Raw genomic sequence first — 60,948 nt, 5'->3', positions numbered from 1 at the left:
AGTTTGAGAACAGAAAAAACACCTCTGCACATGAAAACACTCTTAATCTCTCAGCATCGGAGGGGAATAAGCGTCGAAGGCGTTTGGAGGGGGGGTGAGTGTACATCTGCATGTGTATACATGTCTGTGCGTGTGTCCAGAGCTCAGAGACAGACTGTCTACATGCAGTCAGAGTCAGTGTGTTTCATAATACAGATGACCCGAAACACACAGCCAGGAGTTTACTCAAGCAAAGGAGTGGGAGATTCTTCAAGGGCCAAGTCAGTCAGCTGATCTTAGCCCAACTGAGCGTTTCACTGCTTGGAGTCAGACAGAAAGGCCCACAAACAAACAGGTTTGCTTAGGTTTACTTTTTAAAGACCTCTGCAACCTGCTGGACTCGATGCGTAGCATGGACCGTACCGCAGTGCTGATCCAGGTGTTCCTGGTCCATGTCTGTTAGTTATCTAACTGATATGTGATAAATGAGAAACATCAGAGCAGCTCCCAATACTAAACATGAAGTATTGAACAGATAAAGCAACACAACCAAAAACAGCGCTACACAATACAAGAAAACTCTGTGTAAAGAAAACAGCAGCAGCTTGATAATCTTTAAGCCAACAGAGGGAAAAATAGCTCTCACACACAAATATGGATCTGCACTGAAGAAACTTAGAGCTCAGAGTCGCAAACAGCAGGAGGAGCAGCTGGGAGGCCCGTGCATACTGCGAGGATAAACAGCATGACTGCACTCAGAGCAGAGAAGAGGTGTAATGTGCCGGCCTGCACTCACACTGCAAAGTCCTCAGATCTTCCTTATGTGCAACAGAAACAGTGGATGACAGGCAGAACGACGCTGCACACATGAAGAGTTTGTAAAGCTCCTGACAGCCAATCAGATTTAACCCAGAGAAAGCTCCGAGCCTGCTCTGTGGCTGCGCTGAGAATGAGATTCAACTTTATGACGAGCTGTGCTCGCAGACCACACTGACCACACTGACCAAAGCAGCAGGACACAGGCATTTGTAGGGATAAGGATAAGTGGTTAGGACTATATATAGTCCGCTTACTTGCACACATCATGTATGAGGGATATTTAAATCCAGGCGTCCGCAGTGCTCTGGAGCACCTACAGGAGGGCAGGAGTTGCGTCCAGGCTGCAGCGGTGCTGGCTGCACCAGACCTCACCGTGCGCTGCAGTCTGTTCTTGTCCTGTTTGGTGCCGATCCAAGGGATGAAGAAGAGCCCAGAGTACTGCAGAGCATAAATGGACCAACAGCTGCTGAGGCAGGCTGAACTCTCTCTCAGTAGGGCGTTTAATGTTTGCCGTGGTGCACCAAGGCTGAGCTTTATTACAAAGAATGAAAAATGTGCAGCTTTTCTGCAGGACAGGGTGAGGTGTTCTTTAAGGCGGACGAAGAGTTGCAGGTCGAACACAGACAGAAACGCTGCTGGCCGACAAAGAGCTCACACGTTTCTCTCTGTGACAAACACGCTGAGAGAAGCTGCAACGTGTTTTCTTCAGCTCCCTTTCAGCACATTTCAGCTCTGTGCGAGCACATTTGCTCGATGACCTTTGCGGCAGTCTTCTTTGGAGTGCAGCGTGTTTTTGTTTGAGCAGCATCTCCTTGGACAAACTCACCAGAATCCACCTCAAGCTAAATGTGACTGAACCTGAAATGAAATGAAAAAAATGAAATGGCTCTAATGCTCCTTTTTGTCTCGCTGCTTTACCGCTTCAGAATTTCATTTTCTCCTGTTAGAACCTGAAATCTCTGCTGCGGTCACAGAGCCTCTCGAGCATCAGTCGCTCAGACTGGCTGCTCTTTTCAGAGAAATACGGCCGTAAACACAGCAGCTGCGTTCAGGCTGCAGGGTGAGCTGACCACAAGACAGATGGAGTCAAATGTGACAGGCGGCTCTGGTTTAAGAAGCATTAGTCTGCTAGCTTCATGTTTGTGGAGAAAATCTTTTAGTAAAATGGGTCAATCTGTCATAAATGTCTGGACCCCAGCGCAGACTCACGGGGGCCTAACACAGCCTTACTGCTGGACCACAGGAAATACAAACTAAACTGGGAAATTACTAAACACACAGCCATGAGGGAGATGCTGACTCACAGGCACAGAAGCACAACACGGGAAGCAAAACCACTGACACAAATGACCATGACGCCACAGGGAAGCAAAACTAGACACACTGAACATGGAAACACAAGACTTTCACAATAAAACAGGAAACAGTTGAACATGACAAGAGTGGAGGAAAGGCAGACGAGAGGGAGAGAAAGAGGAAACGTGACAGACTGGAAACAGGACACAAGAAGTCACAATACATAAACACAGAGACACACAGAGAGACACAGAGAGACACATAGAGACACATAGAGACACACACAGAGACACACAGAGACACAGAGAGACATAGAGACACACACAGACACACACAGAGACACACACAGAGACACAGAGAGAGAATCTAACCATCAAGAAGCTAAACAGAGGAACCTCTTCACTATCGAATAAACTCAAGACTAACAAAGTGGACTTTAACACACATCCTAACACAAAACGATATCAAAATACAAGATGACTCCAAGCACAGGGTGACTGTGACTCAAACAGATGTTCAGTTCACAGTGTTTTCACTTGAGGACTCCTTTGTTTATGACCCGTACATCCATGTTCCTATAAGTTGGAATCTAGGCCTGAGATGGTTCCAACACACAGACACACACAGACACACACACAGACACAGTGACACACAGAGACACACACAGACACACCGCCTCTGAGGTTTTCAGAGTCTGATAACCTCTGGGTAGAGTCTAAGAGTTACGAGTTGCTCGACCTCTCAGCTTAAGACTGAAACAGAAAACCTAACACTATAATGTCATATCTGTTTTCACCAAAGAGAGCGCTCACAGGATTGGTTCAGTTTGCCTGTTAGTGTGAATTCACAAAAAGTTTGCTGTTTGCAGATTTGCATGAAAAAGTTCCCTGCGGTGAGGCTTGTTGGAGTTTAATGGAGATAGAGAGTCGTAGAGAGGACAGACCTGAACGCTCGGAGAGTCACACATGCAGGCTGATCTGAAACCTTGGAGACACACCTGGAGTTCTGAAAAAAGATGACAGCTGATCGGGGTCCAGGTTTGTCTTGATGGGGTCTCTGCTCGTACATTGCTATGGCTTTTTGATTGTTACGTTTTGATTCCTGTTTTGTGCTCATTATCACCACAGGTGTGCACTGGCCAGAGGTGGGCCTCCTGTTTAGCTGACTTTAGTTTGGAAGGTCAGGGTTGGGTTTGTTGTGTATTTTGTTCCATCCTGTGGTTGTTCTAGTGCTTCGTCTCTGGTTTTCTTTAGTAGAATTCCTCCTGTTAACATTTATACTCGTCATAATAATCTTGAACACTTTGTGGCTGTTCCTGGTCGTTTCTTTCTGTGTGTTGTCATAACTCAGGTTCATGATCAGACCGGTGTCAGCGTGCTGCTGCTCAGGGAGGAGAAAACTCGAGTCTTTGAGGAGCAGCTGAGAAAATGAATGAGCAACTCTCCTCCTCCTCCTCCTCCCGCAGCTCCTCTTCAGCTCCTTTGATCAGACGCTCCACTGCCAGCAACTCAAGTGGATCTGCTCCGAGGGCCAAGTGTGTGTCTGTGTGTGTGTGTGTGTGTGTGTGCGTGTGTGCGTGTGTGTGTGTGTGCGCGTGTGTGCGTGTCTGTGTGTGTCTGTGTGTGTGTGTGTGTGTGTGTCTGTGCGTGTGTGCGTGTCTGTGTGTGTGTGTGTGTGTGTGCGTGTGTGCGTGTGTGTCTGTCTGTCTGTGTGTGTGTGTCTGTGTGCGTGTGTGTGTGTCTGTGTGTGTGTGAGTGTGTGTGAGTGTGTGTGTGTGCGTGTGTGTGTGTCTGTGTGTGTGTGTGTGTGTGTGAGTGTGTGAGTGTGAGTGTGTGTCTGTGTGTGTGTGTGTGTGTGTGAGTGTGTGAGTGTGAGTGTGTGTCTTTGTGTGTGTGTGTGTGAGTGTGGACTTGTATTAACATCTTCATGGGGACCAGAAATTGGTAATTTACTACACTTGTGGGGACAAACAGCCCTCGTGGGTCCCCACGAGTTTGAAGGCGTTTTTGAGACTCAAAATGTGGTTTTCGTGTCAGGGTTACAGGTAGTTTACTGTTATGTGTAGACACAACACTGGTTCATCCCCGAGCTCGGTGCTTCATAGGTCAGAGTTCAGGGGTTAAAAACACTCCTGTGAAAATGCTCAGGTACAGGGACTGAACATGAGTGAAAAGCAGCCGATATCCAAAGAAGAACTTTAAAAACTGTTGCTCAAGAGCACAGACGAAGTTTGGCTCCTTGGAAGCAAAATGTAAAGAAGTGAAAAGCCTTTTGCACAGTGCTGTATAAACATTATCGACCTTTGTGAATGTGGCACTATGTTAAAAACAGAGATGAAAATAGTAGCCCCCCATTTTATTTGATGCTCAGAGACATTTTCTTTTAGTAAGGTCACCGTAATGTCAGTTTTACTGTTGTATAAGTTCCACCAGCAGAGGGCGCTCAGTCCTGTACGCATCGGTAGCTGACGCTACACTAGAAGAAGCAGTGTCAGCGGTGAAGAGGCAGAACTGACACACTCACTTAATCAGACATTTTTCTGTCTTTACAGGTAAGCTGGGTGGTTGGTAATATAAAACAGAGGTTCTAAAAGTGACAGACAGCAGTGGCGATTAATGATAAATGTTTTGTTTGTGGCGAATGTTAAGCTAAAGATCTAATTTCCAAGTTGGTCCAGTTGTTAACCTGTGCCGATCCAAGTGTTAGACTGTACCTAAAGCTTGTGAGTTCATTGCAGGTGTATTTTTGGGTTAAAGCCACACTTAATATGTGTTGCACAATACAAGAAATGTAAGTTGCTTTATGTTTAGTTCATGAAGAGTGAATGCTATAGAAATATGTTAAGAAAAATGTTTATTTGAAAGGGATAGAGTTGAATAAATAGTGTTAATAAGACAGGTTCCTAAATAGATTACAACAGTTGTAAAAACAAGATAAAACTGTAATCAGAGTTCACTATGTTATTCATGCGTATAGTAAAATGTATTTTTGTGATTTAAGCAGTTTATAAGAGTGGTGCATGTGAATATGAAGCTGTATAAGTTACTTGTATAAAGTGATGTCAGCTACACTAGAAGAAGTAGTGTCAGTGGTGAAGAGGCAGCGTACGGCCCGCGCGCCGAAAGAACTGATTAATCACACTTCTCTTTACAGGTTTCTGTAAAAATAAATATGTTGCACGGGAGATGAGTTGGCCCATCATTTCAGCGGTGTAACATGAACATTCTCACGCCAACAATCAGGAAAGACGACCACAGTCAGTAAACTATTTGACTGGATTTCCTTTGCATTTCACAATAAATGATAAAAACATGGCTTGAGTCAAGTACGTACAATAAAGTACCCATCCATCTGTCCATCCATCCATCAGGCTGTCCGTCTGCCTGTCCTTCCATCCGTCTGAAGCTGTGTGAGCTCCTGTGAATAAAATATGGGGACAAAGTCACATGATGGTTCTTAAAGGTTAAAGTTCATTGAGAGTTGTCAGATTCATCTTTGAGTGTTCAGGTATAAAACATAACCCTCATGGATGGCTCTAAAATTATTCCCAGAAACAAAGTCTGGAGTCTCCGGTAGGTCATTAGGGCACTGGGGAAAACGAGCTGGTTTATGGATATCGATACTATCATCCAATCAAAAACCCTTCAGTTTCCAGACAAGTCTGTGCGCAGCTGTCATGGGACCGTTAGTCTGACAAAAATAACAGAAGCTCTTATTAATCAAATCTATTCAGTCCAGCTCTGATGGTGCATTTAAAGACTGCAGGGAATCTGAGCGGTGCAGCTGTTTAAGATGTTGGATTGTTCAAGTGATCAGAAATCAGCTAAAGGGCTGAAATGCAGGAACTGCAGAGGGTAATGCAATAATATGAATAAAATGAGGACCTTCAGTTTGGGCTGACCTGACATTTAACTTAATTGGGAAATCCAACAGGAAGGAGGAGGAGAGGAAATAAGGAGGTGAAAAAGGTGAAGGCTGCATATGAGTTTAATTAGATTAAACTTTAACAGCAGAGTAAATGTCAGCGATATCAGCGCGTCAGTCTGAGGGTTTGGAGGACAGAGTCTGAAGACTGCAGAGGGTGAGGAGGAGGATATTCAGAGCAGGACAGATATAAGGAGAGGAACGTGAGGAGGTGAAAGAGTTAAATGTATTTGAGGCTTCAGGGATGCTGTGATTTCACGGATGGGTGAAGGGTGGAGAAAAATGAAGAGGATGAGAGGGGAGCTGCTGGAGAAGCCAAAATGTTCCAGGGGCTGATTTATGAAGGCTTTCGCTTGAGACTTAACAAAGCCAGAATCTGGAATTTTAAATGTGTGAGTGCTCTGATAAAATCCTTCTGAGCAGTGTGATTGGACGGTGTGAGGTTAAAACAAGGATTTGTAACCTTATATCTTTATTACCTTGGAGAACACTGTCAGTCTGGTGGGACCAGCGGTCCTTTAACTCACCCTGATCCCATGGGTCTTACCCAGCAGGCTGTGCAGAGCCGATGGGTGAGGAATAAGCCCAGTTCTAACTGCCTCGACCTCCCAGTGTCTACCCTGCTTAATCTGAGAAGAAACCAGAAGGCCTGAGATACCGCTAACAGGCCCGGTCCCCATCAGCCACACCCGTTAACGGGACGTGAATGGATGCCATTAAGATCGATGCAGAAGGAATATGAATGAGTTTAATATAGTGGCACTGAACACTAAACCGCAGAGGTCTGTTAGTTGGAGGCTGGTGTAAGCTGTAGAAGCTAGTCATACTAATGTAAGAAATAACAAATAAACAACAAAAAGATGAGAGAAATCATTAAATACACCGTACATCTGGGGGTTCGCTAGGGGTGGGTTTCTTGGGGGGCTTCAGTGTGGGGGGTGTAGACCTGGATGGGGCTTTGGTGGCTCTTGGGCGGTGTTTTTCTGGTGGTTGCTGCTGGGGGAGTCTGTGCTTGGTAGCCATGCTGCTCCTGGATGGGTCCAGGGCGGGGTTGTGGTTCTGAGGGTGCTTTGTTTCAAATATCTTTTATTAGAAGCAAGTATCACAGTCGTTCCAGGTTAATAAGACTTGTGCCCCCATTTTCTCTAAATAAATAAATAAACAGACGAACAAAAAATCCACTAATCGATGATTTAGATGGTATCTAAAGTAGATTTCAAGTCCGTTTAAGTGAAGAAGAAAAAAAAACAACAACAACAAAACCCCAAACCCAACCTGGACCCCAATTCCCTGACTGCCAGAAAGTTGCATTATCCCAAGATATGCAAGTACAGGACGGCAAATTAGTTCAAAATCTTTCACATCGCCATTGATGGTGTATCTTATTTTTTCACGGTGAAGTGTATTTGTAAGCTCTGCGAGCCACATCTTCAACACAGGAACCTCTTTGCCTTTCCAAAGCTACAGGAGCAGTTTCTTTGCGATGATCAGTGCGTATGACACAAGACCTTTTTGAGCATGTTGTAAACTTTGTGTTTCTTTGGAGAGCCCAAAGATAATTACTGTTGGATTTGGATGAATCTTGGTGTTAAGAATATTAGACAGATGGGTGAATATGTCACACCAAAAACCCTGAAGCCTCGGACAAAGTGCAAAACTATGTAACAGATTTCCATAATGTGTCACACGTTTTCCACAGAAGGGAGTCTGGATACATTTTGTGAAGTCTTTCCCTTGAGTAATGTAACCTGTGTACAATTTTATACTGAATTAAACAATGACGGGAATTAATAAAAAGCACATTTATGTTGCGAAAGACCTGCCAAAAACATTCCGATAGGGAGATCCCAAATTCCTTTTCCCACTCCTCTTTAATTGGATGAGTAGAAGGTGTACTCATCTCCTGTAGTGAGTTATAGAATAATGAGACTCTCTGTTCGGACCCCCGGCTATCACTAAGGCATCTATCCAAGGTGTCGGATGGCATGCTTTCAAACTGCGACAGATGTGTACGGATATAAAAAAAAATGGCTGCACGGTAGTCCAAATCTATCTTTGAATTGTTGAAATGACATGAAGGTATCGTTTGAATACAAGTCTTTTAATTTACAAATTCCCAGTTCATGCCACACGTTCAAAGCTCCGTCTGCACATGATGGAAGGAAAGGAGGGTTATAGATGTAACAGGGATACACACTGATAGTGGTTTCAGATTAAAGCGCTTAATTATTTGTTTCCAAATTCGCAAAGTGGCATGGATCACTGGGTTATAGTTGTAGTGTGCACTTGTCAAGGGAGTAGGAGAAAGTAATATTCCACCAACACAGTAAGGAAGGCAATCCTCCCGTTCTGAGGGTGCTTTGGTTCCGGGCTGGGGTTCTGGCTGGGCATGGGGGGCTTGGGTCACGGGTGGTGTGTCGCCAGGGTTGTGTTTTGGTGGATGTGCCAGAGGACGGTCTGTTGATTCAGCCTCACCTCTGGGCCCAGGTCCCCCCTGGACCTGGGCCTGGGGCCGATTGCCTCTCTGAGGTTGCAAACAGCTCTGGGCACTCTGAGGAGTGCTTTGTATTTGTATATGTATGCATGAGGGCAGGACTGTACGTGTGTGTCTTTGTCTACACTACTGGTCACCCCCAGTTTTTCCAGTTATTCATTGCAGTTCACGTCGCTCAAGTCCAGTGAACAGCTGAAATAGTACAAAGGTAAGTGGTGAACGGCCAGACGTTAAAAAAAGGTTTCCCAAAACTGAAAATGATGTGCATTTCAGATTATTCAAAGAGGCTTTTTCAGGGAACACAACATGGGTTAACAAACCGCTGTTCTGCAGCAGTGAATGATGAAGCCTTGACACAGTGAGAAAAAGGCATTAAACAATGGAAGAGAGACAGACCATCGTAACATTTAAAACTGCCTCAGTTTTCACGGTCCACACGCCAAAACGGCGTTTTCAAATGTATCTGCTTTGGAGAGCCTTTTCAAAAGCTCTGTGTTCCAAAAACGCCGTCTCAGTGTGGACGGAAGTTTGCAAATGAAAACATGTTAGTGTGGACATGGACTCAGATCCAGTCAGGGAGGAGTGACGTCTCTGTGGGTTCAGTAAAAGTTGCAGGAGGATCAGGTTTTCTCAGTGAGATGAATGAATCGTCAGCTGCTGCTACAGGATTCGCTGCAGGTGAAGGTGAGGCTGCTGATTTCATCACAATAAAGAAATCACATGCATGAAGTGATGAAGGGAGACTTTGCTGCAGAGCGCTGTTTACTGAAACGAGCCGGCACAGTTTGTTCCCCGAGGCTGTCGCTCTGATGAACCCCTGCTGTTATATCATGTGTAACATGTGCACGTGGCATCACTTTTGGTTTATTTTTCTTTGTATGTACTGCCTATTTATAAAATAAAAGGTTTATTTTTTAAAGTGGAGTCAGAGTGGCTGACTCTGATTCTAAAAGGCCGCCGGGGCTCGTCGTAGAGAAAACAGCAGCTGAAACCGTTGAGGGGAGCAGCTGAGCTCAGTGCGATGTGTGGGTGCCGTCCTGTGGGTTTCAGATATTAAAGCATGTCTGCTTTTATGAAACGCTCTGGTCATCTTTGAGCCGCTCTGCAGGACTGCAGTTGGTCCACTTTCTATTTGGAGGCTCAGGTGGTGCGGCGAGAGAGCCTCCACACTGCCGAGGTTAGCTGCAGGCGCCAGCACGCTTCAGGTTTTACCATGTGATCATGGGGAGGGCAGTGATGTTTCTACGCCCTTCATCAGTCAAAGAAAGTTTATTGTGTAATATTGTTACTCCCATCACTCTTCATCTCATTGCATTCCTCTTCATCAGAGCAGTGACACTGTGATTACATCCTATGCATCTTTAATGTGACAAACTAAAGACAAACAGCACATCGGTGCAGCTTCAGGTATCGGACCCCGCTCCCCGGTTATTGACTAACTAATAGCATTGATTCTGCAGCTCAGGTCCGTCAGTGTTTGTCTCTCAACCATTACAGGCCCTGGCTCGCTCTGAAGGTCCATTAAACGTCTGCTTCAGCCCACTCGTCCTCGTCTTTCTCTGAACACGAGGAATTATTTTCAGCACAAAGCAGAAATGACATTTGGAGTTCTTATAACAGAGACCGGCGAGACCTGCTGCATAGCATTAAATGCATCTTTGTAGTCCTCGTTAGTGTGTGTGCACGTTTCTGCAGCTGTAACGAGGACAGATAAGCAGGTGACTGTGCAGGTGAGCGTTTACAGCCCTGCTAAAGAGGAAACAGGAAGTAGTTTGAACCAGAACGTTGAAGGGCCAGTCCTGGTTCACTCAGTGATCTCCACAGATGAGAGCTCAGGACGTTGCTGTGCTGATGTGGACGCTGTATTAACGAGCAACACTGGCACCACTCTGCAGTTTATTTCATGCACTACATAGCACTACTTCTTCATGCGTCTGTGTTTGTGGGTGCATGAGCCACAAACACAGACGCACATGTTTGTGAAGGTGTAGACTCAGACTTGTGGCTGTCCTCCCTCCATGTTCTCAGTGAAAGTCATCGTTGGTCATGTGATTGATTGAAGTGCCTTGAAGTGACTGCTGTTGCCATTTGGTACCTATAAATAAAACTAAAGCTCAGATGAGAGACGTAGTGGTATCGCCATAAGCAGGTGGCAGCAGGTGGCAGCAGGTGATGTAGTGGTTGGGGCTGTCACAAGAAGGTCCAGGGTTCAACTGAGCAGAGTTGGCATGTTCTCCCTGGGGCTCTCTCCAGTATCTCTGACTTCCTCCCACAGTCCAAACACGCAGTTAGTGGGGTTAGGTCATCTGGTGATTCCAAATGTGAACGTGGATGGTCATCTGTCTCTCTGTGTTAACCATGTGTCGGGTTGGCCACCTGTCCAGGTGTAGCAGGGCTATGTTCCAGTTCCTCCATGACCCTGACACAGGATGGATGAACTGGTCAGAGGATAAGAGCTGGTTTGAATGGGAGACCTTCCTGGAGTAAAACGTCCTGTTTCCCGCTGACAGCATTAAGTGAGGGAAATGTTTTTTTTAACACGTTTGTCTTTTCAGGGAACAGAATGAAGCAGCAAATAAAATAAATGTCAAACGCTAATGGAAGCAGAGTGGCAGAGTGACACGTTTTAACATCAGCAAACACTCGAGCAGCCGCTGAATAAATGAAACGCGTTCATAGATAGGGATGGGTATTGATAAGATTTTCACGATTCCGATTCCATTTTTGATTCTGTTTAACGATTCAATTCTTTACCGATTCTCTTATCGATTCTTTTTAAAAACGGAGAACACTAAGGTCGACTAGCTTAGAACTCTGTTTTATATCTGCTCTTTGAACAAGATAGAAATTTAGGAGTAACATGGCCTTACAAACCCAACAGTGAGATCTTAAGAGATCCAGCCTACGGCTCTTCAATGGGGTGTTACAGGGTCCCCAGGAAAAAACATTGTAAATGTAAAATAATAAAATGAATATTCTTCTGTAGCAATAACAAAGTATAACATAAATGATTCTGTAGCAATTACACAAGAATATCCAGTAATGTCCCTGCCTACAATTAAACACATTCACTTACTGAAAATCACCTGCTGTGGCAAATGGGTGCAAGCCTTTGACCACAAACTGAGTCACTGCTCGGTGACATTCGTCTATCCTGGCCTGAAAGGAGACGCTACCGGCAGACTGCAGCGAGAACTTTTGAGCGTTTGTGGTGCGTAGGCGCCGTGTTTCCTGCTGGGTAAATGACGCTCCGCAACGTGGTGACGTCATTCAGGGCGACTGGAATCGATAAGGGAATCGTTTGCAAAAATGGCAAACAATTCCAAGGAATTGAAACAGTGGGAACCGGTTCTCAACAAGAACCGGTTTTCGATACCCATCCCTATTCATAGAGCTGCTCAGCGCTTTCAGCCGCCACGCATGCAGGCGCACTCATTCTCACCTTCCTCAGAAACACGTTTGCTGAGCCTCATCACTGCTGCATTACTCTCACCTGTTCACACCTGGGGCCACACGCTGAGGTTCAGTCGTGCTCGCTGCTCGAGAATCTCCCACCTTATGAAAATATGTGAGTTTGTTTCATTATGAGCGAGTAAATGTGCATTACTGTTGACTCCAGGTTTGTCTTTCCTGTACTCGTTGAAGCCTCCCCCTCTGCAGTCTTTACACTCTGGACGCATAAAATTTGTGCAAATATTTCATTTGTTAAAATGTTTTTCAGACTCACATGTTCTCATAATTTTATAGGACGAAGCTTTTATCAGTCACTGCATTCAGCGACAGGTGTGCTCGTAGCAGCTGCTGCTAGCTCCTCAGATCTTGACTCCAAAAACAGGAGCTCAAACTGTCCCACCGTCATCCTGGAATATGGACCGACTCTGGGATCAGGAGTTCCTCCCTTCTGCTGCCTGCTCCTAAGAATTGGATGATCCAGAATCTCTGTTTCTTCGTGAACTTCAATAGCGGCTCAGCATCGCTTCATGTCCACTGCTGCCGTGTTGCCGCTGTCCGATCGTCCAGCTCCACAAAAGAAAGCCAGCAGCAGCTCTGTGCCATGGGCTCACCGGGCACTGTGCGCCATCTTCTTCTTCTCAGAGAAATCACCTTGACGCTGGGAAACACCCAGCTGTCACAGCTGGGGATAGGTGGAGAGGGAGAACTGGTCCCACAGCAGGATAAAACTGAACTGGTGAAAGTGTGACTGACTCCCTCCCAGCACTGAGCTCAAACTTGCTCCTGAACTTAGCGAGCTGAGCATGAAGGGATGGCTCAGCTTCATTCACAACACTTTTCTCTGAAGTTTGTGTTTCGATTTCTAAATGAGGGGAAATGAACGAACGAGAGAAACCGTCCGAGTTAATGGGAACGATAAATAGACCAGCTTTTGTGTAGTGCTCTTCACTCGTGTGAAGTGTTTCCCCGTCTGAGTGCAGCCCTCACACCTCCAGCACTGCTAAAAGCTCTGCTGTCACAAACCTGCGGCCCAGCAGGGGGCGCCCTCACAGAAACCTCCACATGATTCGTGGCTCTGCAGGCTTTGAATCTGATATCAGACTGACAGGAACCAATCAACAAGGCTGCAGGGTGTTGGTTTGTACTTCTGTGAAGACGCTGCTGATGCGATACTGTGTGTCTGTTTACCGAGCTGAAGTTTGTCTGCTTTGCTGACAGAGAAAAGAAGATGGAGATCTGTCGGGAGGTGCTGGGGAAGGACCCAGTGAAGCAGAGATCCCAAAGATCCCGCAGACATATTTAGACTCCTGCAGGTCATTGGAGTGGACAGTTCAGCTCATCAGTTTGTCTTTGAAAGTAAACATTCTTCAGACTGTTTAAAAAAACTGTTTCCTCCTCAGAGATGCCTTTCCCATCCTTGTCCCCGCTCTTCCTCCTCTTCCTGACTCCAAAGGCGTGGAGCTACGAGGCCCCTGAAGACAAACAGGACGTGTTTGCCAGAACGGCGTGTCCCGCCTTCCTGACCTTCACCAACGCTGCCTACCTGTCAGGAGTCACCGTGGAGCTGCCCTGCCTCTGCAAACCAGAGCAGGTAGAGTACGCGAGTAACTAACCATCTGTTTTCTACTGCACACCTGGGGTGTCAGGTATCTGCGCAGAGAAACTGTACTTTTAATAATATCCAGTTAGTGTTGGTTCATATTTTGTGTTGAATCTGTTTCAGTTTGCAGAGTTTAGTTTTAGTCTGTTGATATGATTGTATGGAGGGCGTATGCTGGAGGTGAGCTTTCGGTTTTACAGTGAAAACACAAGTTTTTGACTCTGAGACGTTCGATGCCTTAAACATCGAAGCCCCGTGAGGCAAACTGCGACAACGAATGTCACCAACCTGAAAAACATTTCCTCTTTATTTTATTCCTGTTGGTTTTCCATCTGCACAAAGTCAAATCAAACGTCTAGATTTCATTTACGACTTCATGGTTTTAACTGTATCAGGACCCCCTCCCCCTCGCCGGTGGCCATCCGAGGATGACCGTGGCGTCCGACACACCTCACCGGGAGGTGCTGCGCTCGCTGTGGAGGAGTAGCGGCTCTAGCCGGAGCCCCTCCGTCTATTTAAGAACCTCTTCCAACTGTGCAGACTGAAAAAGGTTCAAATATCGGTTTCAGGTCCAGTCGGTTGTCTGGTTTTTCCGGAAACATCTGGAACGATCAGAGGACACCAAAGCACTGACTGATCACCATGGCAACCACCTGCTCGATCCCAGCCAGGTCCCTCACAGCGGAGACCTGCGGAGTCGCTTCTCCATCCGACTCTTCAGCCTGCTGATCTTCAGAGCTGGGCCCGATGATGCAGGCATCTACATCTGTGGCTCCGCCCACAAAGACTTCTTCTATGGTTACGACCTGGACATCCAGGAGGCTCCCACGCTCAGCTTCACCAACAGGTGCGCTGAGTACATGCTGAATTCATGACGACCACGAACCTGCTTGTTTAAGCTTAATAATCAATCGATATTTAAGAAATAACGATCAGCTGATGTTTGCAGACTCGCTTCAGAGGCTAGCGACGGGAAACGGGACCAGAGCGCCGACCTCAGCGCTCTGTACCGCCTCTTCACCAGCTTCCAGCCGTGGTCTGTGTGCGACCGCTGTGGCGTGCCGGGCGAGCAGGTCCGAGCCGGGCTCTGCTACATACGCTCCCGCTTCCTGAACATGCGCTACAGGCGGGCCAATCAGACGGTCGTTTCTTGCGGCTCAGGGGCGGTGCCAAGAGCCTTCGGTTTAAAGCAAAGCAGAGTCGCGGCAAAGCTGGAGGTCAGAAGCTGTCATATGACGTGTCCGTCCCAGGCCCCGCCCTCCAAGCTGCTCGGTCTGATGTCTCTTTTTGGGTCCAGGTGAGCGTGTGCGTGACACCCGTCCAGCACCAAGCCTGTCACTGTGCACAATTACAGACTTCCTGTTACTCAGGAAGTCTGAGGTCAGCAGAGGTCAAATCAGAAGCTTGATGTCTCTCGGTTTGGACGTCCCCCGATCTTCAGGGGTCAAAGTGTTTTTCAGTAATGAACTTTTAGTTATTATAATTGTTTTTATTTAGAAAGAGGGGCTCTACATATTAATGAATATTTTAACAAATGTAAATATGCCAGATTACAGCCTTTGCAGACCCTCTGGCAGGCTGGTGTTACACACACACGTTAGCAAAAACATACAGAGACACTATTTACAGGTCATGTGACAAGGACAAAAACAGTGATCACATTATACTAGAACATGACGAGTGGACACAGAGGACAGTATAGAGATCAGTAACAGAAACACATCAGTTATGTTGCACAAACCCCAGTGTTGCACATGCCCTGACTGTCCTGATATTGCACTGACCCATTACACTAATAGTTGCTTCCCTTTTTACACTAACTCTTTCACTCCCTGACACGACAGAGCATCTGTGCAGATTCAGTCCCCTCTCACAGTGGCTCGGGTCAGTCGAGGTGAAGACTTTAATAAAATCACTCACTGGTGCCAGACCATGTAAAACTTTGTATACTCGACAGGCAGACTTAAATAATTTGAAATTAGTAAAATTTAGAAACTTGTATTTATCTAGAATTTGACAATGGTGATGTGAAAAAGGCTTACTAGCATACTTTGATTGGCCCGATAGCAGCAGAGCTCGTATACAGTATTCAGTATGAGCCCGTGTCATAGAGTGCAGGAATCGCTGCTGTGTCTGTTAACCTGTGGATATGTTGTGTTAACATTTACAGTTTACATTTAACACACTGAACACTTCAGCCTGCTGACCTCTGTGTTCACCTCCGGACCTGCAGAGAAATACTGAAGATGATCCACAACCTGTCTCAATCCAGTCTGATTGTCAGCAGTCAGTATAGAAACATTTACATAATCCTCCTCTCTGAAGATCGAATTATTAAGAAGGCCTTTAGATTCCCAGCGGCGTGTGACCATCGCTGTGATGGTGAACCCGTCTGCTGCTGCTGGACCTCACGGGGGCTCCTTTAAAACCAGAGTCATGGTTTTATTTTCTTGTTATTGAAGCTAAAACTCAGAGACGCGTCCGTGTGTGGACGTCTGTCTGACATGTTATTTAGTTATTCATGCTAAACTTGTTCTTCTGGTTTCATGACACAGTCTCTTCACTCTCACCTGTTTCCTGTCGGTCATGCTATTCTTCTGTATGTGTCACTTCCTGTCATGTCCTGGCTTGGAGTCAGCCCCCTGTGTAGATGTAGTCTTTGTTTTTGGTCTTCTCTTTGTTCCCGTGTAGTTTTTTCCTTTTTGTGTTTTGTGCCAGTAAAGTTTTGTTTGTGGTGACCCTCGTGCGCTCTCACCTGTCGTCTCCGACACATGGACGCGTGGTCGCCCTGCTTGGAACCACAGTGTCCGAATGTCTCCGTGAATCATCTCTGAGATTGTGTCCTGAAGATTTCCTGCGGTGCTCTTTGCTGTTGAATTCAGATGTTTCACCTCTGGGTTTTTCTGTGTCACAGTTCTGCCTCATTGCCAACCGGGCTACCTCTGTACTACCTGACCCATCCCGACGGGCAGGTCCTCACCCTGGGCTGTCCCGGGGCGCGCCCTGACATGGCGGTCGCCTGGGACCGAGGGAACGAACCCATCTACAGGTCTGAACACTCTTCAGGCGCAGACCTCAGACTGCTCATAGACACCGGGCACCACCTGCTGTTCCAGCCGGCTCAAACGCAGGACTCAGGTATGAACAGCGCCCCCATCAGGTGGTCTCATCTCATTGTCCGGTCATGAAGCTCACATCAGGTGACCTTTACTCAAGATGTCTCTTTGTGAGTATATTTGGCTGCTGATTCTGAGATAACTCTTTACACTCGGGGTCTTCTCCACCCTTTTCCGAACTTTATGGTGGCAGCAGGTGAAGCTGTGAAGCTAACCCTGGAGAATCCTGGGGATCCCAGACTTGCCACCTAATCTGTGCATGTCTGGGGTCTCCTCCCTGTACAGGAAGTGCCTCAACCAGGAGGGTGCAGGAAGTGTGGGGTCACGCAATCACAGGGTGGTCACTGCCCACAGTAGGGGGTCATGGGTGAGGAAGGGCACGCAGACGCTCTTACCTGATGCTCCATCTGAAGTCGGTGTTTGGCGCGCATCAGATTTGTTATTTAGACGCTCTGAATCATATTTCAGTTCAGCGGTGACAATGATGAGGTCCGACCTCTGTGCTGCTCAGTTTGACTGAGGTGTCTTTACACTTGCAGGTGTGTATTACTGCTGGCTGCACGGTCGCCGGGCGGCAGAGATCCACCTCCTCGTGTACCCCCACTTTGGCAGCCAGTCGCTTCTGTCGCATCCCGACTTTCCGGCCGCCGTGCAGACCGTGCTGGGATCGTATGCTGCCATGACGACTGTGTTTTTCCTGCTGATGCTGGGCCGAGCTGTGCTGAGACACCGCAGGGAGCAAGGCCACGTGGACTAAAGGCAGCGAGGGTCAGACTCTGGTTCTGTGGGGCCGAAGGGCGGCCACATGTCCGATCCTGCTGTGATCACATCCTCATTAAAACTCTGACTTTATTACGCTGACATAAAAAAGTTCTCTGCAGGAATCCCTGTTTAAACCAAACACATGCTTGAAGTGACGGGAATACCTGAGTGAAAATGAGTCTGACGGGGCTTTAAGAATCCAGGGGGCGCCACCGCTGATTTACCCTGACGTGGCTGCTCTGGAGCTCAAGCCAGAGACTGTGTTAACCACTTTACCACAGAGCCACTGAGACCAGCCATGGTCTAAAGGTACTGTTTGCTCTTGCAGACAGTCTGAATGTTTGAATATGTTCAGGTGTTCAAACACATCATTAACAGTCTGAGTCTGACAGTAAACCGTCGGGTCGGTCAGTGTGTAACATCTGCTGGACTCCAGCTGGTTTCTCTGTGAAGCAGAAGTCCATTAAACGATGCCTGAGTGGACGAGGATAAATAAAATCCCTCTTTTCTCCTTCACGGTCCGCTTTCATTGGACTGAATTGGAGGCTGTTGCCATGGTGAATCTCTGATGTCTTTCTGCTTATTAGCTCAGGGTGCACGCGTTCAGAGCTGAAACTGAGTTTTCAGTGTGAGAAAAGCTGATTGGAGTTCAGAGTTAGACTCTAGAGTGGATATTTGGAGATAATTTGTCGTGTTTGAGACCGTTTTCAGCATTGTGCAGTCTGTGGAGTGCAATCAGTGTTGATGAAAGTGAAGATTGAATCACAATATTTATTCATCCCTGAGGAAATTATGGAGCCACAGATGCTGCAAGACTGTAACAACAGCCAGTTACAAAATATAAGAAGATGGCTCTAATTACGAATAACTCAGGATATTACACAAGCTAAAAATGGGCTGTTGGACCCTAAAACTCTGGCTGTTGACCCTTGTTGTTGCTCTTTCTGTCTGATGCATTGTTCTCTGGTCTCGTCTCTGAGTTTAAAAGGATCTCTGGGTCTATTTGAGGTCCTGGGTGTCATGTGACACCTGTGACATCACTGTCATGAAGGTGCCGGACCAAGGTGCAGGTGCAGATACAGCAGGAGGAGGCGGAGACTTCAGGGTGTGGAGCCGAAGATGACCCTGCTCCTGTGTTCCCATCGCCGTGGGCCTAGCTTAGCTGCTGGTGCCAGTAGGATCAGTCAAGCGATGAGGCTAAACAGTCAAGCGCCGCCTGTGTGGGTCAGGGAACATGTGATGAAGCTACAGTCAGGTATTAACAGACTCTTGCGTTGAGACTTTGTGTGTGGTTGAGTTTGGGTGACAGCATTAGTCCCCTTACCTGTGTGGCTGCCCTGTCAGTTCCTCCACAGTGACTGTGACCGGTTCCCTTCTGGCCTACTGGCCGTGGTCGTGCGGGTTCACACTCTAAGCTGGCCGTGATCTTTCCGGGCTTGTTACCCAACGGCACCTCTCTGTGGCTGATGCCCGGCGAGTGAGAGTCTCTCTGCAGAGAGAACCCAGCGTGCTGCTCACGGGGGCGACGTTGCACATTGGATGCCTTGTCCGTTGTAAGCTACGATGCTCACTGCCTTATTGGTCACGGTTTAACTCGTCTCAAAAACCAAAGGTGAGATCAGGTGGGGCAGGTCCTGGAGGCTGGAAGCAGCAGGGGTCAGGGCATGCTGCTTCCTCCTGCCTCTCAGTGCCCTAGCTTCCTGCTGGGTAGTGGAGCAGGATGAGGAGGACTGTGGTTGAATTACCAGTGGACCCTTCATGTCGTGTCTCCCAGGAGCAACTCAGCTGTTGCAGCAGGAAATGCCAAATAGCCTGTGAAGAAGCACTGGGGGCGCACAGAGGGCCAGGGCTTCTGCAGAGGAGTTAGAATCCAGATGTTTAAACTGAGAATGCCACAATTTTAAGAAGAATATGAGCTCAATGTGTAGAAGACGATGCGATGTACCAGTAAAACAAAGAGAACACAACTGATTTTCGGTCTTTATGATTTATGTAACGACAGTCCAGGCAGCGATAGAAGCGCCTGTGTGCTGCCATCTTTGTCACAGGGGACGCCACAGCTTCGTATTTACTGTTCCTGGCTCAGTCTCGAGCCACCAGCGTCTCCTCTGGGATCCAACCAGGATCTTTGGCTATTTAAGTGAATCTGAGGCAACATTAAGATCTTCTGCCCCTGTGATGTAATACACACTGGAGGAAGAAAGGCATTGATTAACCCAGTCAATCATCACAGAACCACTGGTGATATGTGACGGCTCCCTCGTCTTTTTAGGAACGTGTTCAGTCGGACGTGATCCGGTGTTTGGTCGGATGATCAATAAGGACGGTTGGATGGCTGCATTATTAAACACATACTTGGTGTTGCCTGGAAACAGGCTTCTGTGTAAAAGTCAGATTTGATGTGGGTGGATTTTCAGTGAGACTCTCACAGCCACCCTTCGTCTGACCTCTGAGGGTGGTGCTGTGTCTCAGGCCTGAACTCTAACCAGGGTTTCATTGCTGAGATGGAGGTGTGTGAACTTATGGTGGAGAGTACATGACAAATGAACTGTGGCCTTACACTGCCACCTACAGGTGGGTTCCTGCGTGTGCTTTACAGGGTGAGCCTGGACGACCTTTGACCCACTGAAGCAGCTGCTTTAACCAAAACACACAAACACGATGTATTCGACTCATTTCTGTAAGTTACACGACACCCATGAAATATAATTTTATTAAAAACATGCAGAAAATTCACATTTTCACACACACGCAGGGTGATGCTGCCACCTAGTGACAGAAATATTTTATCACATACTGTAATCCTGACCACGCTGGTGCTTTCCTCTCTCTCACACACACACACACACACACACACACACACACACACACACACACACACACACACAGTGTTTAGGGTGGAAACAGCTCTGTTTACCCAACAGAGGCGACGGGCAGAGCCAACAAAGTGCTGAGACTGTACCGTCACTGCATTTCTTTATTCGTTGCACAGACCTGAGTGCAAAGGTCACAGATTCAAGTCTTCATGCAGTACTGAGGTGTGATTTATCCCCTTGTTATATCACAAAGGTGTCATGTAGACGATGCATACAGTCCCCAGTTGTAGTGTAAACTGTTTGGGAAAAGGCTTCGCTCTGAAGTAGCTGGCGGTTAACGCCCACTGGATACTGCGCAAAGCAGTGCTGCCTGCTGATTGGTCAGCTTGGTCTGTCCAACTGAGGAAAACTGAAACACAGCAGGGACAGTGTTGGACTTTGACAGATCGAACATTAACCATGTTGGTCAGCTGACCAATCAGCTGTCTGCGTAATCCAGTTGGGATTAGCTGAAAAGTTAGCGAATGCTATTATACCAACATGAGTAGCCTACATGTGCTAACAGAGCTGATCATGTGACTGACTTATTGCACACAGTAGCTGAATAATACAATTTTCTTCATTTTTGTGACTCAGAATTTCATCTTAAAACATTTGGTGTTGTAAAATTCAACTTTGTCCAACTATAATTATCTTTTGCAATAAAAGTGTTTCATTAAACTGACACTTTTCTCATATTTGCCAGTACTTGTATATTTTTTGATGTATCTGTCCCAAACTACAGATCCTTTTGGATGGTACAAAGACCAGTCAGAATTTAAGGTTTTTATCTTTGATAGTAAAGAGGGCGTCTGCTCTATTTCAGCGATATTCTTGTTCAAACATTCTCTGAGATTCAGTGTGTCAGAAAATGAGCTAAAAGTGATTCGATGAACCATTTTTCAAAGAATACGAATGTTTCTGCTCAGCCTCCCAGTACACACACCTATGGTATCAGTCTGAAACAACGACCTCGCCTCGTTCTCCAGTTATCATATTCACACAACTGAAATAAATCACCAATATGATGAGTACAAATATGTTACTGTATGAAAACGTTCAGATTTAATAAACCAAAGGTTTGCAGAACAGATGAGACATCTTGAAAACAATGATCAGAGTCACATGTATCCATGTCGAAGCTTTCAGTCTCCTGTCTTTAGAAACTGAACTTTACTTTTAAACTAAAGTGACTGTTGTTGCCTTCTCACTAAAACTCAGTGGACTCTGGAACCACAGGAGCATTATTACTGTGGTGATATGGTGCTACGAGGTCATTAAGATAAGATGGGGCCTAATTATTTAAGACCTTGTATGTGAGGAGCAGGATTTTGAATTCTGGATTTAACAGGAAGCCAATGAAGGGAAGCCAAAACAGGAGAAATCTGCTCTCTCTTTCTAGTCCCTGTCAGGACTCTTGCTGCAGCATTTTGGATTAACTGAAGGCTTTTCAGGGAGTTTTTAGGACTTCCTGATAATAATGAATTACAGTCGTCCAGCCTGGAAGGAATAAATGCATGAACTAGTTTTTCAGCGTCACTCTGAGACAGGATATTTCTAACTTTAGAGATGTTGCACAAATGGAAGAAAGCAGTCTTACATATTTCTTTAATATGTGCGTTGAAGGACATGTCCTGGTCAAAAATGACTCCAAGGTTCCTCACAGCGTTACTGGAGGCCAAGGTAATGCCATCCAGAGTAAGAATCTGCTTAGACACCATATTTCTAAGCTTTTCAGGGCCGAGTACAATAACCTCAGTTTGATCTGAATTAAGAAGCAGAAAGTTAGCGGCCATCCAGGTCTTTATGTCTTTAAGACATTCCTGCAGTTTAACTCATTGGTGTGTGTTATCTGGCTTCATGGACAGATAGAGCTGGGTGTCATCTGCATAGCAGTGTAAATGTATGCTATGTCTTCTAATGATGCTGCCTAAGGGAAGCATGTATAATGTAAACAGAATTGGTCCTAGCACTGAACCCTGTGGAACTCCATAATTAACCTCAGTGTGTGAAGAGGACTCTCCATTTACATGCACAAACTGGAGTCTATTAGATAGATATGATACAAACCACTGCAGCACAGTACCTGTAATACCTACAGCATGTTCTAATCGCTCTAATAGGATATTATGGTCGACAGTATCGAACGCTGCACTGAGGTCTAGCAGGACAAGCACAGAGATGAGTCCACTGTCAGAGGCCATAAGAAGATCATTTGTAACCGTCACTAAAGCTGTTTCTGTGCTGTGCTGAGCTCTGAAACCTGACTGAAACTCTTCAAATAAACCATTCCTCTGCAGATGATCTGTTAGCTGTTTGACAACTACTCTTTCAAGGATGTTTGATATAAAGGAAGGTTGGAGATTGGCCTGTAATTAGCTAAGACTGCTGGGTCTAGAGATGCTTTTTGAGTAAAGGTTTAACTACAGCCAGCTTGAAGGCCTGTGGTACATAGCTGATTATTAGAGATAGGTTGATCATATTTAAGACTGAAGCATTAATTAATGGCAGGACTTCTTTGAGCAGTTTTGTAGGAATGGGGTCTAAAAGACACGTTGATGGTTTGGAGGAAGTAATTATTGAAGTTAACTCAGAAAGATCATCCATCCAGTTCAGGGCTACTTCGGTGGTTTAGCCTGTCTCAGCTGTTACAGGGTACACCTGTACAGGTCATCGACACAGAGAGAAACAGCCATTCACATTCACACTGGAACCTGCAGCCAGTTCAGTCTCATCAGTCAACAAACATGTCTGGACTGTGGCAGGAAGCAGATCGTGAACAGATGGATTGTCTTTTTGTGACGAGTTCACGTTTGATGAACGTGTGAAGTGTGAAGTCAAGATTCCTCTCACGATTCATTATCTGCACATTTATTGGATTCATCGAGCAGCTCAGTCTAACATATCAAAAATACATGAAAAGCGATTTTCAAAATAAAATGTGAGTTCATGTTTTTTACAGGCTGCATGAGAAATGATGATTTCTGTGTGAGAGAACATTAGATTTTACATAGTTATGACTTTACATTCATCTGTACAGTGAGACGGGTTATTACAGCATGTTGTTGTCAGAACCGTGCACACAAAGCCTTCAGAAGATCTCATCATTTATCTGATAAAGCAGGAAGTTAAAGAAAGTGACGATACACCGCTGCGTTGACACATTGTACCGAGTACTTTACTGTCACACTGTGAAAGAACAAGAACAGGTTACATGACAGAAAAGTCCCAAACCCAGGGAATCACGCCAGCATCCCCACACTCTGAACTGTGGAGTGAATAAATGTGCCCAGTGCGTTCTGCTTACTGCCCCCAAAATTTACACAGAGAACATCTTATGTACTCCAGAGCTCCCGCTGCGTGTGCTTCTTGTTCCATAGGGGGCGCTGTCAAGCTGCAAAACAACCACATAAACTCCAACAGGGTCACATTTTTCAGCGTGGTTTTGATAGAAGGGGTCGGACGAGTTCCAGCCTTGGATTTTTCACAAGCGTCTGTTTCCCACCGGGGAGCAGGAAGTCACACAGTGGAGGTTCTGGAGTATTCACGAGTTACCCCACAACTTATCTCCAAAGACACGAGACTAAACGTTACATTAAAGATGAATGTTGCTCCTAAAATAACATCAAATATGCAGAAAGTAGCGACAGAGGAAACTCTGCTCCAAACATCATTTAAAAATGTATTTATAATAATGAGTTTGTAGCTGCCACCAGATTTGAATGAGCTGCTGATCCGTCTCTCTGCGGACCTTCATCTGCTGCTCAATCTGCTGCTTGCAGCCTGTATGAGCTGCAGGTACCTGTGTGTGTGCGCATATATACCTGTTACAAGGTGCTGTGCTGCTGCCCTGTGGTCAGCAGGGGGCAGCATAGACTCACAGATCAGAGCAGATGTAGCAGCGCTCCTGCAGTCGGTCATGTGACCAGAAAACCTCATTTCAACACCAGCTTAGGGTTAGAGTAACACGGGGACACGTCACAGCCCGCCTCCTCAGGATTTGACTGATAGCCTGTGTTATTGATGTTTGGTGCTCCCAGAGGGCCGAGCCACGCCCCTGAAGGGTCACGGTGCTCAGAGGTCACAGCTCGCTGCCTCCTAATTGGATTTTTTACACCTTCATAAAAACGTTTTTCTGAAGACGAGCACACGTTTGTTCAACCTCCACCCAGAGAAGCCCCCCCTCCCCACCCTCTGTGTGTGTGTTACCTGCCTGATTTCTTTCTATATTTAAAAAAACAGGTGTATTTGAAGCTCACTCCCACAGCTGGTGTCAGTAATAATGGGAGCAGCTGCTCCCTCGGAGAGCTTCGTCCTGGACGCGGCTGAAACAGTCCCGGGGAAACTACGCGTGTTTTGCTGGCTCATTGTTTAATAAAACTCTTTGTGTGTTTTTAATTTGCATGGTCTCAGCCGTGGAGGTGTGGAAGTGTCCACAGTAAGAACTGAGTGGGTTCCACAGGAAGGTGTGAGCCACGCTGCAGAGCTAATCCTGTTAGCCACAGACTCGCTGTGAGTGAGAAAATCACACAAACCATGACAACAACATCCAAACAAATAATTCCACACTCAGGAGTTTAGCACATCCACGGCAGGGCGTGGGGTGATCGTCCACTACATATGATTACATATTTACATTAAACAATCAGTGATGAATCAGAAGGGAGGGCTTAAATCAAACCCCGCCCCTCTGTTGATCCATCACAGACCAGAGAGAATCTGTGAAAAGTCAAAGAAAGCTTCAGTCTCAGAGCTCATTTAGGGTTTACATGGAAACAGATCAGTTTTCAGCGTGCGGTTTATTGTTCCCATGATGACACTACCAGAGCACACTGCCACCACGGAGGTCCGCCCCCAGGTGTATGGCGTTATTTTTGTGCCACTATTCTGAGCGCACGTAAAAAAAATGTGCAGGTGCAAGTGTTGCATTTGGAGGAGAAATTTATTGTGAGCGAAGAAAAGCTGAATGTGAGTGACCAAAATTCATTGCTGCGTGCAAAAAAAATGTATTTCAGTGTTTGCTATTATCCACACACACACACACACACACACACAACAGCAGCCCCTCGCTCAGTTTTTGCATTTGTGCTCGCTCGCATTGTGTTGCTCACGCTCTCAACATTTCTGCCCGTGCGCGTTCAACTCTTTCTCTACACCGTTATATTTGTGCCACAAAACCAGCCAATCACAGACTTGGATGCAAAAAAATCTGATTGGCTGTTCTGGTCTCCAATCAGCTCGAAATGACGAAATGCAATATCCCAGAATGCATTTCGTCTAAAACTCAAATGAGGCAGTGGCAGAGGAACACAAAGTGGCAAATATGTGATGTCTTGATGAATCGAGCAGATATTTGAAGTTTACACAACAACATCCTCGCATGAAAATATCTTCAAAGTTTATTTTGTGACCCAGAAAGAGTAATATTTCAAACTCCGCCCCTGCCTCGTTTGTAGTGATGTGTCGGTTGCGAACGAAATGGCTCTTAGAGCCGGGTCTTTGAAGTGAACGACGCGAGCCGTGGGGTTTTTTTCTCTCACTTTTTTCGGCTTCACTCCGCACACGAGCCTTGTGCTTTACGCTGGGCAGAGGGGGGAGGGGCTGTGGTTACACTCAGTAGCACAGGAAAAGAGCGGGAGGGAGAGAGAGAGAGAGAGCCAGGGACAACAAGGTCACATTAGAAAGGTATAGTAATCATCCACAACTATGAAATGTTGAGAGCACGAGCAACACATTGCGAGCGAGTACAAGTGCAAAAACTGAGCGAGAGGGGCTGCTGTTGTGTGTGTGTGTGTGTGGATAATAGCAAACACTGAAATACAGTTTTTGCACGCAGCAATGAATTTTGTTCACTCAAAATTTGCTTTTCTTGCTCAAAATAAATTTTCCTCAAAATGCAACACTTGCACCTGCAAAAGTTTTTTACGTGCGCTCAGAATAGTGGCACAAAAACAACGCCACACAGGTGGTCCTGCTCTGCGCTGCAGGTGCTCAGGCCGAGCTGCACTCCAGCATCGTCTTGAAGGCCTTCCTGAAGTTGTCGTCCAGGAAGGCGTAGAGGAACGGGTTGAGGCAAGAGTTGGCGTAGCTCAGGCTGGTAATGAAGTAGGAGATCATGATGACCAGGGGCGTGGTCCTCAGGTCCGTGGTCAGCGCTATGATGGTGCTGAGGTGGAACGGCGTCCAGCAGAACAGGCACACGGCCAGGACGACAAAGACCATGACGGTGACCCTCTTCTTGGCCTTGTCCAGTGCCTTGGCGTTGCTGTTGAGCCGCATGTTCCTCAGCCTGTACAGCATCATGGTGTATAGGATGCAGAAGGTGGAGACGGGGATGGCGAAGCCGAGGATAAGCGTGTAGATGCGGCTGGTTTTGAACCACAGGGGCTCGGGGCTCGGGAAGCTGAGCACGCAGGTTTTCCTGCCATCAGCCGGGTCCACGTAGACGCCGGCAAACACCGTGAAGGGCATGACAATGAGGATGACGAGGATCCACACGCACAGCGAGATGATCTTGGCCGCTCGGTAGGTGCGGTAAGGCATGCGCTTGGATCTCACGGTCGACAGGACGACCAGGTAGCGGTCGATGCTCATCACGGTCAGGAAGTAGATGCTGGAAAAGATGTTGTAGTGGTCGATGCTCAGGATCACCTTACAGAGGACCTCCCCGAAGGGCCAGTAGTTGAGCAGATGTTCGGCGATGCTAATGGGCAGCACCAGCGTGAACAGGTCGTCCGCGATAGCCAAGTTCAGGATGAACATGTTGGTGACCGTTTTCATTTTGGGGGCTTTGAGGATCATGTAGATGACGGCGGTGTTTCCCGTCAGCCCCACAGCACAGATCACGGAGTAGATGACGGGCAGGATGACATAAAGGTCAGCGAAGAAGGGAGGGGTGCAGTTCAGGTCAGAGCGGTTTCCCGTGGGCGAGTACGGCAGCACAGAGTCGTTACAGAGCGGAGGCGGCGCGCCCGGGACCGACACGTTCTCCATGTTTCAAGAGAACGTGAGACACCGCGATGCGAGGAGGGCGGAGCAGCTCCACAGGGGTGGAGCAGGTGCAGCTCTACCTGCTCGCTCGCACCTCAGAGGAGCACACACCTGTCCGCGCGCTCAGCTGTCAAATCAAAGTCTCCTCCTCAGATCAGCTGACTTCTCCTTCGGATCATTTACTGCACGAGCGGCGCATCACGGAGCCTGCACGAGAGACAGAGAGAGATAACCGATGAGCAGTGAGGTCAGCCTGTTTCTAACTTTGATCTAATCTCACAGCGGCGCGCGCAGAGGGAAACACCGAGCTCACGCGACAGCAGAAAGTATGAAAACGTGAAAAGTGAAAAAAAGGTGCCCACCTGAACGCGCCTCCTCGCGCACGAGCTTCAGATGGACTGATCGATCAGTCAGTATCAGTGATCAGCGATCAGCAGCGTGCCTCCGTGTGCGCGCTCAGCGGCTCCGCGCTCCGGTCTCTTCTCTGAGGGAGACGCGCTGCACTCCGGACCCCCCTCTCTCTCTCTCTCTCTCTCTCGCTCGATCTCTCCTCCCCCTCTATCACTCTCTCTCTCTCTCGCTTCACCCCCCCCCCCCCCCCCCCCTCTCGTGTCACTGGCAGTCACGTGACCGGGTCAGTCACTGAGAGCTTCTGCTGAGGATTTTATTCTCCAAACGAACAATAATTTTTTTTTCTTTCTACTCGGTGCTTGGTTCTTATTAGGACGCCGAAAGGCCACAACGTGTGATCATGTGATCTTGACTTGAGCCTCCCCGTGTTCAGTGCTCAGCTTTGGTGGCAAACTTCGCTGGATCAGCTGCATCGTTCTGTTTTGAGGAAAGGTCGGTCTCTCGGTGCCGACCGTGAACACCCTCTTCATTCTCACTTTGAATGAATGGCGTGTCACAAATTTAGAGGATCATCATTTAGCCTGGAGAAATAGTTTGCTGCTTTATAAGAAAGCCCTCCGCAAAGCCAGAACATCTTACTATTCATCACTGATTGAAGAAAATAAGAACAAGCCCAGGTTTCTCTTCAGCTCTGTAGCCAGGCTGACAAACAGTCAGAGCTCTGTTGAGCCAATCATCCCTTTAACGTTAACTAGTAATGACTTCATGAACTTCTTTATTATTTCATTATTATCAGGAAGTCCTAAAAACTCCCTGAAAAGCCTTCACTTAATCCAAAATGCTGCAGCAAGAGTCCTGACAGGGACTAGAAAGAGAGAGCAGATTTCTCCTGTTTTGGCTTCCTGTTAAATCCAGAATTCAAAATCCTGCTCCTCACATACAAGGTCTTAAATAATCAGGGCCCATCTTATCTTAATGACCTTGTAGTACCATATCACCCTATTAGAGCACTTCGCTCTCGCTCTGCAGGCCTACTTGTTGTTCCTAAATAAGAACCAGTCCATCTCCAGCATGTTTCAGCACCCGGCCCTCGAGCAGGGAGAACGCAGCCTTCAACACACCGAGGCTGCTTTAGTTCAGAACCAAGCACCCTAAGCTAGTATACTCAGTGGGCTCTAAGTTATGAATCCAGTAAGACTGTCAACGCTCATACTGAAAGAGGAATGTGGCGTGGAACGGTCACTGTGATGAAAGTCCAGGTGGTGCTTATCTGTGAGGTAGTTAATGTTAGCTGTGTGTTTATGTTTTAACAGTTTATACTGTGATTTATAGGAAACTCAATGATGTCTGCATCTGTGGGTGTAGCTGCAGAGTTGAAACCTTTATTCCCCTTGTGTCCGTGCTCTCAGTGGCTGAAAAGCTGCCTGGGCTTTTCTGCTCTCATTTAGATTTGATAAATGTTCGTGGATGTCTCTGGAGTCCTTCACCTGTCCAGGTTGTTGAAGAATCGTCCTTTCGGTGGTTTGCTGAACAGCATCCGTACAGTTTCAGTGTTTCCTCCGTGATGGAGGCCTGTGCACTCAAACACGCTGGACTTCAGGTTAAATATAAGCAGAGTGCTGTTGAGTTTTATTAAGTATACATTTTATATTGTGTGTGTGTTATTATGAACAGCTCCAAAATGTGAGCCTCTGTCAGCCATGTGGGTGGTTTGCTTTCATGAGCATCACATCCCTTTGACTTATGGGACAGCAGGTCCACAGTCTTGAAGGATGCTCCGGTGTCTCCTCTGCTAAAGGAGATAATAGCAAAGGTCCTTGTCCTGTAGAGAAACGGCCTGCTCATCAGCTGATCTCAGTACAGTGTTTCCTGGGTGTGAATGAATGAGGTCCTGTTAGAGTCAGAGAGAAGCTGGCAGCAGGCGAGGAATGTGACATCAGAAACATGTCAGATATCAATGTTTGCATCATTAGCATGGAGCAGTGCAGTGGTTTGCACTGTTGCATCACAGAAAGAAGGTCCAAGGTTTGAATCCGGGGCCCTTCCGTGTGGAGTTTGCATGTCTGCGTGGGTTCTCTCAGGCTTCCTGCAGCAGTCCAAACACATGCAGCGGGTGGGGTTAGCTTAACTGCTGAATATAAATGATCCTCAGGTGTGAGTGGTTGTAGCTGATTGGTGACCTGTCCAGGTGGACCACGCCTCTCACAGAGTAGGTAGCTGGCTAAGGCTCCAGCCCCCTCTGATCCCGATAAGCTGCCATCCTGCTGAACGTTGCACTGAAGGCAGAAGGGTTTCCTGATCGGGGAGAAATCCGAGCAGCGCATTCTTTAAATTCTGTTTCACGCGAGGAGGAGGAACACGAAGCATCGTTTTAATGAAATAGTGCCGTTTGGATTTTCTTCTGCTTCTTTCGACGAGACAGACGTCAGAGGACATTTTACATCTTTGCAACAGTCTAATATCAGACCAGGAACAATTCACCGCCATGTACCTGCCCACAGGTAGAAACCAGTCATGTGAGTGTGGTTGGTTGGAGGCCACGAACCATTCAAATGTTCCTCCTCATCCTCTGTCTCGTCTGCTTGTTTGAGCTTCATGCATGTCCTGCTTTTCACTGTGTCGTCCAAGTTTTCAGTTCCTGTCTTTAGGTTCGTGCCTCCCGCCCTAACTGTCCTCCTCCGCCGGTTTCTTTGTCAGTTTGTGGGTCGCCGTGTGACCGTTTGGGTCGTCACCCCGCCCCTCGTGACAGCTCGGATGCCTCTGTGACAGACGATTATAACAGCACCACACTGGCTTTCAGTGACATTTCTAAGGCGGCAGGAAAACCTGCAAAGTGCTCCCGTGATCAATACAAAGCAGCAGACCTGGTCACGATCAATTTAATTGCTTCTGCAAAGCAGCGGCGCTCTGAGGCGAAATGTCAGAGGAGAGGCCGCGGCTGTTTCAGACTGGTTACAGAAACAGCACGAGGGGGGCGGGGATAACCAACCATGGGTGCTGCTCGATTGGCTGTTAGCTGAAGAAGTCGTGAGCTGTGAGTGACCGTGAAGGCGAGCTTACCTCAGGAAGCCCGAGTGGGTTATGTCACACCTGGAGAATAATGATGGCGGTGTGCTGAGATGAAGTGTTCTCTTTCAGAGGCGGTAGAACAAACAATCCTTTTTATTAACGATCCACTTCAAGTTTCAGCACATTCACAGATTTCCAGATTCTTCAAGGCTGAAAACAAAGAGCTGAACCAGCCGGTCCTCTCTCAGCCTCGCTGCGTTCACATTCAGACCCGTGTGAGGCCAGAAGCGTTCACGTTGGCCTGTTTTTGATCAGCTGTCAGATCGAACCTGACGTGAATCTGAGCTTGAGGCAGCGCACGTCTGTCCCACCGGGGTCTCCGTGTCCTGAGTCTCCACACACAGTTGTGACTGACGCTTTCTTTAAATCACGACTCTGTTACAGACATGTCACTCTGCTGGCATCTTATCCAGCGACACGGCGTTCAGCAGGGCGCCAGAGTCAAAGTACGGCGTGTGCATAAGTCAGCGACACTGTCATCCTCAGGATGTCAGACAGTCTGAGGATGACAGACAGCAGATCTACAGATTTAATTATGAAGGTGGAAGCTATCCAAACCTGTGTGTGTGCGTGTGCGTGTGTGTGCGCGTGCGTTTGTGTGTGTGCGTGTGTGTGCGCGTGCGTGTGTGCGTGTGTGTGTGTGTGAGTCCAGGTCGACTGCTGTGTGATTCACTGTCTCGTGTGCAGCTGGTCTCTCTGCACGTCAGCCTTTTGTTTCACGTTCACACAGCAACAGTTACACACACACACACACACACACACACACACACACACACACACACACACACACACACACACACACACACACACTTGTAATTTCAGTGAGAAACACATCTCGTGTCAGAAGTGCAAACAGGAAGGTGTCACCATGGCAACCAGGAAAGCAAAGTTTTAGTTGATGCGGAAAGTTTGATATATGACCTCAGCAGAGACGTGTCTGTTATTACTCATGTGAAAAATCACATGTGATGTCCCACATCCACCCCCTCCACCCTCTGAGTGATGAGGTTTGGTTCTTGATGTAGCGTGCTGACAGCTACACCCTGCAGGACACCGGCCCTTGAACCCTGGACTTGCCCACCCCGGCCTTAGAGTGTTAAAATAATGGAGGTGAGGGTGCAGGGCTGTCCCACAGGAAGTTATGGATGGATGCGGCTCAAAGAGAGTCTGGAGCTCAGACCTGCAGCATGGTCTCAGACTGAGAGGTGAAATTTCCTTTTTCATTTCTACCTGCAGGCTGGAGTGAAACAGAAGGTTTGTGAGTCTTGCTTTCAGACTGTTTCGTGACAGTGAACGTGCTGATGTTGAACGCGATCGTTTAGTTTCTCAGAGGAAGAGGAGCAGGAGGTCAGGCTGAAGTCTGTACTTCACACCCGGGCCCCACATAAAAACAAGCTTCATACCAGGACTGAAACAATCTCATTTCACAAAACTCAACACGTCGCTGCGTCTGTGGCTCAGGAGAATTTATTCCACAGTTTGGAACTATTACCTGTGAGGAGGTTGTTCCTGTGGGAGGTAAATAGAGAGCCGATGTATGAAAGGTGGGGAGTCCTGCTCACGTAATTGTCTCTGAAAGGCGCTGTGCTTGCAGCGTTTATCTCTCCCTCATACATCATCTCTGATCTCGACTTTGGCTACATGTTGTCACCTCAGAGAGTGACCTAATGTTTTGTCAGATGCTGGCTGTCGCTGATACATCCATGGTGTCCTTTTCTGTAATTCAGGAAGAGTTAACAGTCCCATCTCAGAGACCTGCGGCATCCGCCTCAGCTAGGTGGAGCGTGGATGGCATCACAGTCTGTATATAAAGGATGGACGTAGTATTCGGGTGTGGCAAGTAAAGGCGGAGCTTAAGCGTCTTACACCTGCTGCTCTCTACTGTCCAGCAGGGGGCGACTCCTCTGATGTAAAAGAGGTCTGACTGGTCTCTGAGCCTCCTGCTCACGTGATTTCAGTAAACGCTTTCCTGATTGGTTTCTGATCTCAGCCGCTGTTTCGGGTCTTAGTGAAGAACATGAAGTTCATTTTGTTCATCTTTCCTTCATTGTGTTTCATTACGATGCCAAAGTTGTTTACAACATTCATAAAATGTGTGAGGTGAACAGTGTCCGGAGACGGCCCAAGCATCCACTGTGTACAACGCTCTTTTTATTTTCTATTCAACTTTATTTATACAGCGCCAAATCACAACATCAGGCACGTCAAGGCACTTTATTTTGTAAGATAGACCCAGCAATCATATGACCCCCTATGAGCACTTTGGTGACAGTGGGAACGAAAAACTCCCTTTTAACAGGAAGAAACCTCCGGCAGAACCAGGCTCAGGGAGGGGCGGGTCCATCTCCTGCGACCGGTTGGGGAGGGGGAAGGAAGACGTTTAAAAGTTCAGATGCTGCATTCTGATATTCGAGTTAGCATTCGCTCTGTGACATAATTCAAGGTCTTCTTTATTTATCCCAAAGCTTCTGAAATGCCTGATTACAGAACTAAAAACACAATGAAAGCAGCTCAGAAACTGAATAATTAAACAAAATCAGTTCAAAAGGACACCACCCAAATAAAATGAAGTAGTAAGTGACAAATATGCTCACAAATGACATCAAATACAATTAAAACAACAAACTACTGCAACAGGCCGTCACTTGGTGTGGCGTCATCTTTTACCGCCTGTGTCATGGTCCTGGGTGTGTGAGCCAGCGTTGCTCTTGGTTGTCTTTATGGTTTCGTGCTGATGTTTCAGCTTTTAGTCATTAGGCGTCTGTCTCTGTGTCTTCCTGTGGGCTCCATGTTCCCTCTGGCTGTTTCCCAATTCAGGGTCTGCAGCCTTAAAGTACGAAGTCTTAACGGTCCACACAGGCCACGTACTCAAAGACCACTAAGGCTGGAAGTGCGAGGCTTGTGAAACGGGACGGCCTAGCCTCTGTTGCGCTGCCCAGGTTGCCTAGCAACCATGATACTAACAGCTGGAAACGTTTCATACAGCTTTGTTTGTCAGAGATGAAGGAGACAAATGTTTTGTTCATTTGTTTGTTTGTTTGTTTCTACACGAGCTCTGTGTGATCAGTTGAGTATCTGAGGCTGAGACCACGGGACTGTAAACATGATTGTTGGGCTTCATGTCTCTGCTGAACAGTCATTTAAGATTAGTTAGTAAATAACAATCAGCTGATGTTGTTCATGAGACTAAAGTCATCTCACTGTGGTAATGTAAATATAATATGGACAATATTACAGTTATTATTATATGTATCATGATTAGTTATTACAGCAGTGAACATGAACTCTGGGTCAAACACTGAGCTTCAGCAAAGATTCAAGTTGCAGTTATTTATGTTTCCTGTCACCTTAAATCTTCACTCACAAACAAGCATCTGTGACAGTGTTTATACAGATGTGTTATATATAAGAGACAAATATTGTTCGTTTAATATGTTGGCATTACTAAATTTGGCTCAATGCTTACATACATGTGTAAAAGCAAATGTACGAGCTGTGATAACTGTGTCTGATAGAATGAAGAGTAGACTGATATATGAAATATTCCTTTATTGGGTGAGAAAATCAGACCATGTCATAACTGCTTTAAGTCACACAGAATAGACATCAGAGCCTTAAACAGGCTGACGTCTGCTAAATGGGTCAAACTGGGCAGAAAGTAAATGGCCTGTATTAATATAGCACTTTACTAGTCCCTAAGGACCCCAAAGCGCTTTACATATCCAGTCATCCACCCATTCACACACACATTCAAACACTGGTGATGGCAGCTACATTGTAGCCACAGCCACCCTGGGGCGCACTGACAGAGGCGAGGCTGCCGGACACTGGCGCCACCAGGCCCTCTGACCACCACCAGTAGGCAACGGGTGAAGTGTCTTGCCCAAGGACACAACGACCGAGACTGTCCAAGCCGGGGCTCGAACCGGCAACCTTCCGATTACAAGGCGAACTCCCAACTCTTGAGCCACGATCGCTCCATACAGGAGTTTCTTCAGGTTGACTCAGGAGGTCAAACGCTGGACAGCTCGCGCTGCTTTGAAGAAATCAAGCCAGCGTCACAGTCAGAGCAGTTTCATCCGTTCATCCGAAAACAGAAAACAGACAACAGATAAACAGGAAGGACAGGAAGATGAAATGAGAAACGTATAAGCGTTACACAGGAATCCATGGGGCCGCTGTGACCTCACACGTCAGGCGACCTCAACATGAGAAGTGCCATCCTTTCATGGACACCTGTGGATGGTGTGCAGCTGTGTTTACGGAGGCAGAGACAGCTGAAATTCTCCATCTTCACCTTAAAGCCACTAACATCAGACGTGCGTCGTTCCAAAGTAAAGCGCCTCCAACTGTGACATAAACACCAAAGAAAATGAATGTTTTACAAAAAGGAAAGCACGAGTCAGATGAAGTGAAGCTGATCTGAGATCAGTCTGTCCCGGCCATCTTTACCTGTCCACGTGATAAACTGGTCTGAGATCAGTCTGTCCCGGTCATCTTTACCTGTCCACGTGATAAACTGGTCTGAGATCAGTCTGTCCCGGCCATCTTTATCTGTCCACGTGATAAACTGGTCTGAGATCAGTCTGTCCCGGTCATCTTTACCTGTCCACGTGATAAACTGATCTGAGATCAGTCTGTCCCGGTCATCTTTACCTGTCCACGTGATAAACTGATCTGAGATCAGTCTGTCCCGGTCATCTTTACCTGTCCACGTGATAAACTGGTCTGAGATCAGTCTGTCCCGGCCATCTTTATCTGTCCACGTGATAAACTGATCTGAAATCAGTCTGTCCCGGTCGTCTTTACCTGTCCACGTGATAAACTGGTCTGAGATCAGTCTGTCCCGGTCATCTTTACCTGTCCACGTGATAAACTGATCTGAGATCAGTCTGTCCCGGTCATCTTTACCTGTCCACGTGATAAACTGGTCTGAGATCAGTCTGTCCCGGTCATCTTTACCTGTCCACGTGATAAACTGGTCTGAGATCAGTCTGTCCCGGTCATCTTTACCTGTCCACGTGATAAACTGGTCTGAGATCAGTCTGTCCCGGTCATCTTTACCTGTCCATGTGATAAACTGGTCTGAGATCAGTCTGTCCCGGTCATCTTTACCTGTCCATGTGATCTGATCGGTGTGACGGTCTCACTCTGCTGAAGGATTTCAGGGATGACCTCGTCTTTGCTCAGCTCATTATCTGGCAGATGTTTTTTAAGCATTAGAAGCTTTTGCTTTGTTGTTGCTTCGACTTGATGCTGCTGCACACAACGGGCAGATAAAAGGATTTGATCTGTCTTTGATTGATGGCTGAGGTGATTTTGTGAGGCAAACACACCTGTAGGTGTACCTGAGCCTGACGACTGACCCTGAAGGATGACAGGGTGCAGCTAATGGAAGGGTGGATGTTTTTAGATGTAGCAAGTGCTTTTTTCAGCCATCTGTCAGGACTGATTACTGTTTCAGCTGCCGCTCTTCACCTCCACCTTCTCCACCTGCTTTCTGATGAGAGATGAGAAGCGTCCTTCAAAAGGTGTGTGCTTTTCAAACAGTTTGATCCCTTTAGCCCCGCCTCTCCTCTCGTGCTGCTTCAGGGCGATGACGAGAAAATGAAGTGGAGTCTTTCTTGGCGCTGCGCTGATCTGTGCGTTTGGGAGCCACTGTGGAGGAAATCAAAGGAGAAAACATCAGTGTTTCTGATTCATGTCACGGAGGAAAGTCGTCACGCTGAGCTTCTGCAGGTTGACTCAGTCACTCGCATCAAAGTGGAAGTGACAGGCAGATGGTGAAAATAATAACTTTAAATCTGACGAAGCAGACATGAAGTCGTGGGAACAGCAGGCGAGCTTTTATCAGACATCACATCCGATCGTTCCCGATGCTTTAAAAATCCCTTTAATGAGAAAGTGTCACACTGAGGAGAAAGTGCACATTTATCACCAACGTGAACACAAAGAACTGTGCAGCGATGTCACAGGAAACATCTGAAATCTTAAAAAATAAAACAAGTGCATCAATTTAAGAAATGGATATAATTTTTATTATGGATTAAAAAAACTCGAGAAACATAAGCAGGACAAAGTAGGGAATAAAACAAGCTGATGAAGACTGAAAACATCAGAGGGAGGGATGGCGAGGCACAGGTGAACTCAGTCAAGACGGTAATCAGGGCAGGAACAGCACAAAGGGAGGAAGTACTCTTCAGAATAAAAGATTAAACTGTGATGCAGGGAAACAGAAACAATCCGAGCGTCATCACGCAGACGATCTGTTGATCTGAAACCTCTGACGCTGTGTTACTAAGCTTTAAACGTTAGCTGCTGTAAGACAAGACGCTGGGGGATAAATAAAACATCTGTGAGCTTGTCTTGTTTTGGGAGAAAGAAGTAAAGCAAAAACGAAACAAAAAACGTTACATTAAAAAACAATAATAATTAAAATAAAATTAAAACAATAAAACCTGCTCATCAGATTAAATTAAAGCAGTAAAATCAGGGTCAAACTGTGTCATACACCAAGGAATAATACAAAAGTAAAGGCAGAGAAAAGAGACCTTAAAAAGAAGCAAACATTAAATCTGAGAGTGTGGAAATAATATTGTGTAAATATTGTGCGCCGATGTGCGTGAACCTTCCTCGGGTGGATTCGGGCACCGAGGGTTGGAGCTGTTATTCACAGGTCAGCGCTAAAGCACTCTGGGGTGTTTGCACAGCAGACATTGCACAGCTGGTTGGTGTCACACGGTCACAGCTTACAGGAGGCCTGGACACAGCACAACTGTCATTAAGGTCATTAGGTTCAGTCACGCGTGCTTTTTCTGGGACTATTAGTCCGATTCTAACTGCGGTCAGCGGCTCGCGGGCCAGCATCACTGAGAGAGTGTGACGGGAGGAACGCTGTCCGCCTCACACCTGTGTCCTGTCAGGAAACCAGCCTGTGATGGTGGCGGCAACATGGACACTGACTGTGTGACGTTACTACAGCGGACAGACGTTTGGCATTCAGCAACCACGCTGAAGCTGAAAGGAAGACTGGATGGAGTTCTTCCAGCATTGACCTTTATCTACTAAGCTGTGGTCAGATGTTTGTTTCAGTCTGTTGGATTGCAGTAGGGACACACCAATCAGGTGGCACGCGTCTGCCAGCTACAGGCTGGAAAAGTGACCTTCCCCCAGTTTCAGATGATTCGGAAACACGCGCTCACAGCATCCTCTTACAGAAAGTGGCACCAAGGGCTCCCGATCAAGCTTCCACATGTGAGAAGCTGAGTGCGACACACACTTGATGCCAGAGGCTTCCTGGGTCACAGCACACAGCGGAGGGGCCAGATGTGGTCCTTTTCATTGGTGATCACTCTTCTGAAGAAGGCGATGGATGGAGAAATTTAAACCCAGCCTTCTGTCTCTGCAGATGCAGTGCAGGAGTCTTCAGGTGTTGCCTGAGGCGATGCTTCAGGTTTGTCGAGGAGGACACTTTCTTCACTTTCAACCACATTCAGACACACAGGACTTTAAACAAATGCCTTTTCTTGTCTCTGTTTTTATTACTAACAGTTTTTTTTTTTTTTTTTAAAGTCCCGACCAAACGCCCGGTGTGCAGTTGTATCCGCACAGGTCACGTAAAGCTGGGCCAGCTGGAGCCCCTCACGCTGACCTCCTCTTTGTGTTTGTGATGTTTGTCTCTCTGAGACGGCGTGCCGTCTGCTTTAACCTCCTGCTGTCAATCATGTCACGCGAGTGGGTGTCTGTTTGACAAACCTTTCATTCAATCTGACACAATACCAGAAATCTGTTCAGAGATTTACCCACGGTCGAGCTTTCGTCACACGATGATGTCAGTTTGTCTTACTGATGGAGTTCAGTAAGAACTGGGTTGCATGAAATGTATCTTCAGGCGAAATTAATAACCAGCAAACAGGACAGGAAGTGTGTCACTTAACAGGACGTTGATCTTCGTAAATAAACTGGATTCATCTTCTAACCAGAGCTGAAACCTCGGGTAGATGGCAGGTTTGCTTTTATCTTGTAAGAGGAGGAAGGAGGACGCGTGTGTAGTTTACATATACGTGCTGATGAGGCAGTGCAGGTTGGTAATGTGAACAGCAGAAAAACAAACCACACTATGAGAAATGTAATCGTGTTCAAAGGAACCCCCAAAGCCCCGCCCTCTGGTCAGGTAAGATAGGTGTGGCCGCTCAGGGTAGATTAAATCCTTGTAAGAGGCTGTGATCTCTACATCTCTGAAAATTCATTGCAATAATAACGTGTGAGCCCACTGTGCAGCTATGCAGAAGTATGTACCCCAGCTAACACAGTAAACCAGTGAGTGAATGGCCTCGTGTTGTTGGCCACGTGCACACTTAGTGCACGGCTTGCCCCGCAGCACAGCTGTACTGGCCGACTACAGCTACACACAGAACTGATTATTGTCATTTTTTCTCATTAGGCTAAATGTCCCATAAAGGGACGGCTGTTGTTGAGCCCTCAGCAGAGTTAAGGGTCTGCACAGGCTTTTCTGTTTCCTGTGGATGGATAACATCGTTTGTGGTGCCAAAAGCCTTGAATGTGAAGCTGTGCCGGCAGCAGACAGCTTCATGTGTCCCTGCCCTCCCGCTCTCAGGCTCCATTAACGTCACTGCTGCCTTCCCGCCTCGTTTTATCTCTCGTATTCCTGTTGCACTGCGTTAATGCTAATTACTCCTTAATTGGAGCTTCTATCCAACTTTGGGCTTTCAGCCTGTCCTTGTTACATTTTAATACATTATTAAAATGCTGAACTGTAAAGCTTAAGTACCACAGGATCATTGTGTCAGTGTGAGTCACTCAGCTCAGGTTCTGCACCATCTCTCATGCATATAAAATAATGTGCAATCTGTTTTGGAGGCAGGGGAAGGTTCACTGTGGATTTTTGGTGTTTCTAAACTCGGTAACGTCTCAGATGGTCACGCGTGTTTGTTTGGTGTGTTTCTGGTTAAGTGTAGGCAGGAAGTGATCTGTTGATAATTACACATGCATATTCTGCAAGATGAATGTTTTTGTAGTGGTTTTGCAGTGGTGTTAAACAGCCTGGATCCACACAGGTGAGCTGGCTGACTGACTTTCACAGGCTCATATCATATGATCAGACTTATCAGGACTCACATTACTCCAGAGAATCCACATTTCTTACTGTCATCAGATGAAGACTCACCTACAGGTTGAACTTGTCGATGAAGACTTTTTACGCCATCTTTCCAACACTAACATTTCTCTTCTTTGTGGAAAGTGAAGAAAAGCTGCTGGGACCTTTAATGAGAGTGCTGGAGAGACCTTTATGATCAGAGCTCTTGTTTAATGTCAGCATTGTCTCCAGGGTGTACTCACAGGTCCATCCATCCTCTTTCACAGGTCTGCAGTCAGTCGTGGTGGCGTAGTGTTCCAGTTTTTCCTGGAGTGTCCTGAGCCACTCCCAGGCCACAAGTAGGGTCTCCTCCCATGGTTGGGCATGGTTAACAATCCTCCAAAGGAAGGATCCTGATCGCCTCCTGTGGAGGAGCAGGAGCTCTGCTCAGAAACAGAGACTGATCTCCTTACAGCCAGCTGTACAGGAGGTAAGGCTACAGATGGCACATGAACAAAGTCACTCATTGGCGTGTGGTGCTGTGGTATCGAGTGCACTTGTGAGGCTGGAACAGTGTGTGTGTTCTGGATGACCCAGATCTACGTTGGAGTCCAATCATAAAACACCTCTGTGGTTCAGATCAGGTTCAGTCCCTCCCTCCAGCCGTCACCCAAAAAAGTTTCCCAGGAGAAGCTCTTCCAGGATCCCACTAAAGACCTGAGTATGTAAACCAATCAGGGAGGTGTGGTTGTGACAGGACAATGGCACTCAGCCGGGGGTGTGTGAGCATCGCCACAGCCATCCAGCACTTCTGACCATGACTCAGTCTGGGAAAGGAAAGAGCCCAGCTCAGACATGAGCCCAGGCCCAGTATGGAACACAGTCTGTCAAAGGGAAATTGTTTTTATATAATGTGATCAGCTTCATGAAATGTATTCTTTTATTTTCAACTAAGCAAATGTCTACGTGACTTTTGACATGAACTCTTCTGTGATAAACAACTTACAGCTTCCTCTTTCTGTAAGAACATGCCGATTTAGAAAAAGGGGAACCTCAGCTCAGAGTTCTTAGAATAAGAACTCTGAGCTATTTGTACACACACACAGAAAAGTATAAATAAAGCACGCAGACAGTGATGAGACGCAGGTCGTGCGTGCATGACTGCCCTCGCGAGTGAAAGACAACTGCAGTGTTTGTGTTTTCTAACTCAGGTGTCTTAGCTGAAGAACTACGGGGTGATTTAAAGAAATCCCCTGTCATTCAAATTGGTCCTTCGAGCTCAGCGATGGAAACAACAGACACGTTTCTGTGACTCCAATCCAAGGTCTGACTGCTGTATCCTGACGTCGTGGGAAGCCAGCACCGAAGTCTGTCGACAGCCCTCTCTAGGTAGAGGTGAAAGACCTGGGACGTAAATTCGGGTCCAGGCCGGTGAACTATTTCTGGTCCACGACGTTGGGATCCAGCCGGACGACCTGAACAACCAGCAAAAGATGACTGAGGGTGAGAAAACACTGTTTGGTCTTAAACCACCAGAAGGGTTTAGTGAAATGCGCAAAATAGGTTGGAAGTAGCTGCAAGTACTTAGTGAAACACGTGAAATAGGTTGAGTTCGCCGAAAGGAAATAAGTTTAGGCTGGGTTTAGAGGTAGCCGCAATTACTTAGTGATAAATTATGTTTAGACTGGTTTCAGAAGTAGCCGAAAGTTGTCCTGATTGGCCCTCTGTCTGCCCCCTCCTGTGGGGCTGATTAAGAGATCCAACCAGGGACACCACAGCTCCCAGGATCACAGGGAAAACCTGCTCCTGTTGCTAATGCTTACTGTGCAATCAGAGCTTTCATGCTTCTTTTCTATCATCGTGTTCAAGCTCCTGAAGACAGAATAATAAGTACAGGCTGTGGGAGGATGGATGAGCTTTGAAACAACATGAAATGTATTTTTCTCTTTAATTTCCCCAAAGCTGTGACGTTGAAAGGACTGCTCTCTGACTGTGAGCATTAATGACTGAACCAGAACATGCTGCTGTGCTGAGCGGTGAAGTGGACCTCAGGCAGGCTCTGGAGTCTTTGTTTCATCACTTTCTCTCCTGTAATTTCATCCTTGTCTTCTGCTCAGTTTTTAATAGATGACGTTTTTAATCACCTGCTGTAACAGCGTGTAACGCCATCATTAGGCACTACAAAGACTCAGGGCAGCGACAGGTCAGTGTGCTGCTGGATAGAAACCCAGACAGTAATGAGGGTGCAGGAGATAAAACAAGGAGATTCATTTGTTTGGCTGTCCGTCATCTGTCCCACGTTCTGTCTCTGGCTGGATATTAGTTTATAATCCATTTAGCTTCTCTTCAGTGACGGGCCAGGTCTGTTTCTGCTGAAGCTTCATAGCAGGGTGACAGGCTGAAATGCAAACCGGCCGGCAGGATAACAACAATCAAACCTTTTACTAACGCTCACAGAATGTCAGAACAACAAAGACGAGTCTATTCCATTTGATTTCTTTCCATTTTATTTATAATGGCCCAAATCACATCAATACCCACCTCAGGTGCTTTATATAGTAGAGGAAGGACTCAACCCCAACATTCAGGCGAGCCCTGTGATCCAGCACTCTGATTGGCTGTGGACTGTGTGAGGCAGCAGCGATTCCCTTCAGGCAGTTTTCTGAAGGCTGAACACACACAGGTGAGTGTCAGCGTGGAAGGCTAATCTCGCTCTGTTCTGAAGTTTCGTAGCTGCGAGGCTTCTGCTCTTCTCTGGGTTATTGAGTCTTTCTGCCATCGCTCTAAATCTGGACCACATCCCCCAATAACGGTTGTCCACCTGGTGGACGTAAGCAGCTTGATGACCTGAGGACCGAAACTCATCCACATGCATCCCTCAGACCTGTTTCTGACTCTGAATGTGGTTCATAGGACAAAAAACGTGTCATGCTCACATTCAGGACAGGTGTGCATGTGCTCAATAATCCTGTTACCTATGGCAGGGACAGCGGAGGAGCTGCACACCCGTGTGGGTGGCTAAATGCTGCGGCGGGGATATGGCTCCTCTGGAAAGCAGGATGATGTCAGAATGGTTTTAAAGGACATCTTGTTCTAATTATCTCACTGCAGGTAAAGTGCACCATTATGTGGATGGCACTTTGGAGCATTTCAAATCTGCAATAAAAATCCATAAAAACAGACACAACAAATCGATATCTGCCCCATCGTTACGTTATGGTTTCTGGAAGGCTGCGTGTGGGTGGGACGCTGACAAGCTTCTGCTGCACAGGGTCGGGAGAAAGAAGAAGAAAAGGAGGTGCAAAAGGAGCTGTGAGGAGGAGGAGGAGGTGTGATGAGCTGCAGATAATAGACTGTTTGACATTTGGATGGACTCTCAGTGCAGAAACTCCCAGCAGGTAAATAACGCCTGTTCTCATTATCCTGAACACGCTCTTCAAAGCTCCCGCTGAGCTCAGCCTCCCCGGACTTCTTATTTCATCAGGTGGAGCCGGTCTGGTTCGTGCCGCCAGTGTCAGCTGGTACACATTTAACGCTGATTTATTGAGCTCATTTCCAGCGTTTATTCTGGAATTGTCTTGGAGTAAAGGCCTTGGAGTGAGCGTCACGTCCTCCCTGAGGATGTGTCAGGGTTAGCTTACAGGAAAACACCGTCTCTGCAGTGCAGACTGACTCTATTGTCCTGGGTTATGTTATGATTCAGTGTCAGCTGCACTCCCGTCCAGAGGGCCGCAGTAAAGCCCCCAAAGCCTTTTGGTAACTGCCAAAGAGGAGCATCGATATTTTGTTTCTGCCGCCCACCGAACTGTGTTATATACATATGAAGTGTTTTGATTTATAGCCTGAAGCACATTGAAACTACAGAAGCTGAGCCTTTGACACAGGCACATTTCAAAATAAAAGATGAAAGGTGTGTTTTATTGTCTAACACAGCGGTCTCCAACCTTTTTTGCGCCACGGACCGGTTTATGCCCGACAATATTTTCACGGACCGGCCTTTAAGGTGTCGCGGATAAATACAACAAAATAAAACCAGTACCGGTACCGAAAAAAAGAAGATTTATTCGTAACACACGTGAAAAGACCCAGGAAAACCGAGTTAACGATAAAAACGATAACAAAATAACGCTGAAAACCGATAAAAACCCTGAAAACCATACATTTCACACCTGAGCCTCAACTCTCGCGGTCCGGTACCAAACGACTCACAGACCGGTACCGGTCCGAGGCCCGGGGGTTGGGGACCGCTGATCTAAATCACAGGGTCATTGAAATGTGTTAATAATTTACAGATGATGATTCATCACATAAGTCGTGACCCCCTGCTCTCCCCCGCATCATCTGCCTTTAAAAGGTTAAAAGTATCGGCTCTGTATTGACTTCAAAATGAGGCTTTCATCAATAAGACCTGAACTGACACCATGAAGTCCTCAGAGACCAGGTGAGCAGCAGGCCCACTCTCACCTGGACGGCAGGCTTCATGTGGATCGATCCAAATGTCGATAGTATGGATACCAACACTAGTATTGGTATCGGATCAATACTTTGCTTTTATCCTTCAAGTCCAATACCTGGAAAAGAAATAGAAAAAAGACTTGCATCCGATGTGGCCTACTTCATATAGTGAACTTAGAAGGCTGATATGATTCACTCATGAAAGTGGCCACTTTCATATATTGTTTTAGGAAGTATCCAAAACATATGACGAGCTGAAAGGTGTGTTTTGTTGTGTTAATTATTGTGGAAAGCAACAATCGCAGTGACATAGTGGTGATTAAAATGTGTTCAGAGATTTCACCTCGTGAGTCACAGCACACCACCCTTTCCCCAGTTAGCTGCCTGATTGTCTTTGCAGTGTGGCACAGCACTACTGTGAATGAGGGAAAGTGTTAATGTTGAATTGTCCAGGCAAGTATATTCATGTCAAATGAAAAGATATACGTGTGCAGACAGCATCAATTAACACACAACTTCAGGTTTTTTATTTCTATGTGATAATTCTTCATAATTAAAGAATAAGAACAAGCTGCCTGATGTCCTGTAATCATTATGAAGCTGAACACAGTACGTTTTTGTACAGCGCATCGGATCAGTATCGTCGATACCACCCTGAATTTTACTTGGAATTGGATCAGAAAGGAAGTCAGTGGTATCACACATCACTACTTCACGCCTTCAGCGACGTCTGTCATGAAGGCAGACTTGGTAAAGGACAAAGTGCTTGTTCAGGACTTCAGGCTGATCTGTGGTTGCATCACGTGATCGGGCGCGAGGAGAGGAGCTCTTCTCAGACTCATTTTGTGGTTTTTAGGACTTCTGTAGGTCACAGAAAAGAAATTCCCATCCAAACTAAATGTAAATACATGAGTCGTACTCTGTGTTTAATATGAAAGCGACCTCGGGCGTATCAGCACGTCGCTCGCTGATCTCCTGCAGGTCACCAGTCGAGCTGCAGAATGATCACACTGACGCTGAGTTTAAACACACAGATTAAAAACGATCAGAGAAAACATGCAAGTGTTTGACTGAGAAAACAAACGAGTTCGTTCTGTTTATGTCCAAACAAAGAAAGCTCGAGGCACCGATCAGATCCTCCTTTGATCTGCGGGAACCTTTCGTTTGACTGGTGTGTATTTTATAGCGTCTGCAGCACTCGATGTCTCCGTGGGGCTTCTTTGATCAGGCCACCCTTCAAACGCACATTTACAATCTTTGGTACCGTCATTGTGATCATTTAAAAAACTCGCTTACACTTCAGGAAGTTATTTGGAGTGTGTGGGGAAAGATGGCTAACGCTGCCAGTCAGCGGTGTTGAAATAACCTGAAGAACACTCACCTGAGGACAAACCTGTGACATCACAGCCTGTCCTGATCAGCAACGCGACAGGCTAACAAATCCTTGTTTTTTGTTACGGAGCTCAAAGGCGTTATCAGAGAGTCTGTATATCTGTATATACACAGAGCGGAGACGCCGCAGCTGAGAAGCTAATAATGACACACAGGAAGTAAAAGCGAGGTACTACAAAATAAAACAGCACATAGCAAGAACACAGAGACAAAGGCTCCACAAGATATAAGGAGACGCTGAGGGGCCTAGATTAGAGTAAAGCTCAGACTCTAATATGAATAAGTCCACAAAGTTTGATTTAAACTTCACAAAACTCTGAATTTGAGGTTTCATACGCCAGGAGTGTTTCAGGGACTGCGTGAGATCAATCCCTGGACTTCCTGGATCTATCCCGCACTCACACACTGAACAGCAGCAGTGCTGGGAGAGCTCCAGAGCTGCAGCTGGAGACCACCTTGAAGGAGAGATGAGCTGACTTTAAATAATGTCTTTGCTGTTTGACTTTAGAAGTTTGTTTTGGACATACAGGAAAAAGTGCTGCAAACAAAGAAAGCTTTCAGAAATATAAATGATTGCTTATGGGCCCCAAATGTATTCTGCAGCAGGACAACGAGCCCAACGAGCACTCAGGCAAAGTCATTAAAAACTATCTTCATGGTGAAGAGGTACTGGAAGTGATGGTACGGCCCCCACAGAGCCCTGGTCTCAACAAGTGTGTCTGGGGTTACATGAAGAGACAGAAGGATGTGAGGAAGCCTACATCCACAGAAGGTCTGTGGTTATCTCTCCAGGATGGAACGACCTACCAGCCGAGTCAAAAACGGTGTGCAAGTGTACCTAGAAGAAGCCAAAAGGTAGTCGAAGGTGGTGCCATTAAAGTCACACGTGGACTTTTTTCCTCCGTTACACCAAAGTAAGGTGTCTGTGGATAAAGAAACTTTTTTTCCTCGTGCAGACTTCCTGTTTGCAGACTTGTACACTTGCAGTGAAAACTCTGACGGTAACACTATGGCGTGCTGACCTCACGCTGTAACGGTGAGTGTCAGGAGGCGTTGCCGTGCAGCAGCTGTGTTTAAGACAGACAGTGATTTGAATGTGAGGTGGTGGGGGGCTCAGATGAGCCTGCTCTAATATGAGTTACAAGCAGCGACAGTGACTTACACAGAGCTGCCACTGCAGCGAGGCACAGGCTTCACAGAAGATTGCGTTCCCCTCGCCCCCCTGCTCATGGGGTTTCCTCTGCTAGCCGCACATCCTGATCTGCTTTGGCATTTCTTTTCTTCTCTCGTGTTCTTTTCACAGCATCGGCTAGAACAAACGTAAGAGTACCAAGTAATCTGTGAGCGCGCTCAGTGGGACTTTTTCACCCCAGCACTGAGTCAGAACGGCCTCCTAATGCACACCTGTGGACTCTGGACGGATAATGTTGAACTAATTAATAATGATGATCCATCCTGTAGATTTTTCGACTTTGTTTCTGTGCACTGTCACAGCGCCGATGCTTCGTGTGCATGCAGCTGTCTGTACAGGCCTTCCTGATCATGCATGCTGAGCGTCTGAAGGCCTAACACAGTGTAAATGCAGTGCAGTCCAAGCCCAGCAGTTAGTTTAGCTGCACCGTACTTGGATCCATATTTGGCCAGTGTGATGAAGAGGGAGCGTCACCGTCCTGCAGGCCAGACCATGATGGCGACTCCTGTTTGGAGTCAGCAGGAGCATCTGGTTATTTTTAATGTCTGTGAATATTAAGCGGTGATTTATTCATCTCTGTGGAAATGTTTATCTGGAGCTGTGGACTCCACATGCTGAGGTTTCACTGTGCTGTGTCTCCTTTAATCACTCCTGAAAAACATGAAAAACAATTTTTAGCATGAACATTTTATGATAAGAAAGAAACCCTGAAACTCTCCATCAGCTGTTTTTAGCCTTCACTGAGTGTTTACTCATCATAATGTGCTTAACATGATCGCTGTGCTTTCATACACATGAGCTCTCAGCCACTGCCTGCAGTAATACATGTTGGTCAAACAGCACAGAGATAAAAACACACTGATTGTTAGGTTGTATTCACAAAGCGTTGGCAGCTGCTCTGCAGGTGTGATTCTCAACTGGCTTCATCACTTTAATCACACTCTAGATCTTGTTTTCACATATGGCAGAGAAACTGAACATGTAACAGTGTTTCCTGAAAACCCTCTGCTGTCTGATCATTTCCTGATAACATTTACTTTTACAATAATTGATTACACAGCAGTGGAGAGTAGACTTTATCAAAGTAGATGTCTTTCTGAAAGCGCTGTAACTAAGTTTAAGAATATAATCCACCCACTGTTATCATCTTCAATGCCCTGTACCAACACAGAGCAGAGCAGCTATCTGAACGCTGCTCCAACAGAGGTCGATCATCTTGTTAATAATTTCACCTCCTCACTACGTACGACTCTGGATACTGTAGCTCCTGTGGAAACTAAGGTCTCTAATCAGAAGTACCTGACTCCGTGGTATAATTCTCAAACACGTACCCTAAAGCAGATGACTCATAAGCTGGAGAGGAAATGGCGTGTCACAAATTTAGAGGATCATCATTCATCATATTCATGTTTATCGATCCATAAGACTGGTGTAGAATTATGTGTCTGCATTAAACACTGACGCTCATCATCAAACACTCTGAAAACCTCTGGGCCTCCTGCTGTCGGCACTCACAGCTCTGAGGGACCTTCAGGAATGGTGACACCATTATTTTCCAGAGATCTGATTGGTCAGTAGGCAGTGGCTCCATACCTGTGGAAACCTACGGTTGCGTGGATGAGAGGAAGTCCTGCTTCATGGTGCAGGCCTTCCTGAGTAAACCGATCAGCTCCTGTCCAACCTGTGAGAAATATTCTGTGCAGCGCTTTTCCAAACTGTAAATACATCAGCTGAGAGAGGATTTCAAATCTAGACTTTCTATTCTATGACAAACTGAGCGATGTGAGGCTCATCGGAGGAAGATCATCACTGTGGGAGCATCGGGACAGAAAATCACACTACAAGCAGCCCTGAGAGAGGTGAGAGAGAGAGGCGCTGTCGTACCTGTGTGACCCACACCTGTGCTTGGCTGCATATTAAGGTCACAGGAAGTCCTCCCTGGGAATGTTTGGAGGGTTACACTCAGCCTCGTTGTATCACCAGGCATCACAGAGTTTTACTTTCACCCTCCTGATCTGTTAGTTTCTTTCAAACCTTCTGGGTCTCCTCCACATTTTTGCTTTGTGACATCAGAGTGTCTCACCTGTCGCAGGTGTGTGCTCGCTGAGATGTCACAGGTCCTCGATGCTGAAGCTCTTTCTCCTCTGTGGGGTCAGGATGGTGGCGATTATGGTCATCGTCATCATTTGTTTCAGAGTTTAAATAAAGATTTTTCATGTGATGTTTTTTCTATCAGTAAGTTCTAGAGCTTCAGCGCCGCCGAGCAGCCGCCGTCACCGACAGGAACAAATGACAGGACGAGACAGCTGTGTACATAGCAACAAAAACCAACTGTGTGTGCGTGTGCATGCGTGTGTGTATATGTGTTTACACACTAATGAGCTAATGAGTTAAACAGCTGTGCAGGAGGAGGCTAATAATCACAGACAGAAACTAATCAGAGGCCTCGCGGGCAGAAACATGTTTGTGTTAGTGAGTCACATGAAGACATGAAGGTTCTGAAGCTCAGTAATAATGTCTGTTTGTGTTGTTGCAATTATTCCAGTGATGATCGTCGGTCTGTGTACCGAGCATGAAAATGTTGATGGGAAGCCATAAAATCTCTGCTGCAGCACAAACATGATTTCAGCCACGATGATCTTCATGAGTCACCAACAGATTAAATGGTGTGAACATCTCACATATCACAGCTTTGCTTTCATGGCTTTCTCAGTCGGAGCATGAACACTGACAGCAACAAGCTCAGTCTGTATGTGAGGGCCACGCCTGGATGAGACGGTGCAGGACTGGCCTTAAAACCAAACGGAAGTTTCAGCTTTTCTCTCTGAAGGCCAAATATCCTGCCTTGTTTCGTTCATCTTCCACTTTCTTCGTTTCACGGCAGCAGGAGGCTAAGCTGGTCGCTGTCCTGCCCCACAGCTCGTTCCTCCTGGAGGATCCTGAGCTGTTGGCCACAGCAGATGTAGACTACACTGTCTTCGGTGGGTTGTGGGCGTCCGCCCGGGTCGGCGTGTCTCACAAACTTCCACATGCCCAATCCTCGTTAGCGGCCCCTCGTTCTGGTGTCCGTTGACTGTGGCTGGACAGGAAAACAGAAACTTTGACTCTGGCTCAGCACTTTCTTCACCCCAACGGTCTGATACAAGGCCCACGTCACTGCTGACACCACACCCATAAATCACTGGCGTCCTGCTAACGCGTGCTGATTGGTCTGTTAAGCGTTTGGGACAGGACGCCCTCCGTCGACGGCTCCAGTTTCTAATCTGTACCTCCAGCAGGTGTCAGCAGTGGCGTTAAAGCCCAGCAGGAGCTTCACGTGTGACTGACGTCTCAGTCAGTAGTTTTCACCTGGAAACAAAAATATCTCTTCATTATAGTCTGGCTGCTGTGCACTCGCCCTCACTAACAGCCTGCTGAGGCTCCTTGAAGGACATTCAAAGCTCTTCTGGATGTTTCCCTGTCAGGATGATCCCACGCTGCTTCAGTCATGCTGAGGTCTGGCTCTGTTCCCCCGTGTGTCATGCTGAAACATGAAGCTGATGTTTCCAGATGTTCCTGCACGGTGGATCAGACTCATCGGTTTATCAAAGCTCTCCAACAGCAGTGACTGACCTGCAGCGTCCTCACAGATGGCTGCAGACTGCTGGACCTCCTCCTGACCTCCTCCCACACACCGAGCATGATGTGGATCCATCTCTCCATCAGACCTGTTCCTCTGATTTCCTCTGACTTCTCTTTGTCTGTCTGACAGGCTCCCCGGGTTCCTCAGTGATCTGAGCACGCACGCTGCCGTGAGCATACAAACAGAAGTGACATAAGAAAAGCCACAGATTGTTTTTACTTTGATGTTTGTTTTCTGGACTCAGAGGGGAATAAATGAGTGTTTGTGACAAAGAAGAATTTGAGCTTTTTTTCAGCGCTGGAGTGGAAGAAAAAAGCTGCTGAAAGGATGAAGATGGATCCAGTAAAGACATAAAACTTGATGGGAAAGGGAAGATCAGAGGAAGTGACACGGAGTTTGTGATCTTGCATTCAGAGTAAGACAAAAACGTGACAGCAGCTCTGTGACGGCCCGACGAGCCGAGGGAGAGGAAGAAGAGTGAAAAACAGCGTCCTTTTTCATTTCCTTCCTTGGTTCCTTCCGTGGTCTGAGTGTCAGTGTGCTCCTCTGGCCATGTGTTAACTCGAGTGTGTCCAGGAGGGGGGCAGGGGTAGCACCAGCCCCCTGCAACGGCCTCTGGTGCTGCAGCATCGAAGAGTTTTGCACATCAGTGAATCAATGAACTGTTAAACTGCAGGTCATGGTTCAGATCCTGTGCAGCTCCATGTTTCACATAATAAACATGAAAAATCACTTTATCCTACTCTGACTTCCTCTCTGCTGAAATCAGCAGATTTCCTGCAGATATGGATCCACATGCACGGAGATAATAATGATGGATTGGATTTATATAGCGCTTTTCAAGGCACCCAAAGCGCTTTACAATTCCACTATTCATTCACACACTGGTGGAGGCAGCTACGGGTGTAGCCACAGCTGCCCTGGGGCCGACTGACAGAAGCGAGGCTGCCATATCGCGCCATCGGCCCCTCTGGCCAACACCAGTAGGCGGCAGGTAAAGTGTGTTGCCCAAGGACACAACGACCAGGACAGAGAGAGCTGGGGGATCAAACCGGTAACCTTCCGGTTACAGATGAGCTTACCAATCCCCTGAGCCACGGTCGCCCGTGGCTCTGAGCGTTTCTGGGCGGAGCTTGTTTTCTAATAAACTGTGTTCGATATCTCTGCTGATCAGGGAGAGCGAGCTCTGAATCATTCACGATAGAGTCTGTGTTAAATATGAATAACTAAATCAGTGCGGCTGATCATGAAGCCTTCAGCACACAAACACAGTGAAATGCACTGACACGCCGCACTGTGACGGCTGCGAGCTCCACGTCTCACCACGACAGGCTGTGATAAAGGCTAAAACAAACAGATGGATTTCTATTTTATTCAGTTGTCCAAGTTCACAAGATCATTTTTTCAAAGGTTTCTAAATATTTTTTTAAATGACTGTTATTGTTTTTATGATGATGGCGAGGGTGGTGAAGATGAAGCCCGAGGCTTGGATGGAGCTTTGACCATGGAGGTGGAGATAGGAGAAGGAGGGAGAGCAACACTCTAAATCACACAGAGTGGAGGCTGATTGGCTCAAAAGAAGGCGAGCAGGAAGGTGATTGGACTAGAGCAATGATGTCAGACTGATTACTCAGACTCACACACCAGCTTCGGTTTGTAGTTTCAGCGCTCTGCAGCGTGACTCCGAGCTGCGTCGACTTTATGGACGTCGTTATCAGGCTGACAGACGGGCGCACGCTCACGACGATGTTAATTATCAGATAAATAAATCCAAGATGGTTTTATTCTATTGTGTTTCTGTTTTGTCCTTTTCCTCTGTGTTTCCTTGGTGATGGTTTGGATATTTATGTGTAAAGAGCAGAAACTGGAACCTGCTGACGGTCTGCTGGTTTGATTTTCCTGTTTCTGGTTTCAAAGAGGCGAGAAAATCAGCTCGACTGACTGAAGTCAGATCTACCTGCAGGTACAGCTGACCCTGAGAGCAGCTTCAGAATAAAAGCTGATCACATCAGTGACAGAGCAGAGCCACTCCGCTGTGAGTACACGGATCCATGCTTGTAACTGGTCAGACGCTGGCAGCATCCACATGTGAGTGAGCTGATAACCAGCGTCATGTGACCACTGATGCAGGGTCCTGGTTTGTCCCCGATCAGACACTCGGCAGCTGTAAGCCTCTGTGTGACAAATATGTGCTTCTTCAAAGGTCAAAGGTGAATCCTGCCTTCTCTCAGGAGGTACTTATGCTCACAGGGCACGAGAACAGCGCTGGGGAACATGACTAAAGACTTTATAACTCCTGTGTTTAATATGAGGCATGAACAGAACAGGGCTTAAATCATCCATCGTGTTATAATCAGTGACAGTTAAGAGGAGAAACTCTCTGGCTTTTAATGTTTGTAGTAAAACTGACCGTTTGAGGCCAACGGCCCCTGAATGAGGGATGGCTAATAAACCTGGGCTGCCTTATAAATGCTTCTACTACTGAGCATTTACACACGAGTGTATTAAACTACAACAACCTGCAAACAGTGCATATAAATATGGAGCATGGTCATGGAGTATAATCCTCCAAACATTCCCAGGGAGAGACCTGCGCTGACGTGGAGCAGGCTTATTCAGATAAGGAGGAATTCACAGTTATGCACATTTAAAAGGATAAGTGCAGCTTTTTTCACATTATCGTTAATTTAAGGTGAAAAAGTGGAATAATTGAGGGAAAAGATGATTCTTCACTCTGTCTGCTTCTATGTTGGGTTTCTGTGTTGTTGCTGTGTGGTCATCTACTGTACGCTTCAGCAGAGGGTCCATCTTTGAAGCCCTCACACACCGAGTAGGATTTCTTCTGTTATCCACTTTTCGTCCACCTGTTTTTCAATTTGAAGATAATATTAGATAAGTCTTTATTGTCATTGCAGTCATATCTGGTACAACAGTACAACCAACCTGGAAAACTGTGCAGCACAAACACAACACAGTGAATTTTGCCTTTATGTCTGTAAGAGATATTAAAGTAAGTTTAATTTTCCTTCAGTAACAGTAATAATGGACTGTTGTATGGATGACTATTGGTACAGTGCGGCGTGTCCACTCTGGGATAAATCCCAGCGTTGTGTTCACTGATCTCAGTTTGTGTGTCGAGGTGCTGAAGTTGTGACTGTACCTCTGACCTTTAAAAGATGGCCTTTTCAAAACCTCCTCTTCGCTTTTTACTGACAGGTAAGCACACAACACCAGTGACATTTACCTCACACACACACACACACACACACACACACAGCTCCTGCTGTCTCCTTACATAGCAGCTCTTACCTGATGAATGAAACCTGATACCTGGTGTTATACCAGCGAATTCACCCTGACCAGCAAGTGTTGGAGCGCAGCTGCAGGACGGGGAATCACCTCAAAATAACTCGATGGAAGCAGCTGCGGCTCTCATCGAGAGTCACAGGAGTCTTAAAGGACAAGAAGAGAGTCAAAAAAGCAGGAACTTCGAGTTTATTTCTTTATTATTAACTTATTATAAAGAAAAATGTAACTCCCAGTCGTGAAACAACTCAGACCTGACTGCTTTCTAATGTCCAGCAGGGGGCGACTTCTCTGAGGTCTGACTTGATAGAAGTCCAGGAAAAAAATCAGCATCTTGCTCAGCTGACCTCTGAGTTCACAGTCAAAGAGGCCACGCCCCTAATAATGGAGACTTTAACTTATCTATAGAAATATGCATGGTTTGGCGTTTCCAGCCCCAGAGTATAGGACAGATAGAGCTGGGTGTCATCTGCATAGCAGTGTAAATGTATGCTATGTCTTCTAATGATGCTGCCTAAGGGAAGCATGTATAATGTAAACAGAATTGGTCCTAGCACTGAACCCTGTGGAACTCCATAATTAACCTCAGTGTGTGAAGAGGACTCTCCATTTACATGCACAAACTGGAGTCTATTAGATAGATATGATACAAACCACTGCAGCACAGTACCTGTAATACCTACAGCATGTTCTAATCGCTCTAATAGGATATTATGGTCGACAGTGTGCAGCATGCTTGAATGAAGGAGTCCAACAGAAACAGCATCCACAGATCAGCATCCTGAGGATAAAGAACACAACTGTTTGAAAAGACTCGAGTAAAATACAGTCTGCTGGAGATGCAGACATGTGGAGGCATGCTAGGTTTCACTAAACTCTATCATTAATGACTGACTGCAGCAAAACAGCAAAGTCCAACAGGGATAGCCGAGAAACACAGTGAGTGAGGGAACACTGACAGAGGACAGCATCTAAAATCATTGACCGCCCTACATATCACCGCCTTTACCCTGGAGATCCCACTCAGACCCATTGTTAGAAGCATAAACTCAGCCACTTACATCTCGAAACACCTTGCTACCATCCTTGCTCCTCTCGTGGGGAACACCCCACATCACATCAAGAACTCCACCAACTTCACCGACAAGGTCCAGAAACTTCCCCTGGCTCCAGATGAAACCATGGTGTCCTTTGATGTAGTCTCTCTCTTCACTTGCATACCCACCACGGAGGCCGTGGAGACGGTCAGAAAACGACTACAAGAAGACAGCTCCTTGGAGGACAGGACCAACTTCACACCTGATCAGATCTGCACACTGTTAGACTTCTGCCTCACCACTACATATTTCAAATACAACGAAGGCTTTTACAGACAAAAACATGGCTGTGCCATGGGCTCCCCCGTGTCACCTATTGTAGCCAACCTTTACATGGAGGAAGTGGAGAGAAAGGCTCTTGGCTCTTTCAAAGGAAGAGTACCCAGTCACTGGTACAGATATGTAGACGACACCTGGGTCAAAATCAAGACACAAGAAGTGGAATCCTTCACTGCGCACATTAACGCTGTGGATAAAAACATCAAGTTCACCAGGGAAGACACAAAGGACGACTGTTTGCCTTTCCTGGACTGCGCTGTGCACATTGAAGAGAATGGCAACCTCAACATCGAAGTTTACCGGAAGCCCACACACACGGACCAGTACCTCCTGTTTGACTCCCATCACCCTCTGGAACACAAACTTGGAGTAATTAGGACCCTACACCACCGGGCAGAACATGTTCCCTCTAAGCCTGAAGGGAAAAAGAAGGAACACACACATGTAAAGGAAGCACTCAAAACGTGCGGCTATCCTAAATGGGCGTTTTTAAAGTCAGCAAAGAGGCACAGAAAAGAAGATCAGACACCAGCGAGGGAGGATAAGAAAGACAGACGCAACAACATAGTCATCCCCTATGTAGCCGGTGTATCAGAGAAACTCAGGAGAGTTTTCTCCAAGCATGACATCCCGGTGCATTTCAGACCCAGCAACACACTCAGACACAAACTGGTTCACCCGAAAGACAAAACACCAAAACACAGACTTAACAATGTGGTGTTTGCTGTACAGTGCAGCGAGGAATGCCCAGACCTCTACATTGGAGAGACCAAACAGCCACTTCACAAGCACAACATAGAAGAGCCACCTCCACAGGACAAGACTCAGCAGTCCATCTGCATCTAAAGGTCAAAGGTGAGCTTTTTTCTTCAGGTAAAACTTTATCCGTCGCTTCGCTAATACAGCCCGTTAATGGTTTAACTGAATGTGCTGTCTGTGCAGACGGTCCGCAGCGTTCCTGTGAATCCCCTCAAACAGCAGCTGAGGAAACATCTCCAACCTTCTCCAAGTGGCTCGTGACAAGCACTGTTTGCAGCATTCTCATCCTCATTGTGAGCCTGAACTCTTTCCTACTACACGCTGAATGTGTCACAGCAGCCCGAGAGGCCGTGTGCTTTGAATTTCCATTATTATTAAATATTAAAATGTGGCTGCACAGCCTGTGTAAGTGTGATTTCTCTCAGTAATGGATTTAATGCCTCTGCAAAATGAATGCAGCTGTGTATGCGAGCCTTTAAATGCTCCCACGAGTGAACGATGACAGGCCGAAGGCTATTTGTCTTTAACGCGCGTGCCTCTGCACAGTCGTGATGTTTAACTGCTGGGAAATCAAACCGTGTCCTCTGTGATCCATGAGCCTGCTGAACAGAAACCGCTTCAAGCAAAACATGCTCTAAAATGATTGGCGAGCTGAAGTCAGTTATCCATCTGTTCCCAATGCCGACGTCATGTAGCACCGCCATCGTCCTGACACTGGGCGGCAGACGTGACCACGTCAGTCAGGACGTCCATCAGGAGCTTTGCCTTCAGGAACAGATGGAGGTTTGGCTTTGGCTGCGTCTCTACAACAGCACCTCTGCATGTGAATAAAGGATGAGCTGGGACTGACACACCTGTCTCACTGACTTCCCCAAACCTGCTTCATCTTGCAGCGTCGCCTCCTGCTGGTCATGAGAAACACTGCGCCTCACTGCACGACCACAATAACAAGGACAACACTGCAGTGAATGCACTAACTTAACATGTTCATGATGAACGCCTGTTTAGTCATCTGGATCCAGCTGAGCGCCCCCGTCAGGTGACCTGAGTGTGTTTTCTGCAGATGTGCTGCTTCAGGGTCGAGTCTTTGCCAAATGTTTCTGCGTCACTTGTGAAGCTTTAAAACCACGGGACGCCACTTTAAAGGAGGTTTTGAGTATCGCGGCTGCTTCCGTGCTGTCTCTGTTTGTGACTGAGTGCAGAACAGCCGTCAGCACGAGTGGCTGAGGCAGTAAAATGTGTCACATGTCACATGTGAGCATGGTTTAAAAATGCTCCCATCGCTGTGTGAGGGTCTAAAACAGTTTTTCTCTTCTTGGCATGATTTTTGTTCATATATTACAGATCAGCTGTAATCATGGGTGTTTATCTCAGAGGAAAAGAGCCAACACTGGACTGGATATTTAAACCTTTGTTGATTTAGCGTTCTCTTTTTTACTTTTCAATTTCAGAACAAAGAGCTCCATTAGCGCTGGAACGCCGGCCTGTTGGCAGACTTTTGTCTGAGTGTGTTTGGCGTTGTTGTCATTGAGAAAGTGAGCGCTGATGTGTTTTATGTTTCTGAGCAGCAGCTTCAGGGCACAGACTCACGAAGATTAATCTCTGCCATCGCACAAGTCATCCCAACATTTGCTCTCTGACTCTTATGGATGTTTCAATTCAATTCAATTCAATTTTATTTATATAGCACCAAATCACAACAACAGTCGCCTCAAGGCGCTTCATAGATACAGAGAAAAACCCAACAATCATATGACCCCCTATGAGCAGCACTTTGGCGACAGTGGGAAGGAAAAACTCCCTTTGAACAGGAAGAAACCTCCAGCAGAACCAGGCTCAGGGAGGGGCGGGGCCATCTGCTGTGATTGGTTGGGGTGAGAGAAGGAAGACAGGATAAAGACATGCTGTGGAAGAGAGACAGAGATTAATAACAGATATGATTCAGTGCAGAGAGGTCTGTTAACACATAGTGAGTGAAGAAGAAACACCCAATGCATCATGGGAAACCCCGGCAGCCTACGTCTATTGCAGCATAACTAAGGGAGGATTCAGGGTCACCTGGTCCAGCCCTAACTATATGCTTTAGCAAAAAGGAAAGTTTGAAGCCTAATCTTTTTTTTTTTTTTTTTTTTTGTGTCCCGTTTGGATCTTTAGCATCAGAATTGTTGTCTTAAGGCCAAGAAAGATGCCAAGCGGATTTATTTTACCAAGTGGATCATCATGGCCTTGCCATATTGGTCCATTTGATTGACCTTTATTAATTATGAATTTATTTTATTTTCGGTTGCTACAAACGGGACAGACATGACTGGGGGATAGGACAGGGAGAAAGAATGAAAGAAAGAGAGGGAGAGAAAGAAAACCAAAGGGGAGAAGAGACGGTGAGAGGGGGGGGAAGAAAGAAAGAAAAAGCAAACAACAAAGAGCAACATAAAAAAAAAACAAAAAAAACCAGCACCATCACAATAAACTAGCTAGCAGTAGATATCAGTAGATACTAAATAATAAACGATATTGTGCAGCACGCAAGATAGACAGCGCACAATGTGCTTTGAGGCAGCAGCCAAGAAAGGTGTAGTCCGCGTCTGTGAATACCCGTGTGTACACCTGTGTGCACACCTGTGTGGATCAGCATGCTTGTATTCCAAAGGTTTCTCCATGTAACGATCTGCTAGGGAGTGTGGGGAGCCACAGCCCCGTCCACCAGGGTATGAAGCAGGTATGGAGGAGATCCAGGCCCCAGATATCCAGAGGCCCCAGAGTACAAGGACCCGAGGAGGACCACCAAAGGGGGGGAACTGTGCCACCCTCCTGGGAAGAGCTGAGTAGAGCCCCAAAGGAGAGGTCACCCAGCAGCTACAGAGCAGAGGCCAGAGGGGGTTGCAGTGGCGTGCCCGCGGGCTCTGCCGGCAGCCAGCTGTGCCAGAGAGGACCGAGCTTCAGGCCCAGAGGCCAGAGGCCCGAGGGCATCCCACCCCCCGGAAGGAGCCCAGCCGGGCCACAGGCGCCCGGCCCCGCCAAGCGGCCACCAGGAGTGAGCCGGTACATACATGAGCGCCCAGCCCCAGACAACAAGGACCACCAACACACCAACGTCTGAGGGCATCAGCCACTGGCAGGGAGTGTGGTGAGGGGAGATAGACCTCCGTACTTTGGAGGGCCTGAGATGTACCCAGAGAGGTTGAGTCTAAGACCCAACCTGACATATAGACACAGACGAACAGGCACACGCGGACACAGACGTGCATTCCCACCCCATATACACAACCATATACTCGGCACTTGCCCAACGTGTAGACAGACACAAATAGACACTGCACAGACAGTCACACTCCCCAAACATACTCTATATCCCAGGTCCAGGTACCCCCGCCCTCAGAGGGGCAAGCCGCACCTAGACCCAGGAGATGTAACCCTTCTCTCTGGGGTGGAGGCAAGCGGACCACCTCCTTATCTGCAGTAGCAGGGAGGCCCCGCATCCCAGACCCCAGTCTGACAGCCAGCACCTCCTCCCAGCCCCCCAGCCCTGACGGCTAACAGAACCGGGGTGAGTGAAGACCTCAAACCTCCCTACGCCCGCTCATATGTAGTGTTGCTGTGTGCTGTTCTAAAGTGCATTTAAAACTCAGGAGAGCATGGTACTAGCTTCCTCTCAGAGAGCAGCACGTCTCTTCCCGAAATCCCTTAGTGTCTAAATGCATTTAAAATTGAGGGTAGGGCACCAGCGCCAGAGGGGGGTTGGAGTACACCGACCATCCTCTGGATGCTGTAAAACGTGCCCACCCCCAAGGTCCTATATGTATGTGTTATGTGAGAGTGTGAGTAATGTGGATGTCTAGGTTTCAGAATAAAATTGAGGCACAGGCGGCCAGAAGGGGACAGAGGGGGCGTGCCTCCCCTGCACCCTGGTGACATACCTGCACCCCAAGCCCTGCGTGTGTGGGTGGGTGTGGTAGAGCGGGAATAGGGAGGCAGCTGAGGATGGGGAGGGAAGAAAGGGAGGGGCAAGCGGCCCCTCCCTGGGGCCAGCTCCCCCGCTGACCCCAGTAGGCACCCCCACACTCTGGAACCCACCAGGGCAAGGGGGCCCAGGCCCATCCGGACCGGGACCCGCAGCAGCAGCACCGTCCAGCCCCACAGAGTCCGGGGCAGCTCACCCGACTCCACCCCAGAGAAAACTGCACCCACCCAATCATCCAATCATCTCCCAAACTACACAAGACAATAGACACCCAGGTTGAGTTCATTCTCCACCTCTCCTAAATCTCTCCCCCCACCTGCAGAGTGAGCTCCTGTAGTGAGGAGACCACCTGCAAAGATATAACAACCTCCCACCAGTTAGAGAGCCCCCTAGTTGGGGCCGATGCACCAGAGGTCCCCTGCACTGGGGCTGATCCCCCCTGCACCCACCCGCCCACTGCTCCGGCGACACAACCGCCAGGACCCAAGCCCCCAAGGCCCGGCCAGCACCCCAGACCGGGGGGCGGAGCACCCCCAGACCCCTAAGCCTCCACGCCCGTCCCGGACCCTCCCAGGGGCAGCCAGGCTACCAGGCCAGTAACCAACGTCTGCCAGCACAGACCCTCCCCCATCTCCGCTGTACGCAGCCACAAGGAAAACACCATCTAAGAGCCCCCAGAGCTCCGCTTCCGTGCTGTCTCTGTTTGTGACGGAGTGCAGAACAGCCGGCCACGAGTGGCGAGGCAGTAAAATGTGTCACATGTCACATGTGAGCATGGTTTAAAAATGCTCCCATCGCTGTGTGAGGGTCTAAAACAGTTTTTCTCTTCTTGGGCATGATTTTTGTTCATATATACAGATCAGCTGTAATCATGGGTGTTTATCTCGAGGAAAAGAGCCAACACTGGACTGGATATTTAAACCTTTGTTGATTTTGCGTCTCTTTTTTACTTTTCAATTTCAGAACAAAGCTCCATTAGCGCTGGAACGCCGGCCTGTTGGCAGACTTTTGTCTGAGTGTGTTTGGCGTTGTTGTCATTGAGAAAGTGAGCGCTGATGTGTTTTTATGTTTCTGAGCAGC

General features: G+C 47.1%; 2 protein-coding genes and 1 long non-coding RNA gene across 3 annotated transcripts; 2 read left to right on the top strand and 1 right to left on the bottom strand.

Annotated features, from left to right (window-relative positions):
• Nucleotides 1–3,898: 3,898 nt before the first annotated feature.
• Nucleotides 3,899–19,845, top strand: LOC120720153. Its single transcript, XR_005692818.1, has 3 exons — nucleotides 3,899–4,141; nucleotides 10,736–10,742; nucleotides 19,834–19,845. It is a non-coding gene; the product is annotated as an uncharacterized LOC120720153 (long non-coding RNA).
• LOC120720152 (Ig-like V-type domain-containing protein FAM187A) lies at nucleotides 12,871–20,932 on the top strand. Its single transcript, XM_040009772.1, has 6 exons — nucleotides 12,871–13,278; nucleotides 13,366–13,556; nucleotides 14,135–14,412; nucleotides 14,515–14,862; nucleotides 16,480–16,703; nucleotides 17,221–20,932. The coding sequence occupies exons 2-6, from the start codon at nucleotides 13,368–13,370 to the stop codon at nucleotides 17,436–17,438; spliced, it is 1,257 nt and encodes a 418-aa protein (XP_039865706.1). The 5' UTR covers nucleotides 12,871–13,278; nucleotides 13,366–13,367; the 3' UTR covers nucleotides 17,439–20,932.
• Nucleotides 20,933–26,151: 5,219 nt separating this feature from the next.
• On the bottom strand, nucleotides 26,152–27,875 carry npbwr2b (neuropeptides B/W receptor 2b). The gene is made up of 2 exons (XM_040009769.1): nucleotides 27,651–27,875; nucleotides 26,152–27,495 (listed from the first exon to the last, which is right to left on the bottom strand). Exon 2 carries the CDS (start codon nucleotides 27,289–27,291, stop codon nucleotides 26,290–26,292), a length of 1,002 nt encoding a protein of 333 aa, XP_039865703.1. The 5' UTR covers nucleotides 27,292–27,495; nucleotides 27,651–27,875; the 3' UTR covers nucleotides 26,152–26,289.
• Between the last annotated feature and the right edge of the window lie 33,073 nt (nucleotides 27,876–60,948).

The sequence above is a fragment of the Simochromis diagramma genome, unplaced genomic scaffold (assembly GCF_900408965.1).
Source record: "Simochromis diagramma unplaced genomic scaffold, fSimDia1.1 OVJJ01000561.1, whole genome shotgun sequence".
Classification (NCBI taxonomy): domain Eukaryota; kingdom Metazoa; phylum Chordata; class Actinopteri; order Cichliformes; family Cichlidae; genus Simochromis; species Simochromis diagramma.
The sequence above is the reverse complement of the archived record's forward strand: the minus strand, read 5'-3'. Positions and strand labels throughout refer to the sequence as shown.

Excerpts from the sequence above, each read along its gene's own strand:
- LOC120720152 (XM_040009772.1), top strand. The coding sequence starts at position 13,368 with ATGCCTTTCCCATCCTTGTCCCCGCTCTTCCTCCTCTTCCTGACTCCA. Across the intron at positions 14,863-16,479 it reads ATGTCTCTTTTTGGGTCCAG|TTCTGCCTCATTGCCAACCG; the intron begins GTGAGCGTGTGC and ends TCTGTGTCACAG. Across the intron at positions 16,704-17,220 it reads GGCTCAAACGCAGGACTCAG|GTGTGTATTACTGCTGGCTG; the intron begins GTATGAACAGCG and ends TTACACTTGCAG.
- npbwr2b (XM_040009769.1), bottom strand. The coding sequence starts at position 27,291 with ATGGAGAACGTGTCGGTCCCGGGCGCGCCGCCTCCGCTCTGTAACGAC.